This window comes from Arachis ipaensis, chromosome B8, assembly GCF_059453495.1.
Source record: "Arachis ipaensis isolate K30076 ecotype BB chromosome B8, ASM5945349v1, whole genome shotgun sequence".
NCBI classification, from domain to species: domain Eukaryota; kingdom Viridiplantae; phylum Streptophyta; class Magnoliopsida; order Fabales; family Fabaceae; genus Arachis; species Arachis ipaensis.
This window is the reverse complement of record NC_142443.1, coordinates 138,836,653-138,908,741: the sequence shown is the minus strand read 5'-3', so window position 1 is coordinate 138,908,741 and position 72,089 is coordinate 138,836,653. Positions and strand designations below refer to the sequence as shown.

General features: G+C 30.4%; 3 protein-coding genes and 1 pseudogene across 6 annotated transcripts; 3 read left to right on the top strand and 1 right to left on the bottom strand.

Moving 5' to 3' along the window:
- Window positions 1–3,865: 3,865 nt before the first annotated feature.
- Window positions 3,866–5,596, top strand: LOC148550045 (putative protein phosphatase 2C 76 pseudogene; annotated as a pseudogene).
- A 33,781-nt stretch (window positions 5,597–39,377) lies between these two features.
- LOC107612086 (uncharacterized) lies at window positions 39,378–44,338 on the top strand. 3 transcript variants are annotated; one of them, XM_088497112.1, is made up of 4 exons: window positions 39,378–40,306; window positions 40,531–40,635; window positions 43,976–44,101; window positions 44,168–44,338. In XM_088497112.1, the coding sequence occupies exons 1-3, from the start codon at window positions 39,477–39,479 to the stop codon at window positions 43,992–43,994; spliced, it is 954 nt and encodes a 317-aa protein (XP_088353238.1). In that variant the 5' UTR covers window positions 39,378–39,476; the 3' UTR covers window positions 43,995–44,101; window positions 44,168–44,338. The 3 variants fall into 3 exon arrangements, with proteins under 3 accessions (XP_088353238.1, XP_088353236.1, XP_088353237.1); XM_088497110.1 differs by adding an exon at window positions 41,376–43,066 and having other exon boundaries at window positions 43,976–44,338; XM_088497111.1 differs by having other exon boundaries at window positions 43,976–44,338.
- Window positions 44,339–51,758: 7,420 nt separating this feature from the next.
- On the top strand, window positions 51,759–55,778 carry LOC107612565 (amino-acid permease BAT1 homolog). Of its 2 annotated transcripts, none has more exons than XM_016314246.3 (7): window positions 51,759–52,172; window positions 52,529–52,711; window positions 53,161–53,280; window positions 53,397–53,588; window positions 54,124–54,429; window positions 54,692–54,874; window positions 55,230–55,778. In XM_016314246.3, exons 1-7 carry the CDS (start codon window positions 52,080–52,082, stop codon window positions 55,719–55,721), a joined length of 1,569 nt encoding a protein of 522 aa, XP_016169732.1. In that variant the 5' UTR covers window positions 51,759–52,079; the 3' UTR covers window positions 55,722–55,778. The 2 variants fall into 2 exon arrangements, with proteins under 2 accessions (XP_016169732.1, XP_088352890.1); XM_088496764.1 differs by having other exon boundaries at window positions 51,938–52,172; window positions 54,692–54,898; window positions 55,077–55,778.
- A 93-nt stretch (window positions 55,779–55,871) lies between these two features.
- LOC107612564 (lipase-like PAD4) lies at window positions 55,872–67,176 on the bottom strand. Its single transcript, XM_088496763.1, has 5 exons — window positions 67,117–67,176; window positions 66,717–66,912; window positions 66,244–66,577; window positions 56,888–57,607; window positions 55,872–56,802 (listed from the first exon to the last, which is right to left on the bottom strand). Exons 2-5 carry the CDS (start codon window positions 66,737–66,739, stop codon window positions 55,990–55,992), a joined length of 1,890 nt encoding a protein of 629 aa, XP_088352889.1. The 5' UTR covers window positions 66,740–66,912; window positions 67,117–67,176; the 3' UTR covers window positions 55,872–55,989.
- Between the last annotated feature and the right edge of the window lie 4,913 nt (window positions 67,177–72,089).

Sequence of the window (72,089 nt, the reverse complement as noted above, 5' to 3'; positions counted from 1 at the left end):
TAAAATTTAAATCTTTTAAATTTTTTAAAATTATAATTTTTATTATTATTTAATATATATAGTATAACTCAATAATTGAAAAACTGATTTGTGGGATTGTAACACCTTACTACACAGAGTTTTACACTTAAGTCGTAGAACAGAAGTAGTGTGGTCTTACGGACCTCTATTCGGAAATATTAACATATAATAGTGAAAGGAAGTAATACACTAGGAGTCTTGAAAAACGGATAAACAAAAAATTGCAAAATGAAAAGCGCAATGCTCCAGAGATAAGATTACTTGCATACTAAGAAACCTAGAAGATAAGAATAAGAATAAGAATAAGTAACAGAGTAAAAGAAGGCCAAGAATACAGCGTAACTAGCTCCTGACTCAACCTGCAAAGCCAAGGCTAGCCGGAAGATATATATATATATATATATATATATATATATATATTATATATATAGGTATCTCAAAATACACAAAATACAAGATAAGGTCCTATCTCTCCCTCAACCTCTATGAGGAGCAAAATAAACAAGTTTCTTAGAGAGCATACTAGGTAAATATATATACATATATACAAACAGGAAACTCAAAATACACCCAGGTACTACTCAGCGAGGAGCCTCTCGACCTGCATTTGAAAACAACAACACAGTATGGGATGAGAACCGGAGGTTCTCAGCATGCTAAAGGCGTCACACGTATAATAAATAAGGTCCTGGGAATGCTAGAGGCAATCCTAGAACTCCGTCGTACCATTGAAAGACTTAATTACTAAACAGAAGCCATAAACAGGGGTAGGTAATCTAAACCTTTCTAAACTTACTCAACTTTAATCCTAACATAATACCAAGCCATTTCACCCTTCCTTCGTCCCTCCGTCATCCATAATTTAGCAAAGACAAGCAACCAAAACAAGTTCACGCACAAGTAATAAGCAGATAGCGCAAGTAGCAAGTATAACAGATAGCAGGAGGTATATATTAAATTAGGCAAACCCAGGAAATGCATAGCAACCAAAACAAACAAATGCGTATGATGCATGCCTGTCCTAAGGCTGATGAGGCTCATCTGTCAGTTATCCAGCCAACCTGACAAGTCCGGAAACCTTAGACTGTCTCCCGTTGCGCATCCCCATGAGTCTATACATAGATTTCACATTCAATTATCATTCAAATCACTCAATGGGGGCTATCCATACCCAGGAATTTATACGTACCCGATCACCGTTACGACGTAGGGTCAACAGAGTATCGAGTTTCGACCTCGAACACGTGGTGGCAAGTCACAGTTTTTACCCAGAAAAACTCGTATCTCAGATATCATTTCTCATAAGCCATTTCATTTTCATAATCAATATATAATCATTTATCAAGCCATGACATTAAACTTCTTTTAATATTCTCATCTCCGTCATATAAGTCATCATTTACCTCTTACTTCACTTCCAAGTTAGCTTATTTTCCTAGCTTCAACTAGCTACTGAACTTAGCACTATACCTTAAGTTTAAAAAGGAGGAAATGGAGGTTTAGAAGTGAAAATCTGATTTAAAATGTTAAAATCCAGTTTTGCAGCAAACAGGGGCCACGCGCACGCATGGTGAGAATAGCACGTCACGCGTACGCGTGATTATGCGTACGCGTGATCATGCGCATTGGCCTCTCACGCGCACGCATGGCTACTCACGCATGCGTCGCCAAAATGTCACGCCACGCGTACGCGTGGATGGACGTTTTCCGTCCAAAATTGGCAGTTCATTTGAAATAAATCCAATTCCATCCAAAATTTGAGGAGCAGGTTATGGACTTCCAAAATTCACCAAAATTCACTTTTTACCAACCCACATCCAAACCTCATTTTCACCAAAGTCATGTTCCTTACCATCAAAACCTGCACCTCCATTATATAACAAGTTCCATTTTATTAATCCTATCCACTATCACATTAATATTCATACCAATTCATAAAACCCGTGCATTATTCAAAGAATTCACCCATTCCAACCATAACTTTCATATTAAAATTCATTAGTCCATTACCTTCGTTCATTAATACCATATCATAATCCACCTTCAACTAATTAAACAAGTCATACCACCAAATTCAATTAACTCATATCAACATCATCATCAACCCAACATTAATATTTATAATCACACATATTCAACAATACCAGCAACTCATACTCATAAATTCCAATACAAACTCAATCATAAATTTATCCTACATCATCACACAACTAATCATTTCATTCATTTATCCATTTCAACTTAGCCTATGGTCCCCTAGCCTAAGTTTTCACAAAATCTTATATGTTAAACACACGAAACCTAAACCATACCTTGGCTGATCACTTTATTCAATCCAAGGCAGCCTCACAAGCTAGAACACAGCCCCCAAGCTCAAAGAAACCATCCACAAACCAAGCTTCAATCACCCATAAGCCTCCAAATACTCAATTTTCAATTCCAATGCATATATATGAATTTAATTCACACCTAATACACACATATATTCCAAATTTAGATTTTACCTAATGAATTCAAAATTAAATTAAAGTTTAGGGAAACCTTACAGCTCCCACACGCGTAGCAACTCAAACCCAGTAAGCTCCACAAGCTAAATCGAACCTAGAACATTAAAATTGGCAAAATTTCACTATAGGATTTCAATTTCAAAAATAGAAAGGGAATAGAGATTTTGGAACGAAAATGGAGCTTACCGGTGAAATTTATCCGAAAGAAATGTAGAGCTCGACGCGCTGGACGCGTGGCCGCAAACGGTGCAGCGATCGGAACTCAAACGGAAAAGTTATGGTAATGAGATGGTTTGATGAGGGTTAGGGAGTTCTTCTTCTTCCCCAATCTGTTTGGCTTCGTTGTGTATGAAATGAGAAAGAAGAAGCTGCTGCTTCTTTTAAATTATAGGTCCAGTTGGACCTACGGGTCCGGTTTGGACTTCGGTTTAATTGGTTCGACTTTTTCGATCCAATTTTGGGCCAAACTTTTTGAAATTGGTATTAAAATTTTCGTTTTGACGAGCTCTATTTTATTTTGATATTAGTTTTTTTTTTTTATTTTTCTAATTAAAATTCAATTTATTGACTAATTATTTACCGATTTTAGCGGGATTTACATGGATCACTTGTTGAATCTTAATATTTTAATATATTTTTAAAATAATTACTATATTTTTAGAGTGAGATATAAAAGATTAAAATATTTAAAATAACTACTATATTTATTTAGTAAAATCTAAAATATAGTTTTAATATTTTGGATTTTACTAAATAAATATGTAAGACCCAGAAATTTTAGAAAAATCTTATTAAGAGCTAATTTTGATTTATTTATTCATTAAGTATTTTAATTTCAGAAATTATTTTATTAAAGATAATTAAAACAAATTTTGATTAATTGAGTTTAAAGTAATTTAAGGTTTTATCTAATTTTATAATTATCTATATTTAAATTATAAAGTTTAGTAAATGTAAAATAATAAGAATTTTATATAATTTGGTTTAAATAATTAAGATTTTATAATTTAATACTTTAATTCTTATAAAAAAAGAAAATTAATTATATTATTTTATATTTTAAATTAAAATATTTAATTAAAAGCTAATCAATAAATTAATAATTAAATAATATCTTTAAAATAATTTTAAAGGATTAATTTAGAATTTAATTTAATATAATATCTCTTAATTTTATTAAAATTTAACAAAGTCTCAATTTGTCCAAAAATTCCTAATTTTACATTTGTCTTAAATAAAACCCTAATTGTACCCTAACCCATAACCACCACCGCCATACCCCCTTTCCTTTAAAGAAACATAGCTTTAGAACAAACTAAAAGAAAAAGAGAAGGGGAATAGAAACAGGGGAAAGCAGGGAAGAGAGAGTGAAATCCGAGAAAACAAAGAGAAAGAGAGGGAAGAGCGGCGGTGGAAGGGGGAAGACGCACCGGAGCTGGTGGGCTGTTCCGCCACTCTTTGTCGCGGCTGAGGCCGTCGCCGCCGCAGATGCGTCCGTGCCGTTGTGTGTCGCCGTCAGAGGAAGAGGAGCGCGAACCAGAGCCATGCAAGGGAGGAGCAGAGCGCACGCAGGGGAGAAGTGCCTTCGATTTAATTGGTTCAACTTTTTCTAATGAAAGCTGCCCCTAGTATTTCTTATTCGTCAATTTAAGACATTCACAGTGATGATGGTGGATATGGGTTCTGTGTCAAGAAGTGTTGGTTCCTTGTGAATACGATGCCAGAAAAAGATGATGATGGCCGGTTTGCAAGTGGAGGGTGGAAAAGTGAAGATGGAAGGCTTAGTGTGTGTTTGGATTTACGTTGGACAAACTGGAGTTTAAATAAAAGTGATTTTGTAGAATTGATTTTGGGTAGAAGTGAGTTTGTGCCAACATGATTTATGTTTGGCAATTTTTACTAAAATTGATTTTGATAAAATAAATATTGTTTGGATAATATTAGTTAAAACCATTTCTAGATAAATAATTAATTAATTACTAAAAAATATATAATATTAAATTATAATATTATTTTTTTAAGTATATTTAATCTTTTTTATATTTTTTTAGCATTTTTATATAATATTTTTTTAATAGTACTCTATTTTAGTATATTATAATTTTTTATTATTGTAGTAAAAATTAATATTTATTTATGAAATTAAAAATAATATATAAAAATTGATAACTTTTTAAGTATTTTTTTATAATAAAAAATAATATTTATTTATTAAATTAAAAACAATATATAAAATAACATATTTTAGTACTCTTTTTAAGTACTCTTAATAATCTTATTTTTATTATTATTTTAGATTCTAATTTTTTACAAGTTATATTTTTATTATTATTTATAATTAATTTTTTATTTAATTTATCATTTCTAATAAGAACAATAATACATATTATAAAAAATTAAAATAGTAAACAGTGCACAAAAATTAAAATAATTGTTTTAATATTCTCAGTATTTATTTAGAACAAATTATGAAAAAACCAATAATAACTAGCAACAAACCTAAACGTATGTTGAGTAAACGCAGAAGCTCTAATTTTTTGCTTCTTGTGAACGAACTTTTGAAATGCAGAATCACGTTGGCGTTCAGGGAAGAAAAATTGCCAAACATAAAAAAACATCGTTCAAAGCATTGAAACACACTTTTATCCTCTCCAACGTGTTTCACAAACACACCCTTAGCTGTGGGTATTCAAGCTTTAGATGGAAGAGAGTAACGATGGAGGAATTTTATGATATTAAAACATTATGCTTATTTGGAATATTTGATGGTCATGGTAGTTCTCATGCTGCAGAGTATTTGAAAGAGCATCTCTTTGATAATCTCATGAAGCATCCAAATTTTCTTTACTTGTGCCAAATTGGCTATAAGTGAAACGTATCAAGGGACTGATTCTCAATTTTTGAATTCTGAAAAAGACACTTTCCGGGATGATGGCTCTACTGCTTCAACTGCTGTTTTGGTTGATAACTATCTCTATGTTACTAATGTTGGAGATTCTGGGACTATAATATTGAAGGCTGGTAAAGCAATTGCTCTCTCAGGAGTTGATGAACAGAAGAGGAATTGATGCGTTTAACTACTGAGCTTTGGCTAATCGAGGTAGGGTTTTTCTTAAAATATATTTATATTACAGAGTTGTGATAAATAGATATTAATGTGAGAGAACATATGCCTGTGATTATAATTGTCTTCTAAATCTGGTTGTTTGCTGGATTGAATGATTGATTGCTTGATTGCTTGAGTAGTTTGTGATTGCTGAAAAGAAATTAGTTTGAAAGGTTATTTTGTTGATTATTATGAAAAATGGCTTTTCTTGGTTTTGAAGCTATTTTTGATGATGTAAAGGAATTGGCTTTGGAAATGGTTTAATTTTGAGTTAGTGACTTTATAAATGATTTTATAAATGATTTAGTATTTGAGCTGGTTTGATTTTAAAAAGAGATTTATTATGGGCACTGATTCGCTTTGAAAATAATTTGATATTGGAACTAGCTGAATCTTGGAAAATGATTGAGGTTTGGAAAAGGTTTGAGAAATACTTGGATGGGACCCGAAAAGGGTGGCAGAATCCGAGTTTTAGAGGAGATGTTGCCGAAATTTTATAAAATTAGAAGTTTCATTTGAAGTAGTTATTTTAAAAGGTTTAATTTTAAGCATTATATGACTTAAGATTACTTCACTTATCAAAGAAAAAGTTATGTTTTGGATTGAGAATTGTTAGTGAACGAAACGGAAAGAATGATGATGAGGATTGATTTGAAATATGATTTTTGAATGAATTTGGAAATGGGATATAGGATTGACGAATGATGATGATATTGAGAATGACTTAGATATTGATGAATGATGAATGAATTATTTATATGCCTTATGAATTTGAAATATCTGAGATACGAGGTTCTCTGGATTAAGTGCCGTGGCTTGCCACCACGTGTACCAGGTTGAAAACTCGATACTCTGTTGATCCTACGACGTAAGTGTGACCGGACACTATATAAATTCCTGGGGATGTTACCCCCATTGAGCAATATTGATTATTTGAGAAAAAAAGCTATGCATAGACTCTTGGGGATGCACGTCGGGGGACAGTCTAAGGACAATTCAGACTTGTCGGGTTGGCTGGATAACCGACAGATGAGCCTCATCAGCCATAGGACAGGCATGCATCATATGCATTTGTATGTTTTGCTTGGGTTTGAACTTGTTTTGATTTGCCTAATTGCTAAACTGTTCTTAACTGCTACTTGAACTATTTGCTGTAACTGCTACCTACTTGTGCTTTCCTTGCCTATCTTGCTTGTGTCCTGGCGTGCTACATTTGAGAATGAACTTTGGTGCTGAAATGATGACTGTGTTGTTTGATTGCGTAGTTGGTTTCCGATTGAGATTTTCTTATAAGAAAGGAAATGGTTTGAATTTCTGAAATATTAAACATTGTTTCTTTGAAAAAGTTTTTGAACGATTTCCTATGGGTTTTAAAAGATTCATAAAGCAATGATAATCACTGAGCTTGAGAATAGTTTTCTTATTAAATATCTTCTTATGACAACTTTGAAATTCCATGGTGAGACCGTGTGGTTAGGTTCTCACCCCCCTACAGCTTTACCTTTTCAGGAACCGGATGAAGAAGCATTAAGAAGAGTTATACTGCGTTTGGTTTATATGCTGTTGTATTGTTTAGATTATTTTCTTCCCTCGTCTTTGTTATTACAAGTTTGTAAGAGGGATAGGAATTGTATGTTTTATATGTATAATATATTGATTTATTATGTAAGGAGTCTTGTATATGAATCTATGCCTGCTTGTTTGCTTTTTTTAAGATAAAGTATTTACTTCCGATGTTCAAAGAAATCAGGGATACAGTGTCGAGTCACAGGCTCCTATTTTAGTATTTAATATGTAAAGTAGTCGTAATACTTATTGCTATTAGAGTGGCGCAGCCGGAAGCGTGACTTCTGATAGTGAGGGTGTTACATTATGGTATCAGAGCGGTCTTTTCTGTAGAGCCTTGGGAATGGACTGATTATGCTTCAATTGCATACTCTGAGAGTCTGTCATGTAGTAGGTCTTGTTTAAATAACGAGAATTAGAGCTTTATGCACATGACGGTCTATTGATTAATGCCATTAATCTTGCATTGCATAATTCTCGGTATTATGTTTGGCCGGCTTAATACTAGTGAATTATATATATGTAAGCATTAATGGGTTATCATAGGCGATATGCGAGTCATAGTGATAACGCGAGTCGCGGGTTTTGGGAACGTTAGAAACTAAGTTCTAGAGATTAGTTCCGTTTTGACGTATAATCTTTATTTGTGCTTGACATTATCGTTTTCTTTATCAATTGTATTGGAATCTCTAGTTTTCGATTTCTTCTTGGAATGTGTTTTGGATATTTTTCTACCATATCTCCTCATCCATATACATCCTTGTTTGATTATGTTCCTAATTGTTGCTAGAATCTTTAAGGAACATTCAACCTTGACACTGTTCAGAAACTTGGTATTTATTGATTTGATCTTGAATTAGTTTTGGTGCAATGCATAATCCTTGATTCCTAAATTATTTGAAATCTTAAGAGTCGTGATTCGTAGTAAACTGATTATGCGATTTAGTTCTCCTGTTTCGTGTTCTGCAACTATTGTGTGTCCTGCTCGGATTACAATCTTCGGTTTTATGTTTCTTCATAAAAATAATAAAAACTGACCTTGATTTGATAAAATGTATCAATTATAGTAGTTTTCTCCTACAACTCTTATCTTGGAATCTCTTTTAAAAATAGTTCCATTTTAGTTCTTTTTCTGTTTGATTTTGATTGTAACCATTATTTGAATTCTGAATACGACAACCTTTGATTTTATAAGTATTTTCCTACAAAAAATAAATAATTTCTTTATATAGTTACAACATGCTTTTATCTAAAAGTACTACTTAGTCTTTATTTATCCTTACAAGAATACTTTACCTTAGATTTTCTCATTTAAACATAATTTGATCCTTTTACAACATTATTCGAATTTTTATGTATATATATATATATACATATTTACTTGATTATGTATTTACGAACTCTTCAAACCTCCTAAGGTAAGATTTTGCTTTTATTCCAATTAATTTAGCATAACATAATATTTATCTTTTAGTTATTTTTGAAAAATATTGAATTTATATACTTTCTTTAGAAAGAGATAATCCAATTCCTTTAGGTTCAATTTGAAGATGTTCTAAATTGTTATACTCTCTTTCTTATTATTGCCCATGTCGAAGCTCTTTGATTTAGAATTCCTTCTTAAGCTTTCGAATTAACGCTCCTTACGATACATTACATAGCTTATATACATCCTTGTTTGTTGATAATCTCACGTATTCTTTCAAAATCTTTGCGAAATACCATCTTTGTCCAATTGCGAACCTGAGTATCCTCCTAATTTCTTGCAAGTACCGTTTATGCCGTTTGTCCTCCTTTTCTCAAGTTCCGTATTCCTTGTATGTTAGCTCCTAGTGATGTGAATTGTGCGCACAAAAAAATGAATTTGGTAAGTGTACAAGGTTATAAGGAGTCGCGAAGTTTCGAGGTAACGCAAACATCTATACTTTTTTCAGTTCCCTCAATTGTTTATTTCATATCTTCTCTTTTCATTAGGTAGAACGATCTTTCTCTTAAGTTTATCTATTCCTTGTAGATCTTTCATTTGATTGTGTTTCTTACACATTCCCTTGGATTTGGTAAATGACGTCCTTGACTCTGGTCGCTTTCGTGTGAATCTTGTACCTTGATTTAGCTCGAAATCAATTCTAATGAATGCACCATTTTCTTATCATCCCTATTGAAGTTCTTTAATTTCTCCATACGTCCACCTCTTATTTATAAATTGTTATCTGAATCTTTAAGAACGTCTATCCTTGCCATTATACTTCTCCTTATAAAGTCTTGTACTCTTTAACATAACATTGGAATTGTTTTGGATATGATGCCGACCCTTGAATCTTTGAAAATGTAAAGTGTCTCTTTTTATTGTTGTATTGGCTTATGTATTCTAAATTGTGCCGTTCAATTTGACATATCGTTCCTCCTTTTCTTTTCTTGAAATGTAATTTAAATTTTCTTGCTTCACCATTTGTACCTTATGTACACCTTGATCTGCTTACACTTCTGACTACGTTAAAACTTTTGCAATACGGCTATTGATTCCGTACTCCTCCACGAACTATGAAACCCCCGTGATCATTTGAAGTTGTTCCGCAGTAATGCGTCACCATTGTCTTTAATCATTCATTTTCTATGAAATCTCATACTTGTTCGACTCAACTTGGAAATGTTTTAAATTAATGCGCTGATTTTCTTCTTATTGATCCTATTGAATTTCTTTGATCCAAAGGTTATCCTTGAAATTGTCAATTGATTTCTTTCTAGCAAGCTTCGTTGCTTGAGCATCATTGTTTATCTGTAATTGCATTTATTCTTTCAAATTCTCGCGAATGCTGCCCCTGTCACTTTTCTTTCTTTTCTATGGTCTATTATTTTTCTGAATATACTCGAGATTAGTTTTGGTATCTTGTGCGACCGTTGGACTTAGTAAACGACACGTTAGTCCTTTAGGACACGTTTGATGAACGTAAAAGGTGAAACTCGTAAGTGTACGACGTCACAGGGAATTGTGAAACCTTGTTTTACGTGAAAGTTTTGTTAATGTGGGACCTATGACCAGTAGTAAGGTTTGCAAAGTGTTTGACAAAATTGGAAATCTTCGGATGAATTGTTCAATGAAGTACGGTTAAGAATGGTGGAGATAAGTTATGTTAAAGTTTGAATAGTTGAGTCTCTGAAGTTGGTATGAGATTAGTATACGGATGTTAAGCACATCGTTTTAACTCTGACTTGTTTTATAACCTTTTACTGCCTTGCTTTACCATCACATGTTTGAAACATATCATCTTGTACATCAAGCCTATCTTGTAACCTTGTTTCACATAATACTTATACCCTTCATATTTTTATATGAAAATCCTGGTATATAAAACTATATGTATATATATTGAGGACCTTTTGCCTTTTCTTTAAATGAGTTCAAGAACGAAGTAATATGAAATCTCTTTTATTTTGTATCAATTTTCGAGGACGAAAATTTTTATAAGGTAGGTAGGATGTAAGACCCAGAAATTTTAGAAAATCTTATTAAGAGCTAATTTTAATTTATTTATTCATTATGTATTTTAATTTTAAAAATTATTTTATTAAAGATAATTAAAGCAAATTTTGATTAATTGAGTTTAAAGTAATTTAAGGTTTTATCTAATTTTATAATTAAGGAATTATTTTCTATATTTAAATTATAAAGTTTAGTAAATGTAAAATAATAAGAATTTTATATGATTTGGTTTAAATAATTAATATTTTATAATTTAATACTTTAATTCTTATAAACAAAGAAAATTAATTATATTATTTTATATTTTAAATTAAAATATTTAATTAAAAGCTAATCAACAAATTAATAATTAAATAATATCTTCAAAATAATTTTAAAAGATTAATTTAGAATTTAATTTAATATAATATCTCTTAATTTTATTAAAATTTAACAAAGCCTCAATTTACCCAAAAATTCTTAATTTTACATTTACCCTAAATAAAACCCTAATTGTACCCTAACCCATAACCACCACCGCCATACCCCCTTTCCTTTAAAGAAACATAGCTTTAGAACAAACTAAAAGAAAAAGAGAAGGGGAATAGAAATAGGGAAAGCAGGGAAGAGAGAGTGAAATCCGAGAAAACAGAGAGAAAGAGAGGGAAGAGCGGCGGTGGAAGGGGGAAGACGCACCGGAGCTGGTGGGCTGTTCCGCCGCTCTTTGTCGCGGCTGAGGCCGTCGCCGTCAGAGGAAGAGGAGCGCGAACCAGAGCCATGCGAGGGAGGAGCAGAGCGCGCGCAGGGGAGAAGCCACCGCTGCTGTCGCATCTTGCCGCCGCTGCCACTGCTGAGGTCACCATCGTTGTCCTCACCACAAGCAGAGTCACCGCCATCCATGGTGGAGCCGAGGAGAGAGAGTGCCCGAAGAGAGGAGACTGACGGAGGAGGAGTGCGACGCGAGGAAGGAGACGATGTTTACGTCACTGCCGCCAAATCTCACCACCGCTGCTGGAGCCTCTGGCCGTCGGGACCGCCTTTCTTACCACCGCTTATGAAGCTCATCGGAGTTGCTCGAAGGTTACTGTCGCTCTATTTGATTATGTTGGAAGCTGCGCTACTGTGGGTGTGGTTGCTGAAAACTGTCGCCGGAACTCCTGTCTTCTTGGTTGGTCGGTTAGATGGTATGCAGTAGTCGTCTAAGTCTTTGGTTGTTCAAGCTGGAACCTTTTCCAAACAAGTGAGAATAAACAACACTAAGAGGAGTTTGCAAGCTGTCCCTAGTATTTCTTATTCGTCAATTTAAGACATTCACAGTGATGATGGTGGATATGGGTTCTGTGTCAAGAAGTGTTGGTTCTCTTGTGAATACGATGCCAGAAAAAGATGATGATGGCCGGTTTGCAAGTGAAGGGTGGAAAAGTGAGGATGGAAGGCTTAGCTGTCAAGCTTTAGATGGAAGAGAGTAACGATGGAGGAATTTTATGATATTAAAACATTGAAGTTTGGTGGTCATTCAGTATGCTTATTTGGAATATTTGATGGTCATGGTAGTTCTCATCGAGCATCTCTTTGATAATCTCATGAAGCATCCAAATTTTCTTTACTGATGCCAAATTGGCTATAAGTGAAACGTATCAAGGGACTTATTCTCAATTTCTGAATTCTGAAAAAGACACTTTCCGGGATGATGGCTCTACTGCATGGCTCTACTGCTTCATCCGCTGTTTTGGTTGATAACTATCTCTATGTTAGAGATTCTGGGACTATAATATTGAAGGCTGGTAAAGCAATTGCTCTCTCAGTAGTTGATGAACGGAAGAGGAATTGATGCGTTTAACTACTGAACTTTGGCTAATCGAGGTAGGGTTTTTCTTAAAATATATTTATATTACAGAGTTGTGATAAATAGATATTAATGTGAGAGAACATATGCCTGTGATTATAATTGTCTTCTAAATCTGGTTGTTTGCTGGATTGAATGATTGATTGCTTGATTGCTTGAATAGTTTGTGATTGCTGGAAAGAAATTAGTTTGAAAGGTTATTTTGTTGATTATTATGAAAAATGGCTTTTCTTGGTTTTGAAGCTATTTTTGATGATGTAAAGGAATTGGCTTTGGAAATGGTTTTTTTTTTGTGACTGGCTTTGGAAATGGTTTAATTTTGAGTTAGTGACTTTATAAATGATTTTATAAATAATTTAGTATTTGAGCTGGTTTGATTTTAAAAAGAGATTTATTATGGGCACTTATTCGCTTTGAAAATAATTTGATATTGGAACTAGCTGAATCTTGGAAAATGATTGAGGTTTGGAAAAGGTTTGAGAAATACTTGGATGGGACCCAAAAAGGGTGGCAGAATCCGAGTTTTAGAGGAGATGTTGCCGATTTATAAAATTAGAAGTTTCATTTGAAGTAGTTATTTTAAAAGGTTTAATTTTAAGCATTATATGACTTAAGATTACTTCACTTATCAAAGAAAAAGTTATGTTTTGGATTGAGAATTGTTAGTGAACGAAACGGAAAAAATGATGATGAGGATTGATTTGAAATATGATTTTTGAATGAATTTGGAAATGGGATATAGGATTGACGAATGATGATGATATTGAGAATGACTTAGATATTGATGAATGATGAATGAATTATTTATATGGCTTATGAATTTGAAATATCTGAGATACGAGGTTCTCTGGATTAAGTGTCGTGGCTTGCCACCACGTGTACCAGGTTGAAAACTCGATACTCTGTTGACCCTACGACGTAAGTGTGACCGGGCACTATATAAATTCCTGGGAATGTTACCCCCATTGAGCAATATTGATTATTTGAGAAAAAATGCTATGCATAGACTCTTGGGGATGCACGTCGGGGGACAGTCTAAGGACAATTCAGACTTGTCGGGTTGGCTGGATAACCGACAGATGAGCCTCATCAGCCATAGGACAGGCATGCATTATATGCATTTGTATGTTTTGCTTGGGTTTGAACTTGTTTTGGTTTGCCTAATTGCTAAACTGTTCTTAACTGCTACTTGAACTATTTGCTGTAACTGCTACCTACTTGTGCTTTCCTTATCTGTCTTGCTTGTGTTTGTCCTGGCGTGCTACATTTGAGAATGAACTTTGGTGCTGAAATGATGACTGTGTTGTTTGATTGCGTAGTTGGTTTCTGATTGAGATTTTCTTATAAGAAAGGAAATGTTTTGAATTTCTGAAATATTAAACATTGTTTCTTTAAAAAAGTTTTTGAACGATTTCCTATAGGTTTTAAAAGATTCATAAAGCAATGATAATCACTGAGCTTGAGAACAGTTTTCTTATTCAATATCTTTTTATGACAACTTTGAAATTCCATGGTGAGACCGTGTGGTTAGGTTCTTACCCCCCTACAGCTTTACCTTTTCAGGAACCGGATGAAGAAGCATTAAGAAGAGTTATACTGCGTTTGGTTTATATGCTGTTGTATTGTTTAGATTATTTTCTTCCATCGTCTTTGTTATTACAAGTTTGTAAGAGGGATATGAATTGTATGTTTTATATGTATAATATATTGAGTTATTATGTAAGGAGTCTTGTATATGAATCTATGCCTGTTTGTTTGCTTTTTTTAAGATAAAGTATTTACTTTCGATGTTCAAAGAAATCAGGGATACAGTGTCGAGTCACATGCTCCTATTTTAGTATTTAATATGTAAAGTCGTCGTAATACTTATTGCTATTAGAGTGGCGCAGCTGGAAGCGTGACTTCTGATAGTGAGGGTGTTACAAAATATAGTAATTATTTTAAAATATTAAAAACTAGAGTTTTAATATTTTGAGTTTCACTAAATAAATATAGTAGTTATTTTAAATATTTTAATCTTTTATTTCACTAAATAAATATAGTAGTTATTTTAAAATATTAAAAAACTAGAATTTTAATATTTTAAATTTCACTAAATAAATATAGTAGTTATTTTAAATGTTTTAATCTTTTATATTTCACTAAATAAATATAGTAGTTATTTTCAAAAAAAAAACTATAAACTTAAAATAGTAAATTTTTAAATATATAATCAACCATAATTTAATAAACTCGTTTAAATAAAAAAATGTCACTATAAAAAATTACAATTTAAAAATATAAAATTTAAAATACAAATGACATAACTTTATAATAATTTAATTATTTTATGTAAAAAAAATTTATTTATTAAAGTCTAAAAAATAATATTAAAATTAGTACTATAAAAAAATACTTCAAATTTAATATTATGAAAAAAATAAAAGAAATTTATATAAGTACTAATTTGATTAATTTTAAAAAATTTAAGAATAAAAATAACTTACGTCTAAACTTTCAATAACTATTTTGATTATAAATAACTTTTTTACATGTCAACCAATCATCTTGTGACACGTGGCGTTGACCTACCACGTCATCATGCCACGTGATACTTAACGTAACACGTCATTATATCGTTATCATCTAACTAACGGAATAACCAATTTGACTTACGTTTTATCTTTTAAGGACTAATATGATTAAGAAAATCTTTTGAGAACTAATTTGAAAAATGGGTGATCTTTCAGGGACAAATTTGGCTATTAACTCTTACAAAAATATACCGATAGAGAATATATATTTAAAGTACAAAAAAATGTGTACTTTTTACTAACGAAGTGGTACACGTCGATTCTTCATATAATAAAATTCATCGATAATAGAATCTGTGTCAAATCTTTTAGCAATCTTCTTCTCAATGTAAATCAAAAGACAATTAGCGAAAAATTCATCTTCTATTTTGTTTCTGAATCTATTCTTCACAGTATTCATAGCTGAAAAAGATCTCTCAGTTGTAACAGTTGAAAAAGGAAGAGTTAATACCAAGCAAATCAAATGATCAATCAAAGAATATGTTAAAAACTTTTCTGTCTTCGTTAATCATTGACATAACTCCAAAATTGTGCACAAGTTAGTTAATTCAACATGATTAGGAGCGTCAAGCTTATAATATTGAGCATGCATTTTAATGTGAAATTTCTCTTGGTCACTGAAGTCAACTGGATAAAACGTTCTACTAATTCACATACTTTGTTGACACGGAAGAACTTATAATCTAAAGTTGAACTTAAAATAAGTAATTTTATAAGTAACTTTTCTCTTAAAAATTGTATTAATTTTACTTTGCTTTCTCATCATAAAATGTTCTAGTTTCTTTTTACCTAAAAAAAAACTCAAATAATTATATATTCATATGAATAAACAAAGTCTAAGTATTTTTATTAATTAAACATTAATAATAATATTTTTTTTACTAAATCACTATCAATTTCACTTAAAAAAAAGGGTAAAGTATATTTTTTGTCCCTGCAGTTTAGTAAAAATTTCAAAAATACTCTTAAGTTTTATTTTGTTTCAATTTTGTCCTAGAAATTTTCGATTTGCATCAAATATACCCTTAATGGCTAAATTTTCAAAAAAATTAAGACCAATCTAACAATAATATATGAAAACTGTGCTTGATTTGCTTGTGTTGAGGGTTGTTCTTATGAAATTGTTGTTGAATTGGTCTTAAATTTTTTGAAAAATTAGCCGTTCGGGGTATATTTGATGCAAATCAAAAACTTTTACGACAAAATTGAAATAAAATAAAACTTAGGGGTATTTTTGAAACTTTTATCAAACTTCAGGGACAAAAAATATACTTTACCCAAAAAAAAATAAGAGAGAATAAATGTTAAAAGTGGGTCAACAATTTATTTATGTAAACATAAAAAAATAAAATTGTATTATTTTATAATAAGAAAATGTGCTTTGTTAATTAATAATTTTATATAATTATATAAGAGAAGTGAAAAATAGAATGAGTACATTTACTTTAATTGATATTATTGAAAACTTTAGTGGACCCTCGGCAGTGCCAGTGAGGGCGTGACTCGTGAGGCTATGGCTTTAAAAATCAAAAGTATATGGACAGTTAATGAGCCATAGGAAACTTGAAGAAAGAGAATTTAGTTTTAGGAATTTATTTTTTTTTAAATTATTATGTTTTATTTAGGTTGGGTTGGACTTTTTACTGTTATTTTTTTTAAAAAAGCTGGAGGAAGGGGTCAGGTCTCCACTTGCCCTTCATGTATTTGTCTCTGGTTTCAGCGGCGGCAATTTTCAAGAGCAACAGAGATGGCAATTCCAATGGTGGTGGCCACGATTTTGAGCTTTCCTCTTGCTCTCTTGTTCTCTCGCTTTTTCCTTTCTTCTTCTCAATCTCTTTCAAATAAATGAGGTTGTTAATATTATTTTTTAATTTGAATGTTATGTTGCTGATGATAAATTTTTAAATTTGAATGTTATGTTGTGTTGTGTTGTTATTGTTGATGGATTAAAATGAACAGATATAAGAAGAGGAATAGTTGATGGTAATAAAGGTGGTGGTGGTGGTGAACGGTGGGGTTAGGTTAAGAAAAAATATAAGGGTATTTTTGTCCGAAAATATTGAAAGGACGAATTTAATATCAAATAAAACGTTTGGATCGATTTTAAATCCAAAATAAAATTAGAGACGAATTTGATTTTAATACTAAACTTTAATTTAGGGACCAAAACAATATTTATTCCAAATATATAACCATACACAAACATATATATATTAATATATTTTTAAAATTAGGCAAAATAATTTGATTTTTTTTTATTATTAAAGAACAAAGTCAAATTTAGGGTGATATTGCAAGAAACTGTAGTTTACAAGATTTGAGATTATCGTTTGGAAGAAGTACAACACGCAAAGAATGTATTGCACTGACAATACACAGTGGGCATATTGCTTGTGTAACACACGTCCAATCCCTGTAAGTTCGTGAACACAGGCTCTGTTTGGTTTATATATGGGTGAAGACATAAATATAAATACATAAATATTAAAAACATATATATAAGGAGACACAAAATTTTTACTTTGTTTGATAATTATGCACAAAACAGAACATAAATGGTAAATATCAATATTATCCTTATCTCCCCAAAAAAAAAGCATCACCACCGTCACTACTATTAAGGATAAAAGTGGAAAAACTTATGTCTTAATCTTTGTGTCTTAGTGTCTCAATAAAATGACAATACACAAATTTTATGTATTTGTGTACCAACGTGTACCACCATATCTTTGCTTATTTTATGTATTTGAAAACTAAACATAAAATATAGGTGTGAGTGTGTCATCGTATTTCAAAATTGGGGTGGACACACCCACTAAACAAACACTGCAACAGTGTACTAGCACTCTTTCTCTTTTCAATATATATGCTTCCTCTCTCACTCTTATTTTCAATTTCAACTAGATTTACACACGCGCATTGTGCAAAAATAAAATAAATATATATTTTATAAAATATATAAATTAATTTTAAATTTAATAATTATAAAATTAAAAGATTTATACATAAATTAGACTTTAAGTAAAATTACAAAAATACTTAATTCAAATTTATTTATTCGACTTCATATTATTATTTTAATTTTTGTTCTTCTAAATAGTTATTTTTATTTATTTATTTATTTTAGATTATATTTAAATATTTGTATAAATATAAAACTCTTAGATAAAATACAAGTTTGAATATAATATTTTAATTGTTGAAATTAACATTTAATTTTTAATTTTATCTTTTATAAATTATGATAAGACTATGTATTTTTAACAACATTATAACTAAATGATATTAAAAACTATAAATTGTTAAAAGAGAAAAAAAAAGGTGAGATATAAATAATATAACTAATGAATACAATTAGACCAAAAATAAAAAAACTAAAAAAAAATTACAAAAGACATGATATATTCGTGTTTTACGAATTTATCACCTAATACATTTGTTTAACAAACAAAATAGTATAATAAAAAATTAAGAGGCACAATATTGCTATTCTCATCTTAAAAAACTACAACTATCAGAGTTCTTTTAATTTATATTTTTTATACAGATGTATGTCATCTACTTGTACGATTGATTTGTAACTTCTTAATGCTCTAATGTAAGGATAAAAGTTCCAAAACACTCGTATCATTATCCTAATATTCTCGACCGTTTCATTCTCTCGGTATGTTAGTGTAGTTTCGATCTCGACTGCTATTGATGGCTCTTTTTGTACCATTGCTTACCAAAAATTTTCGCAATTGCCATTTACTTAAACAGTCATGTTTTGCAGTAACTTATCGTATAATTGAATTTTAATTGCACTTCAACAATCACATATTTCACATTTAAAAATGGACCCGCTTCAACTAATGGTTTTATCACCTCTGCAATCATGTCTGAATTCAGCTTGGCATAATCTTGAGAAATGATAATTCTAGTGCATGTGTGACTACCATTGTACTGCCTTATAACCTAACAAAACTTTCTTTTAATAAGCCTAGCCATGATAAGTCAATCGCAACTTGTTTTATATTGTACACACTTTGCATAAAATGTAGTTAGCTCAGATTCACACTCCTAATAATCCATACCTCTGCAAATGATATCATTTTTAATTGTCACAACCACAGTTTCTCTAGAATTAAACTCCATGTCAATAATAAATTTATTGTTTACAATAATAATAAAGTCTCACCAATAACAACAAAAAATAATTCTTCAATATTACTATAGGATTCAATAATAATAATAATAATAAAAAAACTACTTATCTATATTGACATACTCAAAAAATTTTAGTGCATTTATAGTGTCTAGATTCAAAATGTGCATAAAAGAAGCCTCCCCAGATGGATATGACTTGCTAGTAAGTTTACCACATTTGCAACATCAGGTTCAACTATTATAATTTATATCATCTTCATCCACATCTTTAGTTGAAATCAACAATATGATAAGTGCCCTCAAATTCGTCTTTGCTTTCAGTGTTATAAACCATTCAGTTGATGTTAGGCTCTGATAAATCAACTTCGAATAATTCTTCAAACTCAACATATAGCTTGATAACTGACATTTGTGTTCATGTTTGTTGGTAGATCAAAAACATCCCTTACATACCTGTTTTGTCAGCCACATATATTATTTGAAACTAAACGAAACCACCATAACACAGACTGTCTATAAAGAATATGTGGCTCTTCTTCATATTTAATTATCAACACATTTATAAAATATACTCTTAAATTTTTTATATGTTATTGCAAAAAAGAATAACATCACATAAATTATTGTTACATATAAAATTTACACATGTTTAAGAAAAAATTTGAGCATTATAATATATATATATATATATATTTAAACTAACACCTTTATGCATTTTTATACATATATACTTTCACACTCTAAAGAAAAAACACTCTCCCACTCACACTCAACCGAACCTATGCGTTCTTCCTTTTATAATACCTCAGTTATATTTTCTTAATAAGAGAAATACAATACATTCCTTATGTAATATCAATACGCCCCGTATATTGACAATACGCACTTTTTGTATATTATATATTTAATATTATAATAACTCAATACGTTCTCTAGTATTACTACAAATAATTTTAAAAAAATAATCTGCTACTGTAATTCTTCTGTTGTGAATTTTTCCGCCTTGAGAATTTTTAAAAGCGTAATAAAATCTAATAACTGGATGTTATACTAAAATATGGTTCATATTAAAAAAATCATCCAAAATAATTCTATAAAAAAAGTTTGATAAGTTTAAATTATTTTATTTTTTAATAAAAAAGATTATTTTCATTTACATTATTGAATTCTTTTGGTGCATTGCACGAGTTTAAATTTAATAATCTTTGACTACAACATCTTCTTGCAAGTAGAATCATATATAAGCCGCCATAGGCTTCTTGGTACTTTCTCATTCTTCATCTTCAGAAGACATGCAACTTTGCAAAAACCAGTATGGTCCTTCACGTCAACCTTAATCTCGCACCACGTGTGCTTATTTGGTCTCGATAATGTCCACTGCATTGTCCATATGGCTAAGGAGCGCACGTAACACATAGATCTGTATCTATCATTAGTGTTACATGCTTCAAGAGTTTGAAAAGTATAATTGTTGATTCAACAGGAGAATCAACCTTTATTAATTAATTATTTCTAAAAAAATACATGATAAATAGACTAAAGATTTTTAATTAGGTTGCACGTATTTAGTTCGAGTTAATTATTAACTTAGTTTTCTTTGATTTTCTACTATGTGAATGTGCCTCAATTCCAAGGCATTATAATAGCTTAGATAGTTTTATAAATGAACAATGAGGTAGGAAGATTAGTTTAAAAAAAATGATGATGTAAAAATATGTCATTATCTATGAACAGGAACTCTTTAGATGCAATTATAATTCATCACTTTTTTTATTAATAATATTTGGTTTTTTAGTTCTCCGGCTACGATGGTAATGCCGAAGGAGATGGTGAACTAAATTTTATAAAAAATCTTTGTGGTTATGTCGAAGAGATTTTTGGTAAAAAAAAGATGTATCTTTTTAAAAGATTATTAGCTTAAAATATATTAATTAAACATATATGTAAAATTCTTTTAAAGTATTTCATCCATAAAAATTAGTTATAAAATATTTCTATGTAATTTTATACTTTTATTAATGATTTTTTTTATATTTTATTTGGTTGTCACTAAAAAAAAGTTGAGAATTAATACAAGAGTTTGACACTAACTAAATTATAGACAAAGTATTTTACACTAACAATAATGCTAGAAAACCAAGATGGTTCCAGGCAAAAATCAGCCAAATGTCTCTAAGTGAATTCAAAACTTTTGCGTGGATGGTGCTTATACTAGGCATTAGGATGTTTCTTTTTATTATAAATTGGATGGTTCTGAATCTGTTTTCTGATTTATCGTGTTTTAGGCATTTGGAGAGAGAAGATGGTGAAGAGACGGAAGCTAATTGAATCAGTTTCCGTGATTCACGTTGCAATAATACTGAACGTATTTCCTCCTAGTTTGAATGTGGTGAAACATTTAATAACCAATATTTTAAATCATAAATAAATAAAATTAATTACTATATTTATAATTAATCAAGTTGTTCCATTTTTGGCTGATTTGAAGTTGGTTCCATATACTTTTCCTTACACTAATTATTGTTAAGTATTTTCAACAATGACCCTATTCACAGGAATCACTCCTCTATTGTTAGGTATTGTTAAGTATTTGACACTAATTATTGCAATGGCTGAGATTTGTTCATCTTTTCCGGTTTGTAATTTCATTCTTCAATTTGGTATTATTTCTGTCTTGTAATAAATGATATAGCATCTTGGATATTCCACAATCCTATAATGAAGTAAAAAATAGATACTACTAGGAAGATACATAATTTTTCAGTTTGTTAAAGTTGGTTTCAGAATAATAAAATTTGGTTTCTACCGATATGATTGGCTTAAAGATCATGCTTTTTCCAATTTCAAATTTGGAGCTCAATCAATTATGTTTGAACAAATTAAATATGTTTTGTAATGAAATCAAGAGGGTATGGTTCATATATGATTTAGAGAGCCCAAATTTATCGCCCGAAAGTGATAATGCTATTAACATTCTTGAAAGATTTAGCTCTGCACCCACTCCAACTACATCAAAGTCAGCATATGGAGTAAATCTGCTTCAAGAAGAGGAAGAAAACATTGGTCAATTTCTTTATCTTGAAGGCATTGAGTATCCAATGTGGAATACCTACCTTTGATGTTCATTTTTACTTGTCTTTTGCACTGGTCATGCTTTTTCCAAGGATGGACTTGGGTAAACTACCTTATTACTCTATTCTCTTGATACTAAAACTTGTGGAAAATTACAGCCTCAAGTTGATAACAAAGTAAGCTTTAATCAAAGAATCAGGTGGTTTTAATTTTACCAACGGATTTCTTTGATAAGAAACTTAACTTTCTTTTTCTTTCTTGATTAGTCCGTTATGTCATGTAACACACGAGCAATGTAATTTTTAGTCAACATTTTAATTCTCAACAAATTTTAACTAAATTAGTCTTTAACTCTTTATTTTCTTAGATGCATAAATTTTTACGTCATATTTTGATAAAGAATTAAACAAATTAGTCCTATCATTATTTAATAAAGACATAACTGTCTTTAAAAGTTTTTAAAATTCTTAAATTAATTTTTTCATATAGACAAATAATTTAAAATTTGAAGACTAATTTAGTAATTAAAATTAATTGAAAATTAAAATGTCTTGACTAAATACTTTTTAAAAACTGATTCAGATATTAGTCAACAAAATAACTCAAAATAAAATTTTTTATATTTTATCATGTATTCTTTTAGAAATAGTTAATGAAGGTTAATTCTTCTGTTGAATCAACAATTATGCTTTCCAAACCCCTGAAGTATACGACACTAACAATAGATACAGATCTATGTGTTACATGTGCCCTCTAGCCATATGGGCAATGCAGTGGGTATTACCGAGACCAAATAAGCACACATGGCACGAGATTAAGGTTGACGTGAAGAAAGGTGATTTGTCTTTGTCAAGATACCATGTTGATTTTTGCAAAGTTGCACATCTTCTGAAGACAAAAGATGAGAAAGTACCAAGAAGTCTATAGCAGCTTATATATGATTCTACTTGCAAGAGGATATTGTAGTCATACATTATTCAATTTAAACTTGTACAATACACCAAAAGAATGTAATAATGTAAATGAAAATAATCTTTTGCATTAAAAAAATAAAATAATTTAAACTTATCAAACATTTTTTTATAGACATATAAAAATAATTTTAAGAAGAGTCACATATTCTTTATAGACAGTCTGTGTTAATATTTGGTGGTTTCCTTTAATTTCAAATAATGTATGTGGCTGACGAAACAAGTATGTAAAGGATGTTTTTGATCTACCAACAAACACGAGTACAAGTGTCAGTTATCAAGTTATATGTTGAGTTTGAAGAATTAGTCGAGGTTGATTTATTAGAGCCTAACATCGACTGAACGATTTATAACACTGAAAGCGAAGACGAATTTGAGGGCACTTATCATACTGTTGGTCCAACTAAAGATGTAGATGAAGATGATATAAATTACAGTCATGCTACACATCCATGTAATTTTGTATCCAAGTTCATCCAAGTCGGCCCAACACTAAAAAAAAAAAAAATACTATTAAATAAAACGTGAAATACACGTACCCAACACATACGAAACCGCTCTTGCCCAACGCTTCTTCTCTTCTTCTCCTCTTCTCCCCCACGCTTCTTCTCCCACGTTTCTTCTCACACTCATTTACGCATGGAGCGTCTTCTTCTTCTTCGCCTTCTTCTTCGCGTTCCTCCTCCTCCTCATCCTCCTCCTTATTTTTTGCGTTCATTCTTCTTCACGTGTTTTCTCCTTATCGTCATTCTTTTGTTGTTGTTACTGCTGTATTTTTTTGTCTTTTCCTCCTTCTCTCTCTGGTGAAGAAGCAGTAGAAGGTGAGGAGGAAGAGTTTTAAATCATGCAGAACAGAAATGAAATGAACACATTATTATGGTGAAACAATTGTATAGTACTAAATGAATTGAACATTATTCATTATATAAATTCAAATTCGAACATCTTTCTGCATAATGAACCGAACACATACTCATGGTGAAACAATTATATAATACTGAGTGAACGAAACACAATTCATTATATAAAATCAAATTCGAACAGCTTTCTACATAATGAACCAAAACATGTACTCATGGTTAAACAATTGTATCGTACTGAATGAACGAAACATAATTCATTATATAAAATCAAATTCGAACAGCTTTCTGCATAATGAACCGAACACGTACTCACGGTGAAACAATTGTATAGTACTGAATGAATGAATATAATCCATTATATGAAATCAAATTCGAATATCTTTTTGCATAATGAACCGAACGCGTACTTATGGTGAAACAATTGTATAGTACAGAGTGAACAAAACATAATCTATTATATAAAATCAAATTCAAACAGCTCTGCCTACAATTTACAGATTATCAATTCAATTAAATTCAATTAAGTACACCTCCATCCATTCAATTCAAATTAGCAATTGCATTCCATTCAATTCGATTCAAAATTGAATAATCCAAACTTCGTCAGTTTGATTCGTTTCAGAAGAATAATCCAAATTGCTCTCATTCAACTGATTGGAAGTTGAGTCATTCATTGTTTCGATTCAGAAGTGCAGATCGAAAAAGAAAACAAAGAAGAATAGGAAGAAGATAAATGCAACATAACCAGATCGAAAGAAGAAAACGAGAAGATGAACGCGACCAGAGGAGAATGACGAAGGCAATGCAGATCAAGAAGGAAGAACGTGAGCAGAGAAGAGAAGAAGAAGGTTTACGTTGCAGCAGAAGGTTTACGTTAAGCAAAGCTTTAGGTTGCAGCACGTTATATGAAGTGTATGTATGACAAATGAGTGAGGGGGGAGGGGAGCGCGTCTGGCCAATATTGCTTGGATAACTTGGATGCATTTTTTATATGGATGTAGAGCATTATTGATTGAAGAATTATTTTTTGTTGTTATTGGTGAGACATTATTATTATTATTATAGACGGTGAATTTATCAATGGCATGGAGTTTAGTTTTAGAGAAATTGTGATTGTGACAATATAAAACAAGTTACAATTGACTTATCATGGCTAGGCTTATTAAAAGAAAGTTTTGCTGGGTTATAAGACAGTACAATAGTAGTCACACATGCACTAGAATTACCATTTCTCAAGATTATGCCAAACTGAACTCATACATGATTGCAAAAATGATAAAGCTATTGGTTGAAGCAGGTCCACTTTTAAAGGTGAAATATTGATTGTTGAAGTGCAATAGAAATTCAATTATACGATAAATTACTACAAAACATAACTGTCTAACAAAAGGCAATTGCGAAAAATTTTGATAAGCGTACATAAAAAGCCATCAATAGTAGTCAAGATCGAAACTGCACTAATATACCGAGAGAATGAAATGGTCGAGAATATTAGGATAATGATAGGAGTGTTTTGGAGCTTTTATCCTTGCATTAGAGTATTAAGGAGCTACAAACCAATTGTATAAGTAAATGACACATATCTGTATGAAAAATACAAAAATATAATATATCATGTCTTTTGTAATTTTTTTTAGTTTTTTTTTTATTTTTGATCTAATTGTATTCATTAGTTATATTATTTATATATCACATTTTTTTCTCTTTTAACAATTTATAATTTTTAATATCATTTAGTTATAATGTTGTTAAAAATACATAATATTATCATAATTTATGAAAAATAAAATTAAAAATTAAATGTTAATTTTAACAACAACAAACAACAACAAAGCCTTGTCCCACTAAGTGGAGTCGGCTACATGAATCAAACGACGCCATTGTGCCCTGTCATGTATCATGTCTACAGAGAGACTGTTTACATGTAGATCTCGTTTAACCACCTCATGGATGGTCTTCTTAGGTCTTCCTCTGCCTTTCGCCCTTTGTCCATCTTCCATCTCATCCACCCTCCTGACTGGATGTTCTATCGGTCTTCTTCTCACATGTCCAAACCACCTGAGACGCGATTCAACCATCTTTTCCACAATGGGTGCTACTCCAACTCTCTCCCTTATATCTTCATTCCTTATTTTATCCAATCGCGTATAACCACTCATCCATCTCATCTTCATCTCTGCCACACTCAGCTTATGTTCGTGCTCCCCTTTAGCTGCCCAGTACTCCGTACTATACAGCATAGCCGATCTTATAGCGGTGCGATAGAATTTACCTTTAAGTTTTAAAGGCACTTTTTTGTCGCATATAAAACCAGATGCACTCCGCCATTTTGACCCACCTGCTTGGATCCTATGATTTACATCCTGTTCAATCTCTCCATTATCCTGTATGATGCACCCAAGATACTTAAAACTTTTAACTTTTCGTAGGATGCTTTCTCCAATCTTCACCTCTATATTGGGGTTTTTCCTTCTCAGACTGAACTTACATTCCATATATTCCGTCTTACTACGGCTTATGCGCAGACCATACACTTCTAAAGCTTCTCTCCATAACTCCAACTTCTTATTTAGGTCTTCCCTTGACTCTCCCATAAGGACGATATCATCGGCAAAAAACATGCACCATAGCACCGGCTCTTGGATGTGCTCTATGAGTACTTCCAAGACTAATGTGAAAAGGTATGGACTTAAGGATGATCCCTGGTGTAATCCTATACCAATAGGGAATTCCTCTGTCACACCACCTTGAGTCTTCACACTAGTTGTGACCCCATCATACATGTCTTTAATTGCCCGAATATATGCGATCCTTACTCTCCTCTTTTCTAAAACCTTCCATAAGTCCTCCCTTGGTACCCTATCATACGTTTTTTTCCAAATCAATAAACACCATATGTAGATCCCTTTTATTACTACGATACCTCTCCATCATCCTTCTTAATAGGTATTTCGCTTCAGTGGTAGATCTTCCTGGCATAAATCCAAATTGGTTCTCTGTTACTTGTGTCTCTTTTCTCAACCTCCGTTCTATCACCATTTCCCATAACTTCATAGTATGACTCATAAGCTTAATCCCTCTATAGTTTCCGAAACTTTGTATATCCCCCTTATTCTTGTAGATAGGTACCAAGGTGCTCTTTCTCCACTCATCAGGCATCTTCTTTGACCTTAAAATCTCATTAAAAAGCTTGGTTAACCAGTTGATGCCTTTTTCTCCAAGACCCTTCCAAACCTCAATCGGGATATTATCAGGTCCTACTGCCCTGCCATTTTTCATCTGCTTTAGAGCCTCTTTTACCTCGAAGTCTCGAATCCTTCGATAGTAGTCAAAGTTTTGATCTTCTTCCCTTGTGCATAATCGACCAAGGCTCGGAAGAGTCTTCTGTCCCTCATTAAATAACTCGTAGAAGTAGCTCTTCCACCTTTCATTAATCTTCTCCTCTTGAGCCAATACCTCTCCATCCTTATCCTTTATGCACTTAACCTGATCCAAATCTCTCGTTCTTCTTTTCCGGCTCTTTGCGATTCTATATATACCTTTTTCTCCTTCTTTCGTGCCCAAAGACTGGTAGAGACCCTCATATGCTCTTGTTCTTGCTTCACTTACAGCCACTTTTGTCTCTTTCTTAGCCGCCTTATATTTTTCCCAGTTATCTGCATTGCGGCATAAAGACCACTCTTTAAAGCATTTCTTTTTTATCTTTATCTTTTCTTGTATACTCGCATTCCACCACCAGGATTCCTTGTCTCTTGGTCCTATTCCTTTAGATCCACCAAAACTTTCTTTTGCTGTTGTTCTAATAACTTCTGCCATCTCCCTCCACATCTCTTCCGCGCTTCCATTCCCATCCCACTTTGCCTCTTCTCCTACTCGTCTTAGGAAGCTTCTTTGTTCCCCACCTTTCATCCGCCACCACCTCGTCCTTGGGTTCTTTGTATGGTGTCTTTTCCTCAACTTTTACTCAACGCGAAAATCCATGACGAGCACCCTATGTTGTGTTGTCAAACTTTCTCCTGTGATAATTTTAGAGTTAATGCAAAATTATATTCAAACTTACATTTCATCTAAGAGTTTTATATTGAATTTTTTCAGAAATAAAATAAAAATTTTTTTATACCTAATTTTTTCAACTTTAATTTTTTTTAAATACGATTTTTTTTATTTATGGCGAATTCGCCGCACTCCCCGCCAACTCTGTATTTTTTATAGAGTTCCTTAGGTGAACTTCACTTCAATTTTTTTCAAAACGCATGAAACTCAAATTTTTAAGTCATTATCATCGTATGCAAGACAGTACATAAGGAGTACACAAAAATACACAGACAACAAGTATGGCTTCTTCAACATCATCGTCTCTCTCCAGAAATACACAGATACACGGGAATAAGCCATGTTTAACAATAATTTTTTTCCATTATACATTAAAAAAGTCCATTATTTCTACAATAAAAATATGACTTATTCATGTGTACCATTATATATTTCTATGTACTCTAGAGACGATGATAGTAGTTACCATTGTAAGTTGTGAAGTTTAAGAATTTGAATTTGCGGGAATTAGGCGAACTCTATAAAAATTATAGAGTTCGCCTGCATTGCAGCAAACTTGTTTTGAAAAAGGAAAAAAAATTATATTTAAAAATTAAAGTTAAAAAATAGAATTTTGAAAAATAATAACTTTTTTATTTTATTTTAAAAAAAATCACCCTAAATTTGACGTTTTTCTTTAATAGTAAAATAAAAATCGAATTATTTTGCCTAATTATATATATATATATATATATATATATATATATATATATATCGTATAAGTTTATACTTTTACTTGTATTATTTTCAATTTTTTTCAAATATTAACCTTGGTTACAACTTTTAAAACTCTATATATAAAAAAATTTATTAAAAGATTCTTATTATTTTGAGCTTTTATTTTTGAAATGAACTAAAAAGATCATATTTTTAAAAATCAGACTGAAATTAATTCATTTTATTCAGTTAATTAAAAATTAGCTATTAAATTAGTTCGGTCTAATATAAATTGTTTGACAGAAAATTAATTAAAAATTAAAAAAATCGATTAACTAGTCAAAATGATATAGTATTTTAACAATTAATCAATTTAAAATAATAAATTACAAAAAATAAATCTTTTTAAAAAATATATTTTTTATATATTAATATATTATTTTATTTTATCCAATTAAATTTTAGTTAAATTTTAATTGAACTTTTAAATATTTAATTTTACCGGTTCGATCATTTGATTTTCAAACCTCAAACGGTCAAAACATGACATTTGTGGAAATTACTAATAAAAATAACGATAATAGATGAGTTCAATTTTTATTTTTATTTATTTACTTACCTTTTTTTCCCCTTTAACCCAAACATAATGGTTATTGATTAACCACGCTTAACGTTCTGATCTCCCTGTGCCAATGAAACCCAACACATTAGACTTTGCAATTCAATTCCACCCAATTAATTAAGAATTAGCCATCAAATTAGTTTGGTTTAATATAAATTGTTTGACACAAAATTAATTAAAAACTAGAGTGAGATCCGCGCAATACGCGGAGAAGTAGATTATTTATACTATATAATATATTTTAATAAATGTTATATTAAAAATATTTTAGAGAACATATTATAAATAGATTTTGAATTTATTTATTTTTAAAAACGACATAGATTATTTTTATTAGAGTTATACATAACTGTATTTTTTTTTCCATTTTTCGATTTGCATTAATGGCTACACTTTATCTTTTCTTGTGATTTTTTTGTTTGTAAATAATGAAAAAAATAAATGAATGAGAATGAAAAATATATAAAATGTTATATTAAATTTAAAGAATTTTTGACAATTAGTATAAGAGATTAAGAAATGAAGAATAGTAAGAGTTTTAATATGTATAAATTTTAGAATTTGAATATTTGTAATTGAAATTTTTTATAATTATTATTATTATGACACTTTTAACGTATATTTATTGCATTTAATTAGTATTTGATGTTTCAATTGAATAATAATAGATAAGAGTTTTTTGTTTTAATTTTTTTAAAATATTTTACTAAATAGTGATTGGTTAATTTTCATCTAACAATTTTGGGTATTAACTCTTCCGGTCTGTCATTACCACTGCAAATCATTCTACAACAAAGAAAATAAGACATGGTCAAAGAATGATAATCCATTTCAAGTAAATTGTGGAAGCAATACTGCACATCTGGAATAACAATTTGAAAAAAAAAAAGAGCAAGTGAATGTAAATTGTGGAAGAAGTACTCCACATGTAAAATAACAATTTATAATTTGATGATGAAATATTGTAATCGATAGTATATAGGGAGCAATAATTTTAAACGCACATTAATTTTGGTTGTGACGGTTGGACAGAACCGAAGAAGAATATATAAACTTGTGCTACTTGCAATGAGTTCACAATTAAAATGTTATTATTTATAACAAATAAATAGGGCTATTGAAAATGATATTTAACAATGCAAAGAGAAAACGGTAAAGTTGAAAATCTTTAGGAAGATACCTGGAACAAATTTCCTACGTTGGCGGCACCGAATGGTGATGTTGGTTTGAGACGCAGAATCGAGCTCTGGCAGGAAAACCGCAAGAGGAGGAATGGAGTTTGCCCTGGTTTATGCAATTTATGCAATGCGGCTCCGCCGGAGATGGACATGGTGATGTACAATTTGTTTTTAGGAAAAAACAATGGTTCATGGGACCGGAAGAGGATGGAGGAAATAGGATGAGACCGGAAGAGGATGAAGGAAATATGATCTTGGTACGGAAAAGTGCTAATAGGGTGAGGGTTTGAGAAAGGTAATAAGCTCTTTGGTTTTGAGGTTTTTTGTTGGGGTAAATGTTAATTTGTGTTTTTGTTATTTTAGAAATAAGGATTGATTTATAAAAAGTTAATTTGTTGGTTTTTATTGTGTTTTTTAGTTGTTTTTTGTATTTTTTTATGTAAAAATAAAAGTTGATTTAGCAAGATTTGAGTGGTGGATTCTAAAATTTTGCCAAGTAAGCGTTGGTGCTGACATGGCGTTAGTAGAAAAAGAGAAATAACTTAGAAGTAATGTGGGTAAACCTATGTACCTACTTTTATATATTAAGAATAGATAAAAAAATCGATTAACTAGTCAAACTAATATAGTATTTTAACAGCTCATCAATTTAAAATAAACTAAGAAAAAGATAAAAAAAAATATTTTTTATATATTAATATATTAATAAACTACAAAATATATATCTTTTTAAATCTTTTAAACATTTAATTCTACGGTTCGATAAGCCTTCGATAAGCGGTTTGGTTTAATTTTCAAACCTCAAACATGGCATTTGTTGAAACTTGAAACTACTAATAAAAATAACGCGCTTAACGTTGTCATGTCCCTGTGAGCTGTGACGAATGAAACCCAACACATTACACTTTGCAATTCAATTCCAATGGCTTTGAAAACTTGCTTCACTCTTCTCCACCATTCACAAAACTCTTCTTCCAGAACCTTCTTCTCAATCCACTAGAATATATCATATCGTTTGTAATTCTTTTTTAGTTTTTTATTTTATTTTTGGTCTAATTATATTCATTAATTATATTATTTATATATCACTTTTTTTTCTCTTTTAACAATTTATACTTTTCAATATCATTTAGGTATAATGTTGTTAAAAATACATAATATTATTATGATTTATAAAAAATAAAATTTAAAATTAAATATTAATTTCAACTATTAAAATATCATATTCAAATTTATATTTCATCTAAGAGTTTTATATTTGTACCAATATTTAAATATAATCTAAAATAAATAAATAAATAAAAATGACTATTTAAAAAAACAAAAATTAAAATGATAATATGAAGTCGAATAAATAAATTTAAATTGAGTATTTTCGTAATTTTACTTAAAATCTAATTTATGTATAAATCTTTTAATTTTATAATTACTAAATTTAAAATTAATTTTTATATTTTATAAAATATATATTCATTTTGTTTTTGTGCAATGCACGGGTATAAATTTAATCGAAATTAAAAATAAAAATGAGAGAGAAATCATACATATTAAAGAGGAAAAAAGTATAGATAGATCTAATTAAAAATTCGATATACCTATTGCGTAAGCAATATGCCTCTGCGTATTGTATTATCAATGCAATACGCCCCTTGTATGTTGTATACAATATCACAGTAAATTTGACGTTACTCTTTAATAGTAAAATAAAAAATTAAATTATTTTGCCTAATTTTAAAAATATATTAATAAAAATTATAATATTTTAAAGAAGTTTATACTATTACTTGTATTATTCTTATTTTTCTTAGATATTAATCTAGGCTGCAACTTTTAAAACTGTATATACTAGCGACTTAACAGGTATAATTCAGTCGTTTTTCTATTGTTTTTAAAAGATTAATTTTTATATTTTTATTTTTAAAATTATAAATTTAATAAAATAATTTAAAAATTTAAAATAAATACTATTTAAAAATAAATATAAAAATTTTTAAGTTATTTAAATTTTAGAACATTACAAATTTATAAATTTAAATTAATTAAAATATTAAAAAATTTATTATATCATTATTATGTGTAATAAAATAATGATAGACATTTATAAAGTAATTATTTATAAACATTATATAAGTTTATTTTATTTATTTTTTCAAAAGTTAGGATTAAGACTCGAATCCAAAATCTTTTGGTGAGGATGGGGGACTATGTCATTTGAACTATGAAGCAAAGATAAAACATTATATTTAAAACATTTTTTATCTTTATGAATAATTCTAAATTTTATATTCAATTTATTAAATTATCTTTAATTTGATTACTTTTTTCAAATTATTGATTTATACATTTATTATATTCCTTCATTGTATAACACACTATTATTTCTCTTATAATTATTCTCTATGCACATATCTCTCATTGTCTCAGTGCAACTATTATATTGCCTTGTTCTCCTTTCCTTTTTTTTTCTCCTTCCACCTTTTCTTCATCTGATTGTAATTAATTATCACCAAGTACAGTTATCACAATTTTCAATTTGAACCTATCACTTTGATCTATAATCATTCATTATGTTAATTTTTTTGAGTTGTTAAAGTGTTATTAAAAGAATTCGTTTTTGTCTTTTTTAAATATCTAAATGTATAAAAATAATAATTTTTTATTGACGTGCGTGTTAAGTAATTTTATTGTTCTATTAATAAAAAATTTAAGACATAAAATATTTAAACATTATGTTCAAATGATCAAAATTTAATGTTAGTAATCCTAAAAACTAATATCAAAATATATTGATTTTAATTAATATAATAAAAATAGTATATTACTGTAAATTTTTAACTAATAATTATAAATTTAAGTTACAATTTAACATAATACCTTAAAAGAGATGGTTGTCATTACTTTTCATATTTGACTGTTATTATATAAATTTTACGTTTGTTTTTTTGTGCACATTAATTAAACTATACTTTATTAGATCATTTTGTATGTTTTGAAATTATGTGATCGTATTAAGGATGACATTAGTTTTTATAACTAATGCGAATTTTTTTACTATTTTATTTATCATTTAAATACTATTCATAAAAAATAATTACTTAAAGTAAAATACTATATAAAGAAAAATAAAAAACTTTTGATTTTATCATTCGGGTTTGTTTCTTAATTCTCACTTGATATTACTCAAATTTAATAGGTTGATGGTGGTGATTCTTTTTATTAGTTAAAAAATTTTAACATCCTCTCTCTTTGGCTCTGTTAATTTTATTAAATAGTTTTTTTTAAGTCAAAATAGTTTTAACTTTCTCTATAATAAGTATTTTTTAAATTATCTAATGCATAAAATATCACATCTTTTTATTTTATCTTAAAAGTTTCATGTTTTTTTTTTTTATATCAAAGCATTACAATTTATCAAATTATTATATATTATTTTTGTACCATAAAACAAAAGGTAAAATTTTATATTTTTCATTACTTTTTTTATTTTATTTTGGCTATTTAAATTAACATGTATATTATCAATATATTTTCTATTAGTTATGCATATTTTTACAATATTCTTTTTAATTCCAATCAACATGCATTTAAAAAATCATCTTTAAATCTTAAGCCATATAATGCAAAGATCATTGCATTCATATTTTCTAAAATTTCAAAAAAATAAATTTTTTTTGTAATATAATAATTAGTTGAATGAAAAAATAATAACAATCACATCATAATTTTAATTAATAAAGTAAAATAATTTTTTAATTTATATTAAATTATTAATTTTAGTTACACTTAAAAGTAAATAATGCTTTAAAAATAACTAAAAAAATTTAAAAATTTTATGTGAATCAACATATACATAAAATATTATGTGAAAATAAGTATAAATATCACGATAGTCAATAAGTAATTATGGAAGAATAAAAAATAATTATAAATTCTAAGAGTTGAAATAATAAAAAGAATGGGGAAGAAAAAGTTAGATATTTATTGAGTTATTCCTCTTGGATAGGATATAATTGAAAAAAATGTAAAGACAAAATTAGAACATAATTTGAATACTAAATTGATAGTTTTTGAAGAGAATCCTTGAATAAATAAATAAATAATATTGAAAATAATAAATAAAAATTAAAGAGATGAAATGCAAGTAAATAATTAAAAATCACTTTTTAAAATTGAAGTTATTTATTCATAAGTATGTTATGTCACCGAAAAGAAATAGATTATTACCCTCAAACATATGCTGAAGTATAGACATAATAATATTTGAATATGTAAAGAACCTGAAATAAAAATAATTTTACACATAAATAAAGAAGTAATATGATTTATTATTTTAAATTTAAAAAAATAACAAATTAAGTATTGAACTATTGATAGAAAAAGCTCAAAATAATTCTAGTAAAACAATAAAATGTTACAATGTCTTGATTTACAACCTACATAAAATTAATCAACAATTTTTTTTAAATAACCTTATAAATATTGTGATTTGGTTGTATTTAAAAAAATGTAAAAGTAGGTTATGAAAACCGCGAGATCCCTGCAACGGTTTACGTTCATTTGTAAACCGTGGTCTTCTGTCGCGGTTTATATAGTTTATAGGGATGGCAATTTCCCCCGGCGGGGCGGGAATTTACCCGCCGGGGAGCAGATATGGGGAACATTTTTTCTCCACAGGTGGCGGGGACGGGTACCCGTCTATTAAATGGGGCGGGGGCAGGGGAAGAGGTACCCGCCCCGTGTGTATCCGTATAATACCCACAAATATAAAATTACATAAATGCCCATATATATATATAACATAGATCATGGAACAAATAGGGTGGGTAGGCCCAACCACCACACTACACGTATAGACGCGAACCCCCCTCGTTACCGTACGTGCGACTCACAGAAGGCGTGGGAAATTGGGGAAAAAACCGAAACGGATTCGGCCAGTACAATACTGAGTCTTATTGAGGCCATGAAGACGGACAGCACTTAGTTTATGGTCTCTGCCTTTCTTTACTATGTTCCTATCTATGGATCTCGTGTAAAAAAGGACTTCTATGTTAAAAACCCAAATGTTACCCTAGCAGCCACCCTCCTCACTTCATATTCACTCTCAAACTCTCTCCTTCAATCCAGTAGCCACCTCCTTCTTTCTCTGCCTCCAGCTGATGCTTCTCTTCTCCAACAACAGCGTCGCCACCGTCTTTCTCCTACCTCGTCACCTCGCCAGCCACGCCAAGGTTCTCCGCTGCTTACAAGCCTCATCGTTGGTCACCGCCTCCTTCCCTCATTCACATCGTAAATCACCGCACTATCACTCATTGTCGCCGCCTCATCATTGTTGCCTCCTGCTCCTTGCTCGTTCACCATCATTGCAGCCTCCTAATCGGTCTTCCTCGTCGCTGCCTCCTCAAGCAGAATCGTCACCGCCACCAGCACAATCGTCATCGCCACCAACAGCCTCTTCGCCGCTCATCGTCGCCGTCTCAATAAGACCCTTTCTCTCTGTTTAGTTTCTTTTAAGGGTTTTTTTTTCAACATTTGGGGTTTAGGGTTTGTTCAATGTTTTAAATTATTTATCTTCTGTATTTGTATCATTATTTTTGTAATTATTGTTGAATCTTTATTTGGAAATTCAGAATTTGTTCAATTGCTAATGTTCTGTATTTGAAATTATTTGAAATTGTTAATCTTCTGAGTTTTATTTCTGTTTGAAATTGTCCCCGTTACCAGTGGCGGGAATGGGACAGGGACGGGGGGCGAATTGTAGTGACGGGGCGGGGGGCGGGGGGCATGTCCCCGCCCCCATGGAGACCCGTTGCCATCTCTAATAGTTTATAGAAAAAATATATTTTGGTATCCGTTTTATAAAATGTGTATTCTAGTAAAATTGGAAATCAAATTATTTATTTTGGTAAATTGTCCTAAAACAGAATTAAGATTCTAAACTAAGATTTAAAACAAAACTAAAAAATGACAAATTTTTGGTCAAATAATAGAATCAAGAATCATGTAAAATAGAATGTGACCTAATAAAATAAAAGATATTATGAATAAAAAATGTTAACCAACTAATATTGTATGAAACACTTTTAATTTATCTTTAAATATATGATATGTGAAAATCAACAGTAAAACTAATATATTTATCTAAAAACGTTACAAAACAGATGATTAATGATATATATCAATTAAATAATATTATAAATAAAAATTTTAATTTATTATTTCATAATATCATTTTTTTAAAAATGCATATATCCATGTAATGAATTTTCTATTTTTCTTTAAATAGTCTTTTTTTTCTTAAAAATTGCTTCATCCTTAATTTTCTATGTAAATCATATGAAGGCAAAAAATATATACTCCATCTACTTTTAGTTTTTTTTTTACTCTACCTTAATTCAATATAAATAAACATCTTTTATATTACCACAAATTATTAAAAAGTTATAACCACATTTCTTATAGTTATCACAAAAATGGAGTTTTTAGTAGAGTTAATTATAAGTCATTTTTTTTTTGCAATTTTTTGAAGACAAAAAAATAAAAATAAAAGTAATACATAATTAATTTAATAAATAAAAAATGATACAGAGAGATAAAAAAATTAATAAAAATAAAAAAATCTGAAAGAAGAGAATGGAATAAAAGAAAAGACGAAATGATTGAAAATTATACGTAAAATAGAAAAGTAATCGTAATAAGAATGAAAAAAAAAAGTTAATTAGTAATTTACTTTTTTTTTTTACCTTTTTTAAAATAAAACGTTATATCAGTTATTTTTTATTAACAGGGTTAGGATAAAAAAACAGAAATTAGACACTAAACTCTTCTATTCCCTTTATTTTTTTATTATCATAAAAATGGATCGGAAGAGATTTGGTATAATTAATTATAAGTCGTTTTTTTTTACAATTTTTTAAGACAAAAAAAGTAATACATAATTAGTTTAATAAATAGAAAAAGACATAGAGAGATAAAAAAAATTAATAAAAATAGACAAAACTCTAAAAGAAGAGAATGGAACGAAAAAGGAGATGAAGTGATCAGACGTTATCCATGAAATAGACAAGTAACCGTAATAGAAATAAAAAAAAAGTTAATTGGTAATTTATTTTTTGACCTTTTAAAAATAAAAGGTTATATCAATTATTCTTTATTGATAGGGTTAAGATAAAAAAGCGAAAATTAAACACCAAATTCTTCTATTACCTTTATATATTGTCATAAATATAAAAAAATCTCTATAAAAAATTTTTTGAAAAATTTTTATTTTGAAAAATGAACTAACATGACCATACTATTAAAAATTAGATTGAAATTAATCCGTTCCATCCCGTTAATTAAGAATTGGCCATCAAATTAATTCGATTTAATATATATCGTTTGACAAAAAATTAATTAGAAAAAATCGATTAACTAATTAAACTGATATATATATTAACAGTTAATCGATTCAAAATAATAAACTACAGAAAAAAATTAAATATATTTTTTTAAAAAATATTTTATATATATTAATATATTATTTTATTATATCCAATTAAATCCTAATTAAATTTCGATTGAATTTTTGAATATCTAATTTCACTGGTTAGATGACCGGTTTGATTTTCAAACCTCAAACATTTGAGACTACTAATAAAAACAACGGTAACAAATGTTCAATTTTTACAATTAACGCGCTTAACTCTTCTCATGTCCCTGTGCAATTCAATTCCAATGGCTTTGAAAACTTGCTTCACTCTTCTCCACCATTCACAAAACTCTTCTTCCAGAACCTTCTTCTCAATCCCCTCTTTCAATTCTGCTACCTGCATTCTTCACAATGAACCTCACAACAACCACATCATGCATTTATCAACATTTTTTACTAAGAGGAAGCTCAATCTTACTCTTCTTCTCACAACTTTTCTTTCGAGTAATTTATCAAACACTAGTAGTGCATTGTTGATGGCTCAAGAGTTGGACTTGGAGGTTCAGAGATACACTGATTCGAAGGAAGGTTTCACTCTTCTTATACCCTCTTCTTGGACTAAGATAAAACTATTTACCCATTTTTTTAGAATTCAAACTTATTATTAACCTTAATCTTTGATAAGCTTTTTCTAGTACGAAGAATTGCGTATGTTTTCCTCTCTGTTTGGTATGATGTGTTGGAAAATGATTCAATAAATGGAAATGGAATGAGGTGGGTAAAATATTGAGTTTACTAAGATTAAGTACATTATTATTCATATTAGCTGTCTTCAGTATTTTACTACTTTAACTGCTTCACTGCAATATTATATTTAAATTTTGGTTTAACATTTAAAATTATATTTATTAAAACAAATTTTAAATCAAGATTTAATCCCTTCTGAAAGTCTTTTGTTTTAATTAAAACTATCTAAATTTACATAATACAAAAAGATAAGAAATCCTAAAATGAAATTTGAAAATGAGATTTTTTAATTTTTATCCATAATCTTATAAATTAAATTGACACACTCAATTTTTGATGCTTTTGAAAGCTTTTTGTTTTAATTAAAACTATCTAAATTTATATAATATAAAAAATAAATATTCTTACAATAAAATTTTAAAACTGAAATTGAAAAATGAAATCTTTTAATTTTTATCCTAATGTATATTAAATTGATACACTTTATCTTAGAAAGTGAAGCTTACATAAATAAATATAAATACTATATCCAAAAACAGGAAACCAAGAAAGAAGAAGAAGGAGAAGAAGAAGAGAAAATCAAGAAAGAAGAAGAAGAAATAGGAAACCAAGAAAGAAGAAGAAGAAAGAGAAGAAGAAGAATGAGTGACGAGCAATCAGATTCTGCAATGATGAATCCATGGGATATCGGAGACCCGTGCGATATGATAGACTTTGATGCCGACGATGAAGCACCGCAGTTTGAGTTTGAGTGTCCGCCTCTGCCTGAGCCCGTCTGGAATGGGGACGAAAACAAGATTGTTGCCGCCAATGTAGGTGAGCCGTGTGCCATGGACGTGAGTGGTAATCAACCACATCAGCCGGTTATTGATGAGTGTTTGTCCGAAGCTATGAGGATGACAGAGCACTATTGGGAAAACCCTTTATCTGGTTATCAACCATTTCAGTGTCAGCCTCAGTCACGTGCCATTGACGTGTGTGGTAATCAACCACTTCAGTCTCACCCTCACCCTCAGCCTTGGTCTCAGCCTCAGCTTCAGCCTTGGTCTCCGCCTCGGCCTCAATCTCAGACGGATATAGTAAGGACGCTGACGGATGAGTTTTTCGCTGACACGTGTGGTTATCCACCATCTCAGCCTCAGACTGAGTGGGATACCAGTAGGAACACGTTCGAGCTGATTCCCAATGTCGGTGGTCATCCTCAACCTCAACCTCAACCTCCGGTCTGGACTTGGGAGGAGAACAAAGCATTTGAGTCAATTATTACCAGTTGTTTTCAGGATACTATCCAGAACTGCTGGGAGGCCGTGGCTGTTCGTCTCCCCGGCAGGACCCGGGCACAGCTGCAAGAGCGCTTTCAGAAGCTGATGAAGGACATCAATGCCGTCCATAAGGGTTATCCTACAAGCACTCCTCTCAATGCAACACCACCACCACCATCACAGCCTTATTCGACTGATCACCATCACAGGTCGGTATTATTTTCATTCTCTTCTTATTTCGCAAGGTTTATTATTTCTTTCTATTCTTTCTGTTTACTTATTCTATATTTTCTTTTTCTTATAAGTTTTATGAACAAACCTAATAAACAATGAACTCTTCTTTTTCCCTTTGATTTGTTTTTGAAATAAATAAAATATTTTTGTTTACATGAAATTCATTGATTATCAAATATTTTGTTTATTATCATGACAGGGAGGAGGTCGTGCCAGCTGCAGAGGAGGAGGTAGTGCCAACTGCACAAGAGGAGGCAGCACCAACAAACACAGGATATCATCATTGGACGGAAGATGAACATAGGTATTTTATTATTATATTACTTCTTTTTACCTCTTATTTATTTATTTATTATTTAGTTGAATATTGGTATTTATAAAAAAAAAATGTGAAGCAACTAATATCAACATATAGGAGCAATTCTCTTGATTTAGATATATCTCTAACTTGTCCATGATGATTGTATGTTGCCTACAATATATAAGTCTAGCACCTCTTTTTTGCAAGATCGACTTCACTGCTCTCTTGTTAATTAAAGCTTGCATACATCAGTGTTTTTGTGCATCAATAACTAGTAATTTGAGCGAATTCTAAAGTAAATTTTATTGATTGCTAAATTTATTTTGTTTTGACCGTGGTTGGCATAATTAAATAGTTTATGTTTTTGTTTAAAAAATTTTAGTATAAAATTTGTTAATAGTTATTTCAAAAATCATATTTTGGTAGGTTATTTCTTAGAGGGTACCAAAATGAAGGTTCACACTGGAAAAGAATTTCAGAATATTATGTAAAAACAAAAACTCCTAGTCAAATTTCCAGTCATGCTCAGAAATATTTTTTACATCAAGAAGATTTAGCTAAAGGAAAAAAGTTAAGGAAAAGCATTTTTGATGTAATTTGATCATCGTAAGTCATTTCTTTACTCTCAACTACTTTATTTAATTCAATTTCTACTAATATAGAAAATATTTAATTGGCTATTTTAAACTCTTTTAAGTTATTATTCATAATAGTTACACTATTTTAATTGTTTTTCAATGTAGAAATTGTGCCCTAATTCAAGCTTTTTAACCGATGGAGGATTTGCTTAAAGGAGGAAGAACATGTAAATGGTCTAAAGATTTTTATTTAGGTTGCACATATCTAGTTCGAGTTAATTGTTAGCTAGTTTTGTAAATGAACAATGACCGGAAGATATGTTTGAAAAAATAATTATGTAGGTAGGACGATCATTATAGATGTAATTGTGATTTATAACCTTTTTATTAATAATATTTGATTTTCTAGTTCTCCGGCCTTGATGGCAATGCCGAAGGGGACGGTGAACTAGATTTTATCTCATCTATTTTTTGTTCTCTTGCTTGAGTAGTGTTCAAGCCATTCTTTCTCTTTTGATTTCCCATTAATCTTTTTTATGTCATTGTTCAACTCCTTGCTTCACCTCTTTGTTTCATTATAGAACCTTTATGATCTTGAGTGTCTTTGACTTGATGCTTTAGTTTAATTTAGTGCATTATTCTTGTTATGATTCCAATAAGCTAATTTAGCTGCGAGAGTTTAATTTCATTTGCACTTGAAGCTATTTTGTTGCTGCGTTACATCATGGTTAGGTAAAGGTATTTTGAAGCTATTTTTTTTCTGACGATATAAATGTAAAATTGTCATGCTGATTTCAGTAATAGAGAATATTTGTTGACATGGCTTAGTTATTATCCTCTGTTGTCTTTTTAGTTGTACTCTATTCTATGTTAATGGAAAAATATTTTAAGAAAAATAAAATTCATATTATTTCTCACTAATCAGACTCAAACATTAAAGTCATGGTGCTCCAAGTTATAAAAACTTTGGATGTTGTCTTTTAAATTTTAAAGTGGACAGTAGTTGCACATAAGTTAATTATATGGGGTATGACTAAAGAAACTTCAAATTCATATTATTTATTTATTTGAATATTGATGTTTGCCTACAAAAAATGTAGGCATTTTATTATAATGAATTATTATTTTGTTGATTGCTAAACTCATATACAATAATATTGATCACTATGTTTGAATGCCTTCTCACAATAAGGCCCAGAAGCTTTAATTGTAGAGAAAAGCACAAGTGAATAATGTGATGCTGACAACAGAACACACCATGAATCCATAACATTATAAAGAATTACCTAGTCCAAGGTTGGACATCTTGCAAGAACATAGTACATATTGGTTTGGGAACCAGATTTATGTCTGTTACAATCTTGTTTGAAACTTAAATAATTTTGGAAAAACAACAGCAGATGTCACCTTGCTTTTCACATGGACTGTAAGTGAAACTTTTTTTTGGACTATTTACTATTACACTGTTGGTGTTTTAATGTTTTATCGTATTCTTGGCCCTTGGAGTGCTTAATGCAAACAATTGATGTATGCATTCAGATCTGTGTTGGATGACACAACTTATTTTTTATTTTTTCTTTTATTATTCTTGTTAATTTTTCATAATTATATTTTTTATTACAATATTTTTCATCTCAAATTTTTTGAATGAAAAAAAATGTGAATAAATTAGATTTTCAGAATTTATTCTAGTTTATTACCAAATAGAATACAAGAACACAAAATTGTGTGTCTCTGTCCTTTATGTCTTGTTCTCAGTGTCTTGTTCTTAGAAACAAACGCAGCCTTGATGTATGCATTCAGATTTCTGTTGGAGGACTTTCTGAGTTTACTGGCGATCATTCTAATTCAAAGATGTAAGAAAATTGTAACTTGTTCACCTTCTTTGTGAAAATCTCCCATTTGATTGCTCTTTATTCTAACATTCAAGACACATATTTTGTCATGCTAGGGTGAATGATAAAGTTATAATTTTTCACAATATTTCATTTAAACTTGAAAAATATTTATTCATTGTTTTGTTATATCAAGTTATTGGTTCCATCATGTTTTCTTCTCCTGGATAAAGCTAATTATTTTGTTCTAGCTTCTAAGCATTATATAAGACAAGCACTTGGATTTTCTTTTATTTGGGTATCATAAATAATTTCTTGTCAATTATGACAATTACAATGTTGAAGACTTCAAGTCCTGTCAAGCATCACTGTTTCATAATATTGGAAGCCTAAACAATTACCCCTTTTGAACTCTTAAAAATGATGTATCTTGTAATATCTTAGGGCAATCTTTTAGGATTGGTTTTTATATTTTCTTACATTACGCCATTTTTCATCTTTATTTTAGTATGTTTGGGATTCTAATATTTTTCAAAACTAGGGATTGTTACTTTGTAATTTATCTCATGGTACATCTCATCATATCAGAATGACTGAGTTGATTGAATGAAGATATCATGATGCAGATTGTAATGCTGTTTTTTCAGCTTTTGTTGCTTTTTTGTTCTTCTTATCCCCACCCCATCCCCCTTTTTTTGTTGATGTTTAGCATGTGTTTACATTGCACTTATGAAATTCAATCATTTGTATTTTGGTTCATGTGGTGCTAATCTTAATCTGTGATTTTCTTTGAAAGCTCTTCAAAAGATGTCTATTACAGCAGGATATTAACCTTTCTGTAACCAATATAGTTATTACATTTCACTGAAACGAATTAGTACTATTTGTCTTTTGACCGCCTGAATTTCGCTGAAACTGCCATGCCTTCAGATCCAGGATCGTCGATTAGTGCAGCTGTTGCAGCAACTCTGACTATTCCTTCAGATGCTCAACATTTTCACTAGCACGGGACTGCCCTGAAGTCAAGTTTCTGGCAGGAAGGGTTTACATTAACAGGTTGGCTGAAGAAAACTTGTATAAAATTTCCTGTCTGAAGACAGCTTAACTAAAGAAACTTAACAGGTGTTACACTAAATTCTATGGTACTAATGGGGATGCAGCTGCAAAGATTGCGCACGATGCTATTATCGGTAATACTCTTTGATGAGATACATTAAATTTTGTATTTGTATAGTTGGGATTGCTTCGAAACTCAATATTGAGAACGGTTCAACTAGGTATCCTTTAAAAATAGTACAACATTCAGCCTTTTATTGCAATAATTAAAAAAAAATTAAAACAAACACAACTAAAAATTATGAATAGATTTACTGTCTTTTTAAAATTAAATACACATTCAAAATACAATCTAAAAAAACTGAAATTTAAAATTTAAAATTTCTATCTCTATTTCAGATTTAATATATTTAATTATTAATATATTATAATTTAAATACATATCTAAAAATCAAATTATTCAAAATTCAAAATTTTGATTTTAAAATTATAAAATAAACCTTAAACTATCAAATTATTAATTAAACTCGTACAAAACACTCAAAGAAGCAGAGAAGTCACGTTTGCGCCATGTCGAAAATCCAGAGGCGCACATGGAAAACTCAGAGGTGCACATCGAGAAGTCATCCTCCGCTGTAGTTCATCCGTGCCACCTTCGTCTTCCGCGCTCATCCTCAACGCTGCCTTCCTCCTTTTCGGCGCTCATTTACAACGCTGTCTTTTTAATGTTTAAATTTAAATTTTAGATTTATGATTTTGGATGTGTTTTTTTTTTTGGTGACTTAAAAGAAAATAAACAAAAACTAAGAAAGAAAAAAAAACAAGAAACTGTTTAAGAAAGGCAGTCCCGCTGAATACTACTCTCAAACTCCTTCCAAGGCAATGGAAGCTCCACTTGGGGAGAAATAGTCCTCATTGCAGTCTTTGCCATGATGTCTGCTATTGTATTTGCATCTCTCAAGATCAACCGAAGATCAGCACGCCATTTCCAAGACATGATATCTCGGATTTTTAACACCAAAGGATTAATAAACCCAGAGCAATCTTGTAAATTATTGACAATAGTAAATGCCTCCACACAGTCTGTCTCACATATAATGTCTCTTTGTCCCGAGTCCCATGCTAAAAGAAAGCCTCTCCAAATAGCAAACAACTCTCCTTGCAAAATGCTACGACTCTCAATTGTTCCCAGACAGCCTCGTTGCCACCTTCCCTTCCAATCTCTGCTAACACAAGCAAAACTAACTCGAGCACCACTGCCAGGATAGCTAGCATCACAATTAATCTTAAAGGTACCCACTGAGGGGGGAATCCAAGAGCCACTAATGGTTGAGGGGATAGATAGTCGTTGCAACTCAAAAATATTTCGGAGCTCCTTTTCTAAGGACAAAGCCATACCAATCACCTTGTCTGTGGTCCAATGCTCGTGAGGATGAAAGATCTCGTTATTTCTCGAACACCAAATCCACCAGAGACCAGAAAAGAATCTAAAAGGGTGCTGTTTGCTATTATATAAGAACCAACTCATCAAATCCACTGGTTGATCGGAGATCCCTAAAGCTTGCCAAACAAGTTGGGCTTTTGGACAATCCCGAATACAATGTAAAACCGATTCCTGACCTGAGAAACATCGTGGACAGCTATCCGTGTGCGAAATGCCCCTCCTAAAACGAAATGCAGCAATAGGAAGAGCCTCCCAAAGACATAGCCAGGCCAAAAATTTGTGCTTTTCTGGAACATGTTGACGCCAAAGCCAAAGCCAATTACCCTTATCCTCCCAACTAAACATCTTCTTACTGAGCCACAAATAACCACTATGAGCATCATAAACCTTTGAGGCCGCACCAGTCCAACACCAACCGACCTCTGAACCAACTTGAACATTTGGGTTGTAAGAGTTAATGTTGCTCTGCAAAGACTGATTCAGATGAGAATAGATATTCTCAAGGTTCCACTGTCCAGATGACCAAAGGTCCAAGATCCTGAGATCCGAATCAGAAATGTGAACATAATCCATCTCCTGACATAGTCGCCCCTCTCTTCTCCATTTAGAAAACCAAAAGTTCTGTTCCAAATCCCCAATGCACCAACTAAAACCTTCCTTCAGGATATCCCAAGCTCGACATATACTCTTCCAAACATAAGATCCCCTTCCTCGAGACCGACTAAAACAATCAGCCTAAGAAGAATGGTATTTCTCCGTCAACAGTTGAACCCATAGCTTGTCGGGATGGTGAAAAAGTTGCCAAACTAGTTTTCCAAGAAGAGCAATATTGGCACAAAAAGGATCTCTAATTCTCAGACCTCCAAACTTCTTAGGAGTGACCAACACTTTCCAGTTAACTAGATTCAGGCCTCTACCATCAGCTTGACCCTTCCATAGAAAGTTTCGCATCATGGATTCTATCTTATTAGTTACCCCTTTAGGGAAGAGAGATACTTGCATGCGATAAGTAGGAATCGCAGTCACTACCGAGTTGAGCAAACAGAGTCTGCCTGCCTTATTAAGCAATCTCCCTTTCCAACTGGCTAGCCTTCCCCGAATCTTGTCCAAAACATCGTTGAAAGTTGCGCGTGTCACCCGAGAGTGATTAAGGTTCACCCCTAAATACTTGCCCAAGTTCTGGACGAATCTGATGGAGGAGACTCCAGTAAAAATCTCTTTTCTTGTCGCTGAAACATTCCTGGAGCATAGCGCTTTAGATTTTTCCACATTAACCTTCATCCCAGAAGCTCTGCAGAAATTTTCCAAAGTTACCATTACAGTTTGAACTTGTTGTTTTTCAGCTTTACAGAAAAGAAGCAAATCATCGGCAAACATCAAATGAGAAATTCTTGGACCCCTCTAGAAACCGCAACTGGCTTCCACAAGCCCTTATCAACTTGCTGATTAATAGAACAGGACAATCTCTCCATACACAACACAAACAGATACGGTGATATAGGATCTCCTTGCCTAAGACCCCTGCTCGGAGTAAAGCTATTTAATCTATCCCCATTCCAGAGGATAGACAGTGAGGAAGCAGTGACACAACGCATAATCAGATTGACTATCGGAGGAGGAAAGCCAAAACTCACCAGAGTTTGTTTCAGAAATCCCCAATCCACTCTATCGTACGCTTTCTCCAAATCAATCTTAAAGGCCAGGGTGCCTTTCTTTGACTTTGTCTTCTTCATAAAATGGAGAACCTCTTGTGCTACAATGATGTTGTCAGGGATTCCTCTCCCCGGGATAAACCCTCCTTGAAGGGGCCCAATAATCTCTTTGAGATGGGGACGAAGTCTATTGACCAGGACCTTCGTTATAACTTTGTAAACCACATTACAGAGACTAATTGGTCGGAAATCCTTCATGGAAACCGGGTTTTCTACCTTCGGAATAAGAACCACAAGAGTTTCCATCATCCTTGGATCCATATCCAAACCAGAGAACGCATGACGAACCATAGTCCAAACATCAAAACCAACAATCTTCCAGTATTCTTTAAAGAAGAAAGCCTGAAACCCATCAGGGCCCGGCGCCTTAAAAGAATGCATACTGAAAACAGCCGACTTAACTTTTTCCAGAGTAACTTCATAATTTTAGATGTGTTACAATTTTTTTTAATGTTTAAATTTAGATTTTAGATTTATGATTTTGGATGTGTTTCAAAAATATTTTCTGTATAACTTCATAATTTTAGATGTGTTACAATTATTTTTTAATGTTTAAATTTAGATTTTAGATTTATGATTTTATATTTTCTGTATAACTTCATAATTTTAGATGTGTTACAATTATTTTTTAATGTTTAAATTTAAATTTTAGATTTATGATTTTGGATGTGTTTTAAAAATATTTTTGGTATAACTTAATATTTTAGATGTGTTACAATTGAAAAAGAAACTACAATTGAAAATATTTTAGTTTATGTATATAATTATATTCGACCATTCATAATTGTATTATTAACATTTATATTGTATTATTAAAAGTTGACTGATTTTAGATGTGTTTTAAAAATATTTTGTATAAAATATTATACTATCAGATGTGTTATAATCGAAAAATAATTAAAAATATCATACTATCAGATGTGTTATAAAATATCATACTATCAGAGTGTTTTTATGTTTAAATTAAAATATAATTAAAAATGTTGAACATAATATTTCTTAACAAATTACATAAACACATGTGTGGAAAATAATGATACCTTTCATCAATGCAAAATGAGAGAGTGCTTCAGCTGGAAGGTGGTGATGGTCTTCACCAATGAAGACGAGATGGAGAATTCAGCTGGCAGCGTCCTTTTTGGTTTGGAATTCACTAATGCGTGTGAATGTTCCGTAGAATAAGGAATTTAAAAAACTGTATCTGTTACCTGAAGTTACGAAAGTAAAGCAAAGTCATCTAACCACCAATAAAGTGGGTGGGTTTTAAAATTTAAATTTAAATTAAAATCTAATTATAGATATTTTTGGTGACATCTAATTATAGATATGTATCTATAAAATAGGAACATGTTACACTAAAAAAAATAATTAAATATTATTTAAATATAATTAAAAGCTGATTAAAGACTGATTAGTATTGTACCACTAGCATTTCCCTGTATTTATCATAACTAGTGTGGTAATACAATATATATCTTTCCCATTACATAGCCATTATGATTCTCCATGTGACGGAGATAGATATTATTTTCGATTTTTTTTTTTTTGGATATTTTTTCTCAAAAAAAAAAAAGTTACCATCTTATAAGTATTCATAAATCTCTACTCTTTGATGGAAGAATATTATTTTTAAATGTAATAATAGTATAAATTTCTTCTAACGTGGCAATAATAACAACTTCTTAAATTCATTATTTTAAATAATTTTCTCATGGAAAAATTAGTTAATTATTTTTTTAATAGAACATCGTATATAGAGATATAAAATTAAAATTAACTTGATATTTATTAGAATTAGTAGATGGATTCTCTCACCTTAGCCAGTTGGATATTATTGTTACTATATTATATTCGGAAACTCCAAACTGCCCAATTTTCCAGGCGGCAGCTAAACACGTTTAAGTTTACACATAAAACCTGGCAAATAAAATCACACGTGGAGAAAAGTAAACGATTTTGTTTATTCTTGTAATTAAACTATATTTCCATTTTGCAGCTACTATCTCCAAATCCTAGCTAGCATTCATGCCATTTTGTTAACCGCAAATATTTGATAACTATAAAAAATAAAAAATAATTAATTATTAATTATTATTAAAATTAATAAATATAAAATAAAATAAAATTAAATTTATTTTCTAAATTATCGTTTGTTTTTTGTCATTTAAAATATAATTCGTTAGTCTTTTTTTTTTTTTTACCAAAAATATGAAACTCGAACCCGCAACCTCTTAATTGAGTATGGAAAAACTATGTCATTTGAGCTATTACTCATTGGCTATAATTCGTTAGTCTAATATTATCATTTATTAATTATATATATGTGTGTGTACATACTAAAAATAATTAGTAAATCAATTTTTATATATTTATATATATAATTTAATTTATTTTTAATATATATTTTAGTACATATTAATAATTAATTTTGATATAAATTTATACATAATAAATAAATAACTATGTTATATATATATATTAAAATTAGTCATCAAAACAAGTAATTAGAAGTAGGGGTGTCAAAAATCCCCAGGAGGCGGGGATCCCTGCGGGGACCGCCCCGAATGGGGCCCCGTTGGTGGGGAAATTTTCCCGTGGGGATGGGGATGGGGAGCAAAATTTCCCCGAGACAGGCGCGGGGACCCGAGCGGGGATCCCCGCCCCATCCCCGATAATTCCCGGAATGTTTGAAATTTCTTAAATAACCTTACTTTATTTCTAACATAGGTGGGTTTTTTAGTAATCTTACCAATTAAAAAAATCCTAACCCTATTATTCAGTCTTCTCTACTCACTGTGTTGTATAATTTTGATTTTCTCTCCTTTTATGTATCTAAAGCAATTAGACATATATGGTTTATAATTTTGAAATAGTTAGGGTTTGATTTTGAAATAGTTGCTTGATTTTCTCTCCTTCTATGTATATAAAGCAATTATGATTTCTCTTGCTGAGTATGCTGACCATCAAAGAATACTTAATGTTAAAGATTATATCTTATTGCTTTTTTTTTAGAATGGAAGTTGTATTTTAAGATTTTATTTAATGGATTATAATTTGCTATGTTGTATTTCTGGACTTATAATCTTGGATAAAATATATTTGTGTGTTTGTAATAGTATTTTGTAGTTTGTTTTTTATTTTTTTGATATTTTTTACTATAATTTTCATATGAATGTTAAATATAAGGGGATGGGGAATGGGGCCCGTGGGGAATATGGGGAACGCGGGGAATGGGGATGGGGACAATTATCCCCCCATGGCGGGGATCGGGGCGGGGATGGGGATTAATTCTGGGGGCGGGGACGGGGAGCAGGGAGGCATCCCCCGCCCCCGCCCCGCCCCATTGACATCCCTAATTAGAAGTACAAAATTAGGAATACACGGTAAGAAGGAGAGCACAACAAATAGTTGACGAGCTTCTTTGTGATTTTTTTTTTTTTAGTGTTTTTTTATTTTTTTTTTATTTTTTGTTTGTTGTTGTTCTTGTTTCATTTTTTGTGTTGAGTTTTTTTTATTAAAAAAAAGTCATCAATATAAAATATATGTTATAATATAAATAAATTAAATCTTATATGTATTTATGTATATTAGAAACTGATTTTAATGGAGGATTTTAATATATAAATAGTATTTTAGATAAATAAAATGTATGATAATGAGGTTCTATTCAGTTTTTGGCTACAATGAAGTAATATGCACATACAGGTGTTGGAATCCCATTAGCTTAAACGCCAAAGTAAGAATCATGGATTCTATTTCTATATTTTCATCATCATATAATTAATAATTGTCAACGAAGGAAAAGTCAACGAGTCAAGTTACAAAGCGACAAGTTACTGGAAACTGAGTTGGCTATTTCAAACAGAAAACGATTATAATAAGTTGCCTTATTTATTGAGGCTCTAAGCAGATGCATTCACATGCAAGTTGCAATAACCCACCAATTGAAATCAACTCAAAAAAAAAAAAAATTCATGAGTATCAAATGATTTTTTTTCTCTTATTATCTATGAAGCAGGCACTTTTTTGAGTTATCGTATCCGTGTGTCGGACATATTTTGGACACGACACTCACCGACACTCGTTCGACACGGATGTGTGCTGTGTCCAACCGTGTCTTAATAAAAAATAAAAAATTCTTCTCCGAACACGCCTGGACACACCTAAATATCATCACGTGTCCGCATATCCAGTCTTTATTCTTAACATATATTCTTAAAATAAATTTAGATATAGTATATATTATTATTTATTAAAACAAAAAATATTTTAAATACTTGATATAATTAAAATAAAATATTAAAAATAATTAAAAATTTTAATTTATATTTTAATATCAATAAAATATCAAAATATCATTACAATTTATCTAAAAAAATATTTTATATTTTATATATATATATATATATATATATATGCGTGTTTCCGTATCATATAAAATTTTAAAATTCGCGTATCGTGTCGTGTCCCGTGTCCGTGTCGGTGCATGATAGCTTATTATTGAGTGTTCGTGTAATGAGAGTAAAGGGTGATGCATGAGTAGAGACTAATCATGAGAAAATATCGGATAAAATTCAAACATTGCAACTACTACTATAGTTTGTTTCGTTTGAAATTCTTAAGGCAAAGATAAAGAAGTTTGAAACTTTCAGCTACAACAGTGGAGGGACTAGTCAAACCTCATTTACTAACCCATTTCATTCTTTTTATTATTCTTTTATTCTTTATATTTATGAACTCTGTTGCAAGATCATTTTGCCTTTGTTTTTGTTCTTATTGAGTTCAGAAAGGACACCCCTCAACATACAGAAACCCGGGTTCAATGGGGTCTGAATTCACAGGAGACACAACTATGGATGCAGCAGAGAAGAGGCTCAATGAGCTTGGTTACAAGCAAGAACTTAGAAGAGAAATGGTTAGTTATTTCATCTTCTTGAATATTCTTGATCCTACTTTTTCTTTTTTCAAAATAGATTTCGGAGAAGCTTGAATTATGTGTAGATGTTTTTATTTGTAATTTTCTTTTTTTGCCCTTATGATGAAATTCTGGGGTAACAAGGATTTTTTGTGATAGAATTTTTAATATTATGCATGATCTTATCATCTTATCACAAAAGTAATCTGAGATACAGAATTTTTTTTTTCTTTTTAGTATTTCCCTATTTGTAAACTCCTTTTTCATTTGATGTTTTATTATTGTAATATTAACTCTCCATGATTTAGAGAAAAAGGTTAATAAGTGTGTTGAATGTTGTCCAATTTATGGTGCAGACTATGTTCAAAACACTGGCAATATCATTTTCAACAATGACCCTATTCACAGGAATCACTCCTCTATATGGTTCCAGCCTTCAATATGCAGGGCCTGCATCTCTTGTATGGGGATGGGTGGTGGTTTCTTTCTTCACTTGGTTTGTTGGGATTGCAATGGCTGAGATTTGTTCATCTTTCCCGGTTTGTAACTTCATTCTTCAATTTGGTATTATTTCTGTCTTGTAATGAATGATATAGCATCTTGGATATTCTAAAATCCTATAATGAAGTAAAAAAATAGATACTTTCAACTTCTTGAAATGTTAAATAGTGACAATTTTTTCTTCTTCATTTAGTGTTAAGAAATATGCTTAAGAGAAACTATTATGAAGATACATAATTTCTCAGTTTGTTAAGGTTGGTTTGAGATTGATAAAATCTGGTTTCTACTGGTATCATTGGCTTAAAGATCATGCTTTTCCCAATTTCAAATTTGGAACTTAATCAATTATGTTTGAACAAATTAAATATGTTTTGTAATGAAATCAAGAGTGTATGCATTATATTTGCCTTCATTTCTAAAATTTTCTGCATCTGTCATTGCAAATTAGTTCACAAAAACTAACTTTCACTTAAATGCAATACAACAGACAACTGGCTCTTTGTACTTTTGGGCTGCGCATTTAGCCGGTCCGAAATGGGGACCATTTTCTTCATGGTGCTGTGCTTGGCTTGAGACCATAGGACTTATTGCTGGGATTGGAACTCAGGTATTTAATTGCACTTTGGTTGAAGAAATTTGAAGTTTCTACTCAAAGACTATATAAATATAATATTACAGAATGTTTTACATTTGTAACTGAATGTTTTCATGGTTGAAAAACAGGCATATGCAGGATCACAAACATTGCAGAGTATAATCTTACTCTCAACAGGAACACATAAAGGTGGAGGGTACTTTGCTCCAAAATGGTTATTCTTGTGTATGTATATTGGCTTAACTGTCATATGGGCAGCTCTCAACACATTTGCATTGGAAGTGATTGCCTTGATAGATATGATTTCAATATGGTGGCAGGTACTTTAAGCATGTTTGTTATATTTTAAAAATTTTATTTTTACCATTTATGATTGTTTCCTCATCTGGATAGGATTAGGGATTTTCTATTATACTATTTCATAGTACAAAAATATTATGTGCACACAAAAAATCAGTTACCAAAATCAGTCATTATATATTTGTATATAAATATATGTATTCTTTATACCGATATTATCCATTCTCTCTCTCTCTCTAGTTGTCTCTTTTTTCTGTCTAAAGCCCATATTCTCAAAACTAAAGCTTTTAATAATTTTTGTGCCTCTGTGTTAATGAACAAATAAGGAGCTAATTCTATTTATACTTATTGTTTTGCCTCAAAGTATTGTTCTAAAACTTAACAACTACTTTTAAAAAAAAGTTGTACACACTCTCAATTTGATTAAAGCCTAAATCTACTTCTAGATTTGCATGTTATAAACAAATGAAGCTTCATGTACTATAAATTAAAGTTAAGAGATTTTCATGGTATATTAAGAGTAAAATCACTCATTTATTTTATTTTTGGTATCAGCTTATTGGGGGAATAGTGATTGTGATCATGCTACCTCTGGTATCACTTACTACACAATCTGCTTCATATGTATTCACACACTTGGAGTTGGCACCTGAATCAACTGGAATTACAAGCAAACCATATGCTGTGATTCTTGCATTTCTTGTGAGCCAGTATTCCCTCTTTGGATATGATGCTGCAGCACATTTAACTGAAGAAACCAAAGGTGCTGACAAGAATGGACCTATTGCCATACTTGGCAGCATTGGCATGATTTCAGTCTTTGGTTGGGCTTATATTCTTGCACTTACATTCAGCATTCAGGTATATCTATCTATATATACCCAACTTCAATCTAGTAGTAACAAGCATCATGAACATATAATTTAGTTGACCTATTTACATATACAAGAGAGAGACACTGCTTTTGTTTTTTTTTTTTCTTTCTTCCTTTATTTTGTTATGCCTGTTGTGTGAGGGACTTGATAGTAATTTTAAGTTGTCTTATCTCTTGTTGATTTAGAATAAACCATACAGGATTTAATACAAAGGATGATAGTAACAGCAACTTTTCTATTCTCTTCAGAATTTCAGTTACCTTTATGATACAAACAATGAGACTGCTGGAGTATTTGTGCCAGCACAAATACTCTATGATGCATTCCATGGAAGATATCACAATTCTATTGGAGCAATCATTCTACTATTTATCATTTGGGGTTCATTCTTTTTTGGTGGACTTTCAATCACTACAAGTGCTGCTAGAGTTGTAAGTATGACACTTCCTCTTTTTGTTTGTTTGATTCGGAAACCTGCATGGTATCACAAGCTTGCACAAATCAATTTACAAGAAAATATGGATATGGTTACAATCAATAAGAGAATGATATTTAAGATGTAGCGCGCCACTGACTTAAACTCTTATCTTAAATAGTATTTTTTATAGAAGAATCTTGGAATTTCTCCTTTAGTTAGCAATATCTTGGATTGCAAGCGAAGCAAGTATTAGAACTTTTTTGTTTTCTTCTTTAGATTTGAGTCATAATGTTCTGGAAAAAAATGAAGTACTTTATCCCTTCATAGTCCTAACCATTATTATGGTGTATCTCAAAACAATTTTTCAGGTTTATGCTTTGTCTAGAGACAATGGAGTCCCATTTTCGTCCTTATGGCGAAAGCTACACCCGAAGCGCAAGGTTCCCTCGAACGCTGTATGGCTTTGTGCAGGAATCTGCATCCTTCTTGGCCTCCCAATCCTAAAGGTCAATGTAGTTTTCACTGCCATAACTTCGATATGCACAATCGGATGGGTTGGTGGCTATGCAGTTCCAATATTTGCAAGAATGGTTATGCCTGAAAAGAACTTCAAGCCTGGACCCTTTTACTTAGGAAAAGCTGGAAGACCAATTTGCTTGATTGCATTTCTGTGGATTTGTTACACTTGTTCTGTGTTCCTTTTGCCAACATTGTACCCTATAACTTGGGATACTTTCAATTATGCACCAGTTGCTTTGGGTGTAGTTTTAGGCCTTATAATGCTTTGGTGGGTTGTAGATGCAAGAAAATGGTTTAAGGGACCAGTTAGGAACATTGATACGCAAAATGGTAAGGTTTAATGTAATTCCTCACAAGTTTGAAGAACAATACTATAATAGATGGAATTTTACCATTCATTTTTTGGTTCCTCAATGTGCTGCTTTGACTTGTACTTACTCTGTGGTCAACAATATTGTTGAAAACTACCATGTTACTTAAAAAATGTTGAATTGTGCAGATCAAAGGTAAAGATTGGTATCTGATAGATAAAATAGTCTTATGGTTCCATTTATAAGACATATATTACAAAATTCTAAAGTCATTTATTCCCTTAAAAAGAAAAAAGTACTAAGGAATTACTTCCCCATCCATAAAAGGGTTGAAGTGGTTTGAAAACTTCTTCTCCTTAGTTTTCAATTCTCTCAGTTCTCTTAAATCTTCCAACCATATACTATAGCTTGAGTTCTTAGCAAGAACATCAAGAGACACTTCCTTATTTTCAATAAGTTCCATTGAGTATTTCTCAAACTTGTCAATGCTTTGCCACAACAAAGCAAGCTTGGTTGTATCACTCTCACTTCTAATACTATCCAAGCAATCTCTGGCTTCCTCCACCCTCGCCCAAAAGCACGAATCTTGCGTCAAACTCGCAAACTTGCTCCTCTCACTATTTTCTTCCTTAGCAGCCACACTATCCTTCCACCACCTATCAAAAATCTCATACCTCTTCTCCCTGCCATGTTTTATGTAATGTCCATTTGTTTTCTGCTTCCCTTTGCCATAATACTCAGCAATGTCCAATGGCTCTACAAGCAGCTTATAAAAATGCGAAGCGTTGATCCATTTTGCTCGCAACTCAAAGTCATAAGGCAGCTCATTCCTCTCCAGCATGTCAACCACATTGTTCCAGAACCTTGCAAGCTTGATACGGTTCATGTTGACCTTCATTTCCCTTTTTGAAGAGCCTCTCCTCTTGAACAAATCATAGTATCCCATTTGATCACTCTGTTGATCACACCAAGCTTTGTAACATTCTATTTCTGCCCTGTAAGGTACAAATTTGGATAAGGTAATTGCAAGCCGAGCAGCCTTCAGCGCCGGCGATGGACCTGCTCTCCTAGCCTCCTTAAGGCACTCCTTGGCCGGCTCGAAAGCCGGTTGCTATCAGTTGAAAAAAAGGTAATTGTTCAGTTAAACCACTTTCTTCCAATGCAAACTATCAATGAAAGGAAAAAATGTTTTTTACCTGTCTTGTTATCCCTGAAGAGTGGAGTGCCAATTCAAGCCCTGCTTCATAGCTACAATTAGGAACAATCCCTTGCAATGACAATTTCTTGCTCAAGAATTGCAATGACAATTTATTGACATAATCTCCATACTTTAGATGATCTTCAATACTAGAATCTGGAGAACTTGTTACAAACATCAAGTGCATCATCTTTATAACTGCGGCAGAACTCTCCACACACACTGCTCCTTCGTCCGAAACAAAAAGGAAGCTCCCAAAGGGACGAAAGAACCCTTCGACTCCCTCTTGGGTAGCTGCATGATGCAAGTAAGTCGTGACAAAGCTGAACAACTCAGCTTTGTCCCCGTCAGTTACTTGCATCGCAAGGTTCCCAAGAGAGCTTGGATTAGCCATAGAAAATTGCCAAAATTGAAGCAAGGAATTGAGTTGAGCAATGTGAGGCATTGTAGGTGCAAAGAGAATCCTTGGCATGATGTCATGCTTTGTTACCATGTGAATGAAGTTGGCACCCCATCTTTCTTTGAGAATGGCATTGGAAAATGACTGATTCCCAAGCATTGGTGAACCGAAAGTTATGCAAAGAACTGAGATAGAAGAAGATATGTGTTGGAGATATGCCAAAAGCCAAAGGCTGCATAGAGAAGCTATGGCTCCTCCTATGGAATGGCCTGTAATAACAATTGATTTGGTTTTGCTGTTTCTCATAATTGGCAACATCTGAAATTAACATTAACTTTGAATTCTTAGTTGGCTAAAAAAAGACATGGAACACTCCAGGAACAGTAAAAATAAATAAATAACTAAATTTTTTATATACTGACATAATAATAATATTACAAGAAATAGGTAGTGATACAAATTTATCTCGAAAAAATAGTTTTAAGAATTGTATTATGGATCTTTAAATTTTATGCAATAATACTAAGAGTACATTAAAAATTAACTACCAAATTAATTATTATATATGTGTATAAATATATGTATTATTAAACCCATTTTAAGATGTATTTTATATTTTAATATATATTTTATATAATTGGCCATTTTTTTTATGCTCGTGGCATAGTTGAATCTTATGTAGATTGGAAAAAAGAGAAAGAAGAAAAAGCTTTGATTTTTTATTTTTTTTTTCCTATTAACATTTGCTAATTTGCTTTGTTGATGGACACGTGTTTATCGATTCACGTTTTTTTCCATCTAGTGTTAAATATAAAAATTATAATTATTTATGATATATTTAATTAAATTTTGATGGTGTTTTAACTTTCTTTAATCTCTTTTAATTTCTGGTTACTAGAAAAAGATTATCCTAACTTAATTTTTATTGGTATTCTTAAAAATATAATAAAAAAATATTTATTAATAATATATTAAAAAAAAAGTTAAAGATAATTTTTAGATTTATTCTTAATTTTTTAAGTTTTTAACATAATGCCATGTCAGCTTAAGTAGTTTTAGATTTATTATTAGCTTTTTACTCCTCTTTTATATGTCTAATTATTTATTTTTTACACTTTAACACCTCATTAAATTTATCAAACGTTACAAAGAATAAAATCAATATCACTTTCACCTTAAGGTCCATTAAAATTATGAAACGTTACATCTAATAAAAGTCACACTAAAATCAATGTAAATTTTACCTTAAATTCCTATTAAAATTATGAAATGTTATACCTAATAAAATTCAATGTACAAGAAAAATTAATTTATTCTTAAGATCCCACTAAAATGATCAAATGTGTAAGAAATAAAAAATAAACGTATAAATTATTTTAAGCTTCCACTAAAGTTAGGATAACCAATCTATTTTAAATGTTATCAATTGTAATATTAGTTTTAAAATATAATTAATTTTTAAATATAATTAAAAATAACATAATTATCCATGACGCATAGACACTTCGCTAAATTGCCGTATCTGCATATCAGACACATTTTGGACACGACACTCATTGATACTCATCCGATACGTATGTCTGCTATGTTCAACTGTGTCTTAATAACAAATAAAAAAATTTCTCTGGACACGCCTAGACACACCTAAATACCATCACGTATCAACGTGTCCAGTCTTATTCTTAACATATATTATTAAAATAAATTTAGATATAGTATATATTATTATGTATTAAAAAAAATATATTTTAAATACTTGATATAATTAAAAATTTTAATTTATATTTTAATATCAATAAAAGATCAAAATATCATTACGATATATCTAAAAAGTATTTTATATTTTATATGTATGGGTATCCCCGTGTCATGTAAGATTTTAAAATTTGCGTGTCGGCGTGTCCCGTGTCGTGTCGTGTCACGTGTTCGTGTCAATGTCTGTACATCATATATAATTATATATTATATAATAAGATATTACAACGATAACTATAACAGTCATTTTAACGGTCATAAATAACAACTTCTATCTTTGCATTATGCCATAGAATTCTCATTGTATTTTTATCTCCTCATAATAATATATCTTTATATAATATTATCGAATTCTTTTTTAACCTTAATTTTTTTTATATTTGCTACTCTTTATTTTTATGTAGGTTACACTATTATTTTCAATGTTAATGTTAATTCTTTTAAATAGGTATAAATTTAATTAAAAATTAATTTCTTCTTTTCTCCTTTCATACTCATCACTCATTCTTATATTTACTATATAAATCAGCATTCACTGCACACTTTTTTTTTTTTTATCTCCTCTCACATAATCTCATACCTCTTTCTCTTTCTCCTTCTCTTTTTCAATTCTTGCTAATTTTTTGCACAACTAGAATTTAGTTGATAACCATAGTTTTTATTTTTATTTTTTTAATTTGCCAAACGTATGTATTAGGTGATTGTGTGGTTGTATTCATTAATTTTTCTATTTTTTTGTGTAATTGTATTCATGAGTTATGTATTGTCTTTGTCGCCTATATATCACTTCTTTTTTCTTTTAACAATTTACAATTTTTTTAATATCATTTAGTTGTAATAATATCGTTGAAAATACATGTTGTTATGATTGATGAAAAATAAAATTAAAAAATTAGATATCGTTTTTAATTATCAAAACATTAATAATATTCATACTTATATTTTTTCTAATAATTTTAATGTTTTATCATTGTACTATAGTATTTAAATATAAACTAAAAAAATAAAAAATAAACAAAACTAACTATTTAAAAAATAAAAAAATAATTATATGAAATCAGATAAATAAACTTCAATTGAATTTTTTTATTACTTATTATAATATATTAAAAAGAGAGCATAAGGTAGTTTCACAATTATTCTTAAACATTATGCCATAGAATTCTCATGATACTTTTATCTCATCATAATAATCTACCTTTTTATAATATTATAGGATTCGTTCTTAATCTTAACTTTTTATATTTTTTTTATCCTTTATTTTTATGTAGGTTATACTTGCTTTCAATATTAATATTAATTCTTTTTAATATGTATAAATCTAATTAAAATCTAATTCCTTCTTTTCTCCTTTCATACTCATTACTCATTCTTATATTTACTATATAAATTAACACCTACTTCACACGTTTTCTTTATCTCTTCTCACATAATTTCATACCCTTAGCTTTTTCTTTTTTCCTCTCCATTTTTACTAATTTTTTACACAACTAAAATTTGGTTGATGACCATAACTTTTTTTTTTTTAAATTTGCTAAACGTATGTATTAGATGATTGTGTGATTGTATTTATTAATTTTTTTATTTTTTTGTATAATTGTATTCATATATTATATAGTGTCTTTGTCGCCTATATATCACTTCTTTTTTCTTTCAACAATTTACATTTTTTTAATATCATATAGTTGTAATAATATTGTTAAAAATATATGCTATCATGATTCATGAAACATAAAATTAGAAAATTAAAGATTGTTTTTGATGATCAAAACTTTAATAATATTCATACTTGTATTTTATATTTTTATCTAATAATTTTATCATTGTACCATAGTATTTAAATATAACTTAAAACAAGATAAAAAAAGTAACTACTTAAAAAAAATAATGATACGAAATTAGGTGAATAAATTTCAATTAAATTTTTTATTACTTATAGTCTAATTTATGTATATTTTTTATAATTATTAAATTTTGAATTTATTTTTTATTTTAAATTGTCATTTATCATTAACCATTATAAAATTTAAATTAATAGTTATATGCTACTAAACAAAATTTTAAACTTTTTAATTAATTAAATTTAATTCATATTATTATTCAATTAAATTACTAAGTAACAGTTAAATATAATTATTATCTATATTAAAATGGTATATTTTTTTTGTATATCTTTTTTGTTGAATAATAATATTATTAAATCATATATAAATTGTCAAATTAAATGAATATATTGTAAAATATTTTTTACAAATTAACTTCTAAGTTTAATATTATTTATATATTATCTAATATATCCCTAAGTAATATTAGCATTTTATATTTATACTATATAATATAATTAATTTAATTCTCTGAGTATAGCGCCAGTCTTAATCTAGTTATCAATAAATTGCGACCAAATGAAAGTTATCGTGTCCCCACTTCTTTATATGAGAGTAAGTTCAAATATAATGAAATTAATTAAAGAAAAAATAATTTTAATTCCATATGATGTGAAGTCAACTAAAGAAGCACCAATTGTGTAATTGAAACGATTCTTTTCATGAATGTCAAGATGTTTCTCCTAAAATTGACACTTAAGAAACGTTTCATATTACTTTGCTTATCATTCCTCTAAATTAAGTAGGTAATGGCAGACTTGATATAATTTTACCAATACGGCACGACTTTGATCACATTTCACACAGTGGTAAGTGTTAACATCTTTGATAATTGAATTCGAATAATGTTTCATTTGGAGTTTTGCTATCGAAACATTGAACAAAGACCAATGCTACTTGTAATTGTGTAGACCTTAAAAGGTGCTTGTCCCTACTTGGACATGACACAATTATTGATAAAGGTTATATACCAAATACCACACCCTTTGTCCTTATTTTCTGTTTTCACATTTTATTTTTTTTCTTAATTTTACAAAATTTTAAAATTAAAACAAAAATTGAAAATAAAAATACAAACCAAAAGTATCATAATTTTCTATGCTTGACCCAGAAAATTGATTCCACTACCAGTCACTGCTAATTTGCTATAAGTAACATTATCTTCTACTTGATGATGGGACAAATATTTGTTTGGAAATATAAGTGTTTGTCCACCTTTTCAAATTGTAAGTAATAATTTTTTTTCTTTTTAAGATATTCATCGAGTAAATGATCAAATTTGTTTTTGAAAAATCATTCCTTCTCTAAATTGATCTGTAAAATTTTTTTTTAATCAAATTCGTCTTTTAAACATTTTAAATTAGTTATATTAATCTTTTTGTAACTTTCATTGCTCATAACATCAAAGTTTGCTGATATAGTACATTAAGTGACACCACAGTACATACATGACAGTCTTAATTGGCTACTAACATTATAAATTTATGAAATTAGATTAAATTAATCTCAAATTGAGAGATTTCAATACCTTAAGGTGCCCTTAATTTAGAGTTGATTTAATTCAATTGCATAAATTATCATGTTAACAACTAATTAAGACGGTCAAGTGTATGTTGTGGTCCGTGTTATGTGTCCCTTAACGTGCTATATTAGTAAATTTTGACGTTGTTAGCAATAGAAGTAATAGAAGAACCAATGTGACTACTATAAAATATTTAAAGTACGAATTTGATTAAAAAAAATTTGCGAACTAATTTAAAAAACAAGTAATCTTTTAAAAGACGAATTTGATTATTTACTAAATATTCATCATTGCAGTGATTAAATAAGTAGACTTATATTCGTGTGATGTTCGAGATTTTAGTTGTATAAATTTTTCATAAAATAATTGAGCAAATAATATTTTAAAAATTAATATAAAGTCTATTTTAGTTATATTATTTATAAATTGTATCAATCTATAATTATTTATATTAAAAATTATACAATATATTAATTGCGTTAGTAGTTTAACGAATTTTATTTTAATATAATTGTATCTAATTAAATATTTTTAAAAAGTTATTATGTATCATTATACGTAGCTAAATTTCTTATAAAATTCATAAAAAATTAAAATATACTAAATTCTACACTAAACAATCATCAAAACTTTAGAATCTGATATGACTTTAAATAAAAACAAGCATAAATGTATGTTAATAATAATGATCACTTGTAAGAAAAGTATTCACATTTTGTAAAAATAGATAGATAGATTACACAACGAGCTAGAAAACACTCTCCATTAGCAACATTGAGGAATCACCCACACCACTTGGTAAACCGTAACTAATCTCTTCGTTGTTAAGAGTTACACAATTAACTATGCAATTTAATCAATAAATTAAGTGGTTTGTTAAACAAACTATGCAATTTAGTAACCCAGCGAAATAACTACTACTAGACCGCATTCTAGCATTATGTTTAATTAAGTGGTTTGTTTGGTAAACCTTTTTGAAAATGATAGCTTCTGCTTCTGTCTTTATATCGTGGGGAAAATCCATAAATATGACTTCAATTATTTTCGGCTTTTATCATCTACTAGAATGGGCCATAAGGCAAAAGTTCTATCTTTTTGTGCCTTTTATTGTTATTATTTTGTTATTTTGTAGCATACATTGAATATAATAATTAATAACGACCTAGAAAAAGTTGAATTTCTTTAATAAAACAGTTAAACACAATAATTGAAAAAGCAGCTTTTGAGGTGCTCAACTCCAATTCAACTTCCTTTTCTTCAATAAAAAAAAAAAAAAAAACCCTCCTTCTCTTTACAAACTTGATTGATTTAAAAGAGAACAAAGTATGATTGGTGACATGTATTAGCTATGGTAGAGGCTTTGGTTGAGTTGGAGTTGCATACCATTTATGAATCTTGTAAAGTTACAATAACATTAGGTATAATATGAATTTAATTAATTTTATTGCAGAGAAAATTAAATAAAAGAGTGGAAAGAGAAAGAAAACATGAAAAAGTAGAAATAAAAGAAAATGAAGATGTGAAAATATGATGCCGAATTTACTTTTTGGTGTAAATACCAAAAGAGAATGGGGAGTCTTAGGTAATCAATGACCATCTTAAACAACATGAATAACTACCAATCAAATAAAAATGAATTTGGATCCTCTAAAGTTTGAATTTTACTTTAGAGAATAAAATGTGATCTTCTCTTATTGAATAGTTTCTCTTTCATATTTATTATTGGTCCTACCTATGAAATTAATGGTAAGAGATCACACTTTACTCTCTGAAGTGAAATTCAAACTTTAGAAGACACAAATCTAATAAAAATATATTACATTCTAATTTAATACTATTAATTAAATTTAAGATTAATTTACTCTTTTAATCCTATTAATTCACATTGTTCACACATTGTTCAAAAATATTGTTACCTATACTTTTTCAAAGAAAATTTACATATATATTTTTTTCAGTAATAATCTACTTTTGAATGGGGACGGTTTTCTTTTTATCCATTGAATCATGGGAACGAACTTGCTTAGTAACAATTAAACTAGTTTAAATAATATCCTTTTCATTCTAAATTAATTGTTCATTTTATTTCTTTGCTATGTTAAAAAAATGTATTTATACATAATTAAATAGTAGGAACAGCACAGATAAAGAGAAAGAGATGAAATCCGTTCAATTTGGGAGTTAACATTGCAACTTCAATTTACACATTTCTTAGTAAATATTAGCCATTTAGGCAATTGTGCATAAGGATAAAAGTTGAAAAAGAAAAAGAAAAATAAGAATTGAACACCAAAAATAGCAATCTCCTTTATATTAGTGTATAGTTCTATATAAATAATATCGACGACGTCGTATATATTTAAACATCTACATAAAATTTACTCGTTCAGCAAATAAATACAAATGAACAATATTATATAACCAATAAAATTTATCTATTTTTGTTAATATTTAGCTGGTAAATTTTTTTATACTAAATTTTAAATTTAATATCCTAAATCTTAGATTTTAATAATATAAAAATAAAATATTAATTTAAAATATTGACTAATATTAATAAAAAATAATTTTTTTTTTAATTTTTCCTGCTCCTGTATTAGGTAATAGGTACTCTCTTTTCATTCTTTTGCCATCACCTTTTCACAGTGACAAATGCACCCACAGGCCACAACACCAGGAAATTCTTGTGAAAGCGAATAAGAAAGAGATAAAGTGTAACTATTCAGATGTTAACTTATCTCTCTTATTATTTCGCTTTAACCTTTTTCCTTTTCCACTTAAACCCCGGATAGATCATAGATTAATTAATCAAATTTAAAATATCAATCAACATATTATTCTATCAAATAATTAGCTCTGCCACTAGCTAAGTTTGGCAAAAGGTTGCATTAATCCATCAAATAAGAAGACACACTTTTATCGAAAACTTGGAGATAATAATGTGGTTTAAGAATATATTATAATAGAATATCTCGAAAAAATAATGCTTTATTTTTTCTTTTACTTAAATTAAAAGAAATTTTTTTCTGAAAAAGATTTTTTAATAAAGAAATAAAGTTTATTTTTAAAAAAAATTTAAAAAATTGAAATGAACTTTTTTAAAACATTAAAAAAAATTATCTATTGAATCATTTATAGAATTAGAAATCTTTTTTTTATTAAGAATTTAACAAAATTCTTTAAATTTATCAACAAAAAGAATAAATTCCTGTTGAGTTCTTCTTACACGTTCATTTTGCAAACTCAATTCATCTTATTGCTATATGTACCTAAATTTATAATTGAATTTTAATTTAGCCTCTAAAATTTTAATTAATTTTATTAATTTTTAAATTTTATAAATATGAGTTAAGTTAGTTCTTGAAATAATTTTAAAAGTATAAATATTAATAGAATATTGTTATTTTTTATTATTTAAATACCAAAATTAAAATTATATTTATTATGAGTTTTAACATAACATCTAATTGTTCATATCAGTATTTTATTAATATTTTTGTATTAAAAATTATTCTAAACACCAATGTAAAATATATTTACAAAATTTAAAAATTAAAAGGAGGCAATTGAAACCCAAAAATTAAATTAAGACTCAGCATACAAATAACTCAAAAAACTTGTTCCATCAACAACTGCACCCATCCACCACAAAATTAGACCAAAATATCTCCGAAGAAATAATAATAAACATGAAAGAGACGAACAAACCAATATTTTCAATAAAACAAAATAATAAATTAGTTAATATTAACTAAAAAAAAAAAAAAATAGAATCAAGAAGAAAATAAACTAACCTGGTTGCGGAAAGAGACGAAGAAAGAGGAAAAGAGATCGAAGATGGCGGCGTGCACCATAACAACCTCCTCCTCCTCCCTTTTCCGATGCATACTGAACAGCGATTCTCCTCCGATGCTCTCTAACGCCACCAACCTTCTCCAGCTAGATTCCGTCCCTTCCGCCATCTGAACCCCCGATAAAGCCACGTACACCACTTCTCCGTCGCCGCCGCCATTTTCTGCCACGAAACTCCGTGCCGCCGTGGCGTTGGCCACGCTGCACAGCCTCCATGACTCCGATATTATCGGACTCGTTGCGAGACACGTGGCCAGATCCTCGCTGGTTTCAAACCTGACATGGCAAGAAATTATTCAATTCATGAAATTAAATTAAAGCATAAGATGATTGATTGATAATTAACTAAAAGTTTTAGGTAATGATTAGTTATATTATAATTTTAATAAATGTGTGAAGAAGAGTGAGTAATTACGATGAAGCTTCGTCGAGAACCATGGTATTTATATATATGGTGTGTAAAACACTAAAACGAAGAAATGTTTTCAAGCTTGGTTTTCAATTTCTAAAGGGTTGAAGGAATTGAACAATTTATTATGTGAATGCGAATGCCAATGCGTAAGTGGCTTATATATGCACCCAATTCATTGACTTGGAGGGTCAAGTGTTAACTGTTTATCATTTAGGGCAATCCTAGGTAACTAATAATTTTTTAGAATGAAATGAATAATTACCAATCAAATAAAAATATACTACATTTTTAAATTATTCACCTAAATCTTAATATTAGAATAATCATTCGCATATCTAGTAAAATGAACATTTGATATATTCATTGTTTCACATTGTTTAATATTTTCATTGTCTACCTATACTTTTCTTATCATTTATTTATCTTTTTAATTAGACCAATATATGATTGATACCCTTAGCTTGAACTACTACTTACATGGTAAGCAATATACAAAGCATTTTTCTAATAGTTAGTTCGTGTATACTATAGTGTTTACAAAGAGTTAAATCTTAAAGTGATTTTTGAAATTATACTTAAATTTTATAGTAGGTCCTAAACTTAATATTATTTATATTTATTCCTAAAATTACATTCAAATTCAATTCAGACACTATTATGAAATTTGAATGTAACTTTAGAGATTATTTTAAAGTTGAACTCACTTATAAAATAGTAAATACATCTAATATAATTGAATATGGAAAAGAGTAGAAAATAGTAATTTTATTTAAGTAAATTATTATTTATATCTATGAATATTTAGAATATTGATAAAATTATATATAAAAAACTAACGTTGTATTTCAAAAAATGAATTAATTTTGATGAAATAGGTTACTTTGTTCAAAGAGTAAACTACCATTTGTACCCACAAAAGTTGAAAACACTGACATATCTACCCATAGAAAAAGGAAATTACCATTTGTACACATGAAAAATGATTTTTACAAGTAAAATTATCCAAACCCTAAAAAATTACCTAAAATCCCTAAATTACCCTTATCTTCACCACCACACCACCTCCTTCACCCAAACTCCTTTCTAACCCTAATCCTCTTCACCCAGCCACCACCCCTCTTTCCCTTTCTAACACACTCTCACCATTACTTCCCACTCAGTCTCCACCGCTGCTCCAATGGCTCCTTGCCACACCCTGCTCTCTTTCATCCTCACAGTCACAACAACACTTGCTGCCGCTTCTCCGGAGAAGAAGAGCACCTTCATGGTGCAAGTGCACCATGAAGCCAAGCCCTCCATCTTCCCAACCCACAAGCACTGGTACGCTCCCCACTAACCACTCCATCATCCTCATCTACTCATCACCTTACCACCACCACTACCACCACTAACCCCAAATTGCCTCTGTTTCCGTTCTTGCAACCTCCAGTGTCAGTGTCAGTGACCACCCCTCCTTCTCTCCTTCCCTGTCTCGCTCTTGCCGAATAGAGGACCTTCGCACCCACCCCGCCCCTGCTTCGCCGCCGCTAGCAACTCTAGAGCCGTAGTGCCCCTTCTCCTTTTTTCACCGCCGACCACCTTCACCTACCGGGGCTACCTTCTCTTCATCACCGAACCAGTGCTCCTGACGGGCCACCGCGCCAGCCGCCACCACCGCAGTCCCCTTTGCGAACCAAATTCGCGGTGAGCTCTCTCTTTCTGTCTCTTTCACCATTTTTCTTTTCTCCCAAAAAAAGTGAATCCAAATACATGAGGCTTCTGTGTTTGATTGTTCAGATTTGATCCTCTCTCCTCACTCTCTTCTCACCTTGGATCTGTGTTCTTTTTCGTCCTATTTCTATTAGCTTTTTTCATGACACCCTTTTCAATGTTTTGTTCCCTCAAACAGCTTCAGATTCAGCTGAAACCAAGATCCAATTTTGACTCTCACTCATCGTCATCCATTTCAAATTCTTCTCTGGGGTGATTTTGATTCCTCCAAAGGTGAAGGTTATGGTGATGAAGGAGTGGCAATGAGGTGGTTTGTGGTAGAGAAATGGAGGTTAGATCAGAGAGTGTTCATGTGATGCGAAGAGAGAGATGGGGGATGATGGTAGCAGTGGTAATAATAAGGGTATTTTGGGGTTTTTAGATAATTTTTTAGGGTTTGGATAATTTTACTTGTAAAAATCATTTTTTATGGGTACAAATGGTAATTTTTTTTTTCTATAAGTATATATGTCAGCGTTTTCAACTTTCGTTGGTACAAATGGTAGTTTACTCTTGTTCAAATGAAAAGAGTGAAGTCATTGTTGTTTTTGTTTTCCTTGTCAGGCATATTCATAAGACAAAAATGTTGGGCCTAAGATGTACGCAGTAAGAAGTGGGCTAGTGTAGACGGTATGATGTACTTGATTAATTTTTCAGGTGTTGTATATACAAAGAACCTATCCTTGAAAAAAAAAAAAAAACTTGCCGACGTATATTCATACGTTTATGCCTAATCCAACCTGGACTTTTAAATTTTGAAGTGTAATAAAATAAGACACAAATATATTCAAGAACATGAACACAAATTTATCAAAAAACTTGCCATGTCAATACCTTACTAAATTAATTAATTTCAGAGAGCACTTGCCACCTTAATTCCCCACATTTATATTTTTTCTGATTATCTTGACTCAAAAAATATTTTTATTTTGCATTAAATTTCATAAGATTAGCATTGTTTACTATTCTGGTATGTATGGACTCTAAATCGTCAAATTTTTTTAATAAACATAATTTTTCTCAAGTAATCAAATAGACCTTATTATCAGTTTTATTGCTGTCCCACACAAAATTCATGCAGACTTACTCAATCTCATCACACATATTCAGTGACAGTCTTATAGTTTACATGAAATAAGAATGAATAGTTGCTAAAATTGATTGGGCCAAAGTGATCGCTTGCATCTTCCAAGTACTAAACCAAAATATCATTCCATTAAGAATAAATTGAAAATCTTCTTTTTTAGTACGAAGCGAAAAATTGGACGCCAGCCTCATCCCCAAAATTCTACTTGATTCTAGATTCTTCGCCAAACAAAAATTGTCAGAAAAAAAAAATACTTGATTTCTCATAACTTGCCTTCTGAATAAGGAAGCTTGTTATAACCTTGCAGCACCAGTTACTAAAACAAAATAAAAATAGCCACCTGAAAAAAAGATATTTTATTTATTAGTGTTGCAAGAGAAAATACTTTCGTAGGACGTAACAAGTTATAGCTTCACCAAAACTATCTGGAAAGGCTTAGTTCCTCCAAGAGTGGAGCTGCTTGTTTGGTTTGCCTTAATAGGCAGGGTAAATACAAAAGAGAGATTGTGTTGGCTTGGGATAGCTAATAATGAGGATAATATGTGTGTACTATGTAATAAAGATGTAGAATATGTCCATCATTTATTTCTTGCATGTGAATTTACTTGGCAAGTGTAGTGTGTTTGGTTATCTCTTCTTGACAGGCGTTGGTCAGTTCTAGGTACTTTAAAGGACCATTTTTAAAGCTGGGCAGGTGCGACTTGTAGAAAGGAGGAGCGCAACAAATGGTATATATCTTTCTTTGTGATAGTCTGGAACGCCTGGATCGAAAGAAATCAGAGGATATTTCAGAATAAAGGTAAAGAGGTAGAAGAAATTATTAACTTGACTCGTATTAGTTATCAGAATGGAGGAGGGAGGACCCCTTTTGTTGTTGATGGTAGTGCCGAGCGAAGATGACAAGGGGATTTGTTTTGCTCGACAAGTTCTTAGGTGGCTATTTTTATTTTGGTTTCTTTTTGTTTTTTTGTTCCTTGCTTCACTTGTATGTTGAGCTCCTTTAATTAAAAAAAAAAGAGTTAATTGGAGAAGGTTTTACATTGCATTTAGAATTATCCAAAAGCTCAACTAGTTTGGCAAGCTTTGGAAATTTTCTGTCAGCCTCTCGATCTGGATTTGATGAATTGGTTCTTCTTTCATAACAAAGAGTTCCCATTTAGATTATTTTCTGATCTCTAGTGGATTTGGCGATCAAGGAATAATGCGATCTTTAATCCCTCGAGCCTTGGCCTCCGAATAAAGTGACTTGTATAGCTTTAGCCTTAGAAAAGAAACTTTGGAATGTTTTTGAGTTGCAACGAGTGTCTATTTCACTATCATTAGTGGTTCTTAGATCCCCCATTTGGTAGGTACCTTTAAGATTAATTGTGATGCTAATTATTTGGACACTGATAATCATGTTGATTTTGCTTGTGTTAGCAGAGATTGGAATGGAAGTTGACAAAGAGATTATTTGAAAACAATTGAGAGTAATAATATTATACAAGAGGAGAGTTGTGTAGAGAATATAGACACTAGTGAAGTTACATAGGGCATGTTATCACTATAAATATAGAACCTTTAGTGTAAACAAAAGGATCACTCTGCAACAATTTTAAATCAATATTACTCATCTCAGAAATTAATCTCTGCTCTCTCTCTCTCTTTCAATTGCTTTCAACTCTTTCACTTTTTCATAATTTTCACATAGTATCCAGAGCATTGGTTTGATCCATGGCTTTACCTGTGAATTCAGCAAATCAAAAAAATTTTCTTGCTCCTATCTTGGATAAGCTTGAAGAAACAAATTTTGTTACATGGCAGCAATAAGCACTCTTCACAATCAAAGGACAGAATCTGGAAGATCACATAATTGAAGGGAAAGTGCCCGCTAAATTTGAATCTGAAGAAACAAAGACTGTTGGCAAGATTTCTTCAATATATTCAGAATGGATGCAACAAGACTATAATCTGTGTTCTTGGTTCTTAGCGTCTGTCGATTCTTCCTTCAAGAATCGAATTGTTCATTGTAAATCAGCATTGGAGATTTGGCAGAAACTTCAAGACTATTCTGCAGAATCAACTAAAACAAAGATCAAGCAATTGAAGAATCAATTGAAGATCACCAAGAAAAAGAACCTTACCATATCTGAGTATTTGTCAAAAATCAAGAAAATTGCAGACTCATTAATAGCAATTAGTTTTCAACTTAGCCATGAAGATTACATTGAGACTATTTGTGAAGACTTGCCAGAAGAGTTTTCTAGCTGCATCAGCCTCATCCAAACTAAACCTAATTGTTTAGCTTGGGAGAGGTTGCAAATCTCCTCATATCTCATGAAGACACCATTGAAAAATTCAAACAGAATTCTTTAACAATGGTTCAAACAAATCTTGCTCAAACAAATTTTCCAAATCCAAAAAACCCTAATCGTCCCTATGGAGGTAGAAGGGGTGCTAGAGGTGGCAGATTCTCTCGTGGAGGCAGAAGCTCTTGGCAACTCAATAATAGGCAGATTTGTCAGGTTTGTAGTAGAATTGGACACACCGCACTTCAATGC

Bases quoted from the DNA above. Each gene is read 5' to 3' on its own strand.
- LOC107612086 (XM_088497110.1), top strand. From the start codon at position 39,477: ATGAGTGACGAGCAATCAGATTCTGCAATGATGAATCCATGGGATATC. The intron at 40,307-40,530 runs GTCGGTATTATT...TTATCATGACAG, and splicing joins TCGACTGATCACCATCACAG to GGAGGAGGTCGTGCCAGCTG. The intron at 40,636-41,375 runs GTATTTTATTAT...TTTTCAATGTAG, and splicing joins TGGACGGAAGATGAACATAG to AAATTGTGCCCTAATTCAAG.
- LOC107612565 (XM_088496764.1), top strand. From the start codon at position 52,080: ATGGGGTCTGAATTCACAGGAGACACAACTATGGATGCAGCAGAGAAG. The intron at 52,712-53,160 runs GTTTGTAACTTC...GCAATACAACAG, and splicing joins AGATTTGTTCATCTTTCCCG to ACAACTGGCTCTTTGTACTT. The intron at 53,589-54,123 runs GTACTTTAAGCA...TTTTGGTATCAG, and splicing joins TGATTTCAATATGGTGGCAG to CTTATTGGGGGAATAGTGAT.
- LOC107612564 (XM_088496763.1), bottom strand. From the start codon at position 66,739: ATGGTTCTCGACGAAGCTTCATC. The intron at 66,578-66,716 runs GTAATTACTCAC...TTGCCATGTCAG, and splicing joins GTTCTCGACGAAGCTTCATC to GTTTGAAACCAGCGAGGATC. The intron at 56,803-56,887 runs GTAAAAAACATT...TTCAACTGATAG, and splicing joins CTTCAGGGATAACAAGACAG to CAACCGGCTTTCGAGCCGGC.